Raw genomic sequence first — 72,089 nt, forward strand, 5'->3', positions numbered from 1 at the left:
TATAGAATATGTTTCATATTTCCAGTGTAGATGGTGGATAATACCAATGATAAATTAAGCACTACATTTGAAAAGCTCTATGTTAAATAAATATACATGTTTTAAGAGCATTTAAACCATCAATTAGAGAGTGATCCTATTTTATTTGTGACCAATTAGAGTCTGTGCACTGCTCTAAGCAATCACTGTATAGGCAATTTTCAGAGTATTTCCTATAGTAATCATATAGATAATACTTAATGGGATAATAAACCAACATTTTTTTCTTTAATGATTCAGATAGAGCATGCAAATTTTAAGCAACTTTCCAATTTACTCCTATTATCAATTTTTCTTTGTTGTCTTTCTATCTTCATTTAAAAAGATTTATTTAAATGCAAAGCTTCGGTGCTGGCCCATTCTAGGTTCAGCACCCTGGATAGCACTTGCTTATTGTGAGCTACATGTAGCCACCAATAAGCAAGTGTAACCCAAGTTCTGAAACAAAAATGAGCCAGCTCCTTAGCTTTAGATTCCTGCTTTTTAAATAAAGATAGCAAGAAAATGAAGAAAAATTTGTAAAAGGAGTAAATTAAAAAGTTGCTTAACCTCTTAATGACCGCTGACGTGCAGGGTACGTCCTCCAAAAAAATGCAGTTAACGACCGAGGACGTACCCTGTACGTCGTTGGTCTTTGAAACGGGTGGAAGCGATCCTGATTGCTTTCAGCCGCTTTCCTGTTATTGCAGTGATGCCTCGATATTGAAGCATCCTGCAATAAGTTTTTAAGCAGTCCGATGCAGAGAGAGACCTTCTGTGGCCCTCTCTGCATCGGCCATCGATGGTTATGTTTGTTGGTGGGTGGGAGCTGATCCAGGGAGGCGGGTGGGCGGCCATCGGTGGAGGGGGGTGGGATCGCGTGTGGGTGCATGCACGGGGGTGGGTGAGGGCGCGGGCGGGTGGGAACCCTACACTATGGAACAAGTTTAAGGACAGCTGCCAATACCCAATATGGCGTACAATACGGCAGAGGGGGGTTAGAGAGCTGTTGGGGGGGGGGGAGATCAGGGAGGTTGGGGGGCTAAGGGGGGATCCTTCACAGCAGAATTTTTTTAAAAAACAAAAAACTTATTTTAGTACTGGCAGACTTTCTGCCAGTACTTAAGATGGCGGGGACAATTGTTGGGTGGGGGAGGGAAGAGAGCTGTTTGGGAGGGATCAGGGGGTGTGATGTGTCAGGTGGGAGGCTGACACTAAAGCTAAAATTAACCCTACAAGCTCCCTACAAGCTACCTAATTAACCCCTCCAATTCTAGACATAATACACGTGTGATGCACAGAGAAGCATTTACAACCATTTGTGCCATAATTGCACAAGCTGTTTGTAAAAAATTTCAGTGAGAAACCTAAAGTTTGTGAAAAAGGGAACGATTTTTTTTATTTGATCGCATTTGGCGGAGAAATGGTGGCATGAAATATACCAAAATGGGCCTAGATCCATACTTTGGGTTGTCTACTACACTACACTAAAGCTAAAATTAACTCTACAATCTCCCTAATTAACCCCTTCACTGCTGGGCATAATACTCGTGTGGTGCGCAGCGGCATTTAGCGGCCTTCTAATTACCAAAAAGCAATGCCAAAATCATAAATGTCTGCTATTTCTGAACAAAGGGGATCCCAGAGAAGCATTTACAACCATTTGTGCCATAATTGCACAAGCTGTTTGTAAATAATTTCAGTGAGAAACCTAAAATTGTGAAAAATGTAACGTTTATTTTAATTTGATCGCATTTGGCGGTGAAATGGTGGCATGAAATATACCAAAATGGGCCTAGATCAATACTTGGGGTTGTTTACTACAGTACACTAAAGCTAAAATTAACCCTACAAGCTCCCTACATGCTTCCTAATTAACCCCTTCACTGCTGGGCATAATACACGTGTGGTGCGCAGTGGCATTTAGCAGGCCTTATAATTAACAAAAAGCAACGCTAAAGTCATATGTGTCTGCTATTTCTGAACAAAGGGGATCCCAGAGAAGCATTTACAACCATTTATGCCATAATTACACAAGTTGTTTGTAAATAATTTCCGTGAGAAACCTAAAGTTTGTGAAAAAGTGTACAATTTTTTTTGATTGATCGCATTTGGCAGTGAAATGGTGGCATGAAATATTCCAAAATGGGCCTAGATCAATACTTTGGGATGTCTTCTAAAAAATATATATACATGTCAAGGAATATTCAGGGATTCCTGAAAGATATCAGTGTCCCAATGTAACTAGCGCTAATTTTGAAAAAGTGGTTTGGAAATAGCAAAGTGCTACTTGTATTTATTGCCTTATAACTTGCAAAAAAAGCAAAGAACATGTAAACATTGGGTATTTCTAACGGTATATAATATGTGTGGGTACACTAAATGAGTAAGAGTAAAATTACAGCTAAACTCAAACACTGCAAAAATGTAAAAATAGCCTTGGTCCCAAACGGACAGAAAATGGAAAAGTGCTGTGGTCATTAAGGGGTTAAAACTGCTGCTCTATCTAAATCATGAAAGAAAAAAATTGGTTTTAGTATCCCTTTAAGTAGGGTTGCACCGATACCATTTTTTTAAGACAGAGTACAAGTACCGATACTTGTTTTCAAATACTCGCCGATACCAATTACCGATACTTTATTATGTCATGTGACAGTTTACCAAGCACAATACAGACTAAAGATTCCTTCTTTATAATTATGAAGGACTGTAGCTCAAAAGACATTATGAAATAATAAAACAGTTTTATTTGTCACAAAGTTCACAGAACATGTTTAGAAATAAAAATAATACAATAAAATATATTAACAACAACAATAAATAACAAATATAAAATTGCAACCAACCAAAAGTGCCATACAGTAAAAAATAGAACAGAATACTGTTTAATCATGGTGAACAACACTATGGGCTAGATTACATTTGACTGGTAAGCTTTACCAATGCTCTCATTACACCTCCTACTCCATTAAAGGCTATGGAGTCGGAAATGTGAACAAAGCATTGATAAAGCTTACCAATCAAATATAATCTAAATCTAGTCCTATAATTGCAGGATGAGTGTTCATTGGGATTAACTTAATTTTTCCTATGAGTACTCTTCCTGCAATTATATAAGCTAAGATGTTCCTCAGAGTACAGTATGTTTTGAACATAATTGTGCAAGATGAGAACTAGCAGTATAAAAGGCAATCTAGCAATTAAAATAATTTTTCAAAAGTTAGTGGCAAGTTCTTTTTAAGGAACAGAACAGAAGCATCTCTGCATGTTCAGCTATAAGTCTGGTTCAGCTATAAGGAGGTTCAACTTTCCACACTACTGCATGGGGCAGAAATATATTTTTGGGCCATTTTAGCCAGAGCTGAAAATCTCAGTTTATTAACTGCCCAGTACTTCAGGGGTTTATCTGAACGCAGTACAGTGATCTCTCCTACAATAATACAAATAAGAGCAATATGTATTGGCAGAACAGTAGTAAACAATTTTTAGTTTAGTCTCCACTCCAGCTTTAAATGAAATGGGAACATGCAGTTTGAAAAAAACACCACAAGATAGCATATGGGTAGTAAGTGGAGGTATCGGTTTAAGTATCGGTGCATTTGCATGAGTACAAGTACTCATGCAAGTACTTGGTATCGATACCGATACTAGTATCGGTATCGGTGCAACCCTACCTTTAAGTAAAGAATTTGACTTCTAGCCTCTCCTCTCTAGAAATCATAGGAGAAGTATAATTTGCAGAGCCAAATAAATTCTTAATGTATGTTACAATGTTGGTTTAAAATTTTTAACTAATAAATGATTTTTCTATATTTCCCTTTTATTAGAGACTTGCATGTCTCTGTTATCTATCCTGTCTTGGTAAATAAAATATATTGTTTTAAGGGTTGGCAGTGCATTCAATTTAAAGTGAAAGTCAATCCTAGCGTTTTACAAACGCTAGGATTTACTATTGAAACAAATAAAGGGCACTTTCATTCATAAAGTATAAGATACTTTATGTAGAAAGCTCCTTTATTTGATTCAATTGATCGCCGCTCTTAGCTCCTACAGCATGGGTGCCAAGCCGGATTTACCACACGGCTATTGGCTAAGAGGTGAAAACGTCACCTCTTAGCCAAAATTTTTTTTAACCGTGCGCTGCTGTAGGAGCTAAGAGTGGCGATCGATTGAATGAAATAAAGGAGCTTTCTACATGAAGTATCTTATACTTCATGAATGAAAGTGCCCTTTGTTTCAATAGTAAATCCTAGCGTTTGTAAAACGCTAGGATTTACTTTTACTAGAAGGTTTGAGATGCTGCTCTAACATTAGCTTTAAATTGCAAAGTTGTTTAAAATCGCATGCTCCATCTAAACCAGTATTTGTCAACTCCAGTCCTCAGGCCCCATAACAGCCCAGATATTCATTATATCTTAACTAGAGCACAGGTGAAATAATCAGCAGGTCAGTAACCATGGTTACTAACCTGATCTCACTGATCAGCTGATTATTTCACCTGTGCTCGAGTCTAGTTAAGATATAATGAATATCTGGTCTGTTAAGGGGAGTTGAAAAGCACTGATCTAAACCATGAAAATGTAATTTTGACTTTACTGTTCCTTTAAGCAGATTTATTTTCCTTAAAGGGATAGGAAAGTCAAAATTAAACTTGCATGATTCAGATAGAGCATGCAATTTTAAGACACTTATAAATTCACTTCTATTTTCAAATGTGCTTCGTTCTCTTAGTATCCCTTGTTAAAAAATTATGCACATATCCTACACTAGTGGTAGCTGCTGCTGATTGGTGCCTGTGATTGGCTAACTAGATGTGTTCAGCTAGCTGTCAGTAGTGCAATGTTGTCCCTTCAGCAATGGATAACAAGAGAATGAAGCAAATTTGGTAATAGAAGTAAATTGGAAAGTTGTTTAAAATTGTATGTTCTATCTGAATCCTAAAAGAAAACTTTGGGGTTTACTATCCCTTTAAAGTTATACTAAACCCACATGTTTTAGTTAATGATTCAGATAGAGCATGCAATTATAAGAAACCTTCTAATTTACTCCTATTATTTTTCTTAGTTCTCTTGGTATCTTTATTTGAAAAGGCAGGAATGTAAGCCTAGAAGTCGGCCTATTTTTTGTTCAGCACCTAGGTAGCACTTGCTGATTGGTGGCTACATTTAGCTACCAATCAGCAAGTACTACCCTGGTTCTGAACCAAAAATGGGTCGGCTTATATGCTTACATTCCTGCTTTTTCAAATAAAGATACCAAGAGAACAAAGAAAAATAATAGGAGTAAATTAGAATGTTGCTTAAAATTGCATGCTCTATCTGATTCATGAAAGAAAAAAATTGGGTTTAGTATCACTTTAACTAACTAGCTTCTATAGTTTAAAGCAGTGATTTTTAACCTTTTTTTTGCCGTGGCACACTTTTTTACATTAAAAAATCCTGTGGCACACCACCATCCCAAAATTAAAAAAAAAATCACACATTGTAGCCTAATACAGCATATATATATACACATACACACAAACACACACATACTGTATGTATTGTGCTGTTATGCCATGCCTCCTACAAACTACCCCTGCACTGGGAGTAAAAAACAAGCAAAGTTTAAAAAATATGTCACACTGTTGTCAGTCTGCCGTGGCACACCTGAGGATCTCTCACGGCACACTAGTGTGCCACGGCACACTGGTTGAAAAACACTGGTTTAAAGCAATAGCAAAATCAGACTCCCCAAAGTAGTGCACCTTTTTTTGTTATAAAACCACTTTTGCATATGCTAAGCATTTTGCTGCCTTGTACATTTATTTCCCAAGCCTCATCATTTCAAATTATTTAAAAAAAAAAAAAAAAAAAAAAAGTTCAAATCAAGACATTGTCATAAAGCTTAAAGGGACATGACACCCACATTTTTTCTTTCATGATTTAGAAAGAGAATGCATTTTTAAACATCTTTCTAATTTACTTCTATTATCTAATTTGTTTTATTCTCTTGATATTCTTTGCTGAAAAGCATATCTAGATATGCTCAGTAGCTGTGAATTGGTTGCTGCACATAGAAGCCTCATGTGATTGGCTAACCCATGTGCATTGCTTTTTCTTCAACTAAGGATATCTAAAAAATGAAGCAAAATAAATAATAGAAGTAAATTGTAATGTTGTTTAAATTTGTATGTTCTATCTGAATCATGAAAGAAAGATTTTGGGTTTAGTGGCCCTTTAAGTATGAATTCCCTATTATTTGTATGACCAGTGTTCAGGTGCATCATGGCTTAGTGTTGTTATTATTATAGGGAGCACATGGTTAATTTAAACAATGAGTTATGTTGAGGGTCAGGAGAAAAAAAATGACATAAAATTTCCCAAGAGAAAACTGGAGTCTGTTCTCAGCTAGTTTAAGGCTTTCAGAGGCCCAGAAGTCTGAGTAAGAAAGAGAAAAGATAATTGGGATAGGCTCGTTTCATACGATGCATATAAACAGCATTAATGAGCAATATGTGCTCATCATACCCAAGGGTGACGCTTAGGCATTCTATACATTCTCCTTAGGTACCTTTTTACCAGTACTTACACCTGGTGTAATAGTGTTATGCACAGTGTGTGATTACATAACATCAGGGCACCTGAGTCCTGAATTCATCTTGTAAAAATCACTTTATATGACGGTGCAGGTGTTTTGTTTTTTTGTTCAAAAATTGCTCATTGGCTTTAAAAAACACGACAGGGAAATGTTTTTCTTTTTCTGTAGGAAAATTAGTCTTATTTTATATATAATTTGCATACAAAGAGAGAAGCGCTCTACCAGGAACGAACAACAGCTCAGTGGCTTGTTCTATGGCGATTTACCACCCGGAAGCAGCCTCTTTTAGACCAGTGTGCTTTTCACAGAAGAAAACTTTCCTGAAGTATATCAGTCTGATCCTGCCAATTAAGGTCAGTCCAGCCCCGAAATACCAGGCAATTCTCCTCTGAACAAGGAACATGTCAACCCCAGACGATCGTTTCGGCCTCCTATGGGCCTCGTCAGTGAGGTGCAGCCACATTCCTCTAAGCACACTGGGCAAGGAGTCCACGTCTGGTTTCCCCCATCACCCATAGGGAGACTTCCCCAGGGTCATAATAATTTGCATACAAAGAGAGAAGCGCTCTACCAGGAACGAACAACAGCTCAGTGGCTTGTTCTATGGCGATTTACCACCCGGAAGCAGCCTCTTTTAGACCAGTGTGCTTTTCACAGAAGAAAACTTTCCTGAAGTATATCAGTCTGATCCTGCCAATTAAGGTCAGTCCAGCCCCGAAATACCAGGCAATTCTCCTCTGAACAAGGAACATGACAACCCCAGACGATCGTTTCGGCCTCCTATGGGCCTCGTCAGTGAGGTGCAGCCACATTCCTCTGGTAGAGCGCTTCTCTCTTTGTATGCAAATTATTTTAAATATAGAAAACACGTACTCCAACAAATGTTGAAGAATATTTCCAGGAGTCCACTTGAAAACAAGACAGTTAAAGATATTCAGTCATTAAATTCTATGACCTTGTATCTATAGCTTAGAAGAGAAAAGGGAGAAAATGATTCAAAAGAAACCTTAAAGGGACATTAAACCCAAAAAATTTCTTTCATGATTCAGATAGAAAATACAATTTTAAACAACATTCCAATTTACCTCTATTATCTAATTTGCTTCATTCTTTAAATATCTTTTGTTAAAGAAATAGCTATGCACATGGGTGAGCCAATCACATGAGGCATCTATGTGCAGCCACCAATCAGAAGTTACTTAGCCTATCTAGATATGCTTTTCAGGAAAGAATATCAAGAGAATTAAGCAAATTAGATGATAGAAGTAAATTAGAAAGTTGTTTAAAATGGTATTCTCCATCTGAATCATTAAAGAAAAAATTTGTGTTTAATGTCCCTTTAAAGTTTATTGAGGCATTTAATAACAATGCGTCTGAAACAATTTTTCTCAGAAAGATCGACATCACAATAACAGGTCTCAATTTGGAGAGTTGGTTCAGGAATAATTTGCAGAAGTAATTTTTTTACAGAAAATGTTGTTAATTCATGGGGGCTGATTTATCACGCTTCGTATGGAGCTTGATGCCCCTGTTTCCGCGTGAGCCTTCAGGCTTGCCAGAAAAAAAGAAGTTATGATGCAGCGATCTAAAGACCGCTGCTCCATAACTTGTCCGCCCGCTCTGAGGCAGTAGACAGGAATCAACCCGATCCTATACAATCGGGTTGATTGACACCCCCTGCTAACGACTGATTGGCTGCAAATCTGCAGGGGGCGGCATTGCACCAGCAGTTCACAAGAACTTCAGCTGCAATGATAAATGCAGACAGCGTATGCTGTAGGCATTTATCGTTGTGCGACGGACATGATACGCTACATTGTATCATGTCCTCTCGCACTATGATAAATCTAACCCATGTAATAGACTTTTGTGGTAAAGACAAGGATTGCAGGGGAATTAAAAATATCTGGAATATGCATGAGACTAGACTAATAATTAATTAAGCTTACACTTCAGAAGGAAATATGGGCAAAATCTATGTTTCATGGGGATATTCTATAAAATAAAAAAAGATAATAACGCTCTAAGGTAGAGGCAGCAGGAGATCAGAGAGCTTAATAAATTAATAAGGTCTTGGAAATAAGGAGGGTTTTGGTATTTTTAGAACACCGGGCTGCTTTGCACTTGCACACAATCTTTATAGTTATGGATCACACCCGAATGGAAGAGGGTCTGGTGGGGTTGTGGAGAGGATGTCTAGATGGTAGGAGGATGCTTTACACTTAGAAAAAGGGTAGAGGGAGAAAGATGATTAAATGGGGTAGAAGCAACGTGGGATGATTATTTTTCAATAGCCAAACTCCACTGACCATTTCATGTAATAAAGTTAGTATAAAGTAAATAGTTTTGCAGTTGTTAGAGACTCATATGTAGTAGAATCGGCTTTGAGATGTCAGCAGGGTGCTTTTCAAGTTCTAAGGATTAGACATTGTTCAGTCTTCAGAGCTAAATTACATGAAAAGGGTTCAAAATAAATAATGAAAATATATTGCAAAGTTGTTTTATTATGTAATGTATACCTAAATGGTTTATATAAAAATCTCAAGGTGTTTACTGTCCGAGTAAATATAGCACTGCCTGTAGTGTATGTATATGTGTGTATGAGTGTTTATGCATGTGTGTGTGTGTGTGTATAAATGTGTATGTAAATATGTGCGTCTATAAATGTAAATGTAAATATGTGTGTGTAAGTATGTTTGTTTATAAATGTGTATGTGTGTGTAAATAATAGATTTGTGCGTTTGGATCCTTCGTTAGGATCCGAATGTGGAAGTAAGTGATATGCAGCTTTTTTCAGAGCCGGATTGATTCTGATGCATGAACACCAACTTAATATCTAGATTTCCACAAATCCTAACATTGTGATCTTGCACCAGAATGAATCTGGCTCCAAAAAGAGTCGAATAGGGCTTACTTCCACATTCAGATCCTAATGAAGGATCAGAATGCACAAGTCTAGTAAATATATATGTATGTGTTTGTAAATATGTGTGCATGAGTGTGTGTGTGTGCGTGCATATGTGTGTATAAATGTGTTTGTGTATGAGTGTGTGTATAAATGTGTTTATGTGTGTAAATGTGTTTGTGTGTATAAATATGTATGTGTGTATGCATGTGTATATAAATGTGTGTGTAAATATGTTTGTATGAATGTGTATGTATGCATGTGTGTAAATGTGTGTCTATGTAATGTATGTGTGTATAAATGTGTATGTAACATGTGTGTAAAAATGTGTGTGTGTATATGAGTGGGTATGTGTGTGTGTATAAATGTGTAAGTGTGTGTATATAAATGTGTATAAATATGTATCTGTGTATAAATATGTGTATATGAGTGTGTATGTATGTGTGTGTGTATAAATATGTATGTGTGTATGCATGTGTATGAGTATGTATGTATGTGTATATAAATGTGTGTGTGTAAATATGTTTGTATGAATGTGTATGTATGCATGTGTGTAAATGTGTGTATGTATAAATGTGTGTGTATGTAATGTATGTGTGTATAAATGTGTAGGTAACGTATGTGTGTATAAATGTGTATGTGTGTGTATAAAAATGTGTATGTGTGTGTATATCAGTGTGTGTGTATAAATATGTGTATATCAGTGTGTATGTGTGTGTATAAATATGTGTATATGAGTGTGTATGTAAGTGTGTGTATAAATGAGTATGTAAATATGTTTAAGGTGTATGTATGCATGTGTGTGTGTATTAATGTGTGTATGTATGAGAGTGTATTAGGGTTACCACCTTTGGCCATGTTTTCCTGAACACTTATGAGTTACACATGCTGCAGGGTGTGCAGAGGGAAGCATGAATTGCACCCCTGGACAGCACACAAATAGTGATCCTGGACAACACTATCTATTCATGTTCCTCCCTGCACACCCTGCAGCATGTGTAACTCAAAGTGTCCAGGAAAACATGGCCAAGGTGGCAACCCTAGAGACCGTGTATGTATATGTGTGTAATTATGTATGTGTGTGTAAATGTGTGTGCAATGTATGAGTATGTACATATGTGTGTATAAATATGTGTGCAATGTATGAGTGAGTATGTATGTGTATATATAAATTTGTATGTGTTTGTGTAAATGCCTGTGTATGTATATGTGTGTAATTATGTATGTGTGTATAAATGTGTGTGCAATGTATGAGTATGTGTGTACAGGGGCGAAACTACATGTGGTGCAGAGGTCGCAATTGTGACTGGGCCGCCAAAGGTGGGGGCCCAGCTTACAAACAAAAAAAAAAAATGTTGACCTGCCACTGCCTGCACTGATATCATGCGAGTGTGACATGATGCTTCACTAGTGTCTCTGGCTACAGTGGTTAGTGTTTCTGTTTTACCCATTGGTGTTTATGTGTGTGTGTGTATGTGACTGTGTGTGTATTTATGCATGTATGTGTGTGTATGTGTGTGTATGTATGTGTGTGTGTATGTATGTATGTGACTGTGTGTGTATTTATGCATGTATGTGTGTATGTATGTGACTGTGTGTGTATTTATGCATGTATGTGTGTGTGTGTATGTGACTGTGTGTGTATTTATGCATGTGTGTGTATGTATGTATGTGACTGTGTGTGTATTTATGCATGTATGTGTGTGTGTGTATGTGACTGTGTGTGTATTTATGCATGTGTGTGTATGTATGTATGTGACTGTGTGTGTATTTATGCATGTATGTGTGTGTGTGTATGTTTGTGGAACCAGTAAATTACAGACCTTGTTACTACAGCATGGGGGGGGGGGGGCGGAGGGTAAACAGTGTCAGGCTATACAGTACCACTATATACAGTATGTGGGGGCTGGACCATGTCACAGACTACTGTGGTCACTTTATAAAGTACTGGGGTCGGTAAGGTCAGGCCAGCCATCTCACCGGCAGATTACAGACTGTGTCACTGACTCACTATATACAGTACTGGTGGGTTAAACAGTGTTACTATATACAGTAATTAGGGGTCAGACCATCTCACAGACTGTGGGCACAGGGTACCTCCTTTTGCAGACATGTAATCTGATACACATTTTTTTCTGTGTTAAATGTATCAAATTCACTTTTTTTTGGGGGGGGGGGGGGCTTCTTAGATTCTTGCACCTGGGCCCTGTGGTTTCTAGTTACGCCTCTGTGTGTGTATATAAATTTGTATGTGTTTGTGTAAATGCCTGTGTATGTATATGTGTGTAAAAACTTGTGTGTGTGTGTCCTTATACACTGTCAGAAAAAAGGGTACAGGTGGGGTCCGTTTGTGAACACTTAGGGTACAACTGCTGTGGTTGTACCCTCAATGGATCATAATTACACCTTAAGGAACTAATATGTACCATTTAGCGGTAAATAAGGTACAAATACGTTTCCAACTGTCAAAGGGTCCATGTCTGTACCATTTAATCCCCCCAAAAAGGTACATTCACTTGTGTGACTAAAAGGTTGAGGGGGATGGGTGGTTCAAGGCTGCCAAACCCTGCAAGTCCATATCATTTGTACACCTCAATTGTTCATATTCACATAACTGTCAGTCACCCAAAATGAATGCAACATACATGTTGTACAGCAAAATAATTATGTTCAATTGCTATTGGTAATATGCAAGATGTGGGCAAAGCAAAACAAATACTTAAAGGGACAGTCTACACCAGAATTGTTATTGTTTAAAAAGATGGATAATCCCTTTATTACCCATTTCCCAGTTTTGCATAACCAACACAGTTATATTAATATATGTTTTACCTCTGTTATTACTTTGTATATAAGCCTCTGCAGACTGCCCCCTTATCTCAGTTCTTTTGACAGTCATGCAGTTTAGCCAATTAGTGCAGACTCCAAAATAACTACATGGGAGTGAGCATATTGTTATCTATATGACACACATGAACTAGTACTGTCTAACTGTGAAAAACTTTCAAAATGCTCTGAGCTAAGAGGCGGTTTTCAACGGTTTAGAAATCAGTTTTAGCCTACCTAGGTTTTGCTTTTTAAAAATCCCACCAAGGGAACAAAGCAAATTTAGTGATAAAAGTCAATTGGAAAGTTGTTTAAATTTTCATGCCCTATCTGAATCATGAAAGTTTAATTTTGACTAGACTGTCCCTTTAAGAACCCATATAGTCAATGATACTGTGTTGCTGGTTCTAAATAGCAAACACGCACTTAACATTTTAATGTTTATATTTAGAGCATCTAGATGTTAACTCTTAAACATAAAGCAAATGTATTAACTAAAATTACAAAGAAAAAAAAAATGTTTTAAACTCTATAAAATAATCAAGAGCTGTTTAAGAACCCGTTTTTAAAAAAAAAAAAATTGTAACTGTTCCCCAGTCACATACATGGACATTGTGTAATACGCCATAGCGCCATCTGTTGGTTGAAAGTTCCTTGATACTGTATGTGTAACACAGCTCCATCACCAAAATGTGTACTGGTAAATATGCTAATTTGCATATATTTTGCATAGAGTGACAATTCAATGTATGGTTGTGAGTTTTATCATTTATCCCTCCCCCAAATCCCACTTCTTTTCATTAGAGTTATATTTTATTATTATGTTGTTTTCTATATGTTTTCTATATATTTATGATTTATGTGGCATGTCACCCTAAATTAAATGGGGTATTTTTAGAGTCTAGTAAAGAGTGATATAAAACACATAGAGAAGTTCTTTTTGGAATTGGCTGTTTAGCCTGGCTCAATCAGGTGGTTATGTAGCAGTCTTTGGAATTGCTACATGGATGGCTACAGTTAAGTATATAAACTTTTTTTAAAGCTGTAGTGTGACTAATGTAATACTGCCTGAAGAAATATGCGTAATTGAATGTTATATAAAAATATAATGGAACAACATTTGTAATATGCTGTGTTGAGCACAAATTTGCCATCATCATGAGGTACAAAGGGCTTGTCACTGGGGCAGTACCCTTAAAAGGCCAAATTTGCTCCATTTTTAAAGGGTACAATGTGGTACCATAGGACTGAGGTCCAATCTAGTCACCAAAGGTACATATTTGCCTTTGAAAGGTACAATCTGCAAGGGTACCAATTTGTACCCATTTTAAAGGCTACAGCCGGTGTACCTTTGAGGGTACTGCCCTAGTGACAAGCTGTTGTACCCCTAAAGGTACAATTTTTGCACTTTTTTTCTGACAGTGTAGGATATGCTGTATAGTACCTCTTTGGTTATTTCAAATGTTTTTGAGGTATGTAAAAAAAAACAAAAAAAACATGTAAGTGGGTGAAGAGGAAATATCCTGGAAAAACCTTACGCATTGCCCCTGTGATTTAGGAAAATAAACACTCAAAAAAACAATAACATGAAAATAAACACAACAAATAAGTACAAACCTCAGTTCTCATGATAGTTAACTTTAAACTGTATGTTTTAAATTTGTTGTTTTAATTGTTCCACCATGTCTATTTATGTTCTTTATGTGCCCATGAGCTATTATATATTTCAGCAATTATATTTGGCATTTTATGACAGCACCATGTTCACTGCACCAATATACGTATATCATACAATATGTCCCAGGTTTTTTACATACATACAGTGTCTGCCCACATACATTGCCATTTTTCAGGCTTTCTGCATATAGTTGTTGCACAGTCCCATAGTCTTATGTTATATAACTTTATTGTATACGTCTGTGGTTTACCATGTCTTCCTCTTGCTCTGCATTTGGGTTCCTATTTAACTCTTTGTACTTCTTTATCTATCAAGAAATGTATGTATCATATCTATATTTAATACAATATACAGTGATTTTATTTGTGTTTGAATATAATGGTCTCAAAAGAGCCTTTAACAAAGCAGTGGTGCACTGTGCGCCTGTAATTAAAGGGGTAATCTATTTAAAAAATAAAATAAAAAAATAGATAACTCCTTTACTACCCATTCTCCAGCTTTGCATAACCAACATTGTTATATACTAAGCCCCTGCTGGCCACCTCTTATCTCAGTGCATTTTATTAGCTTTTCACAGCCAGACAATGCTAGTTCATGTGTGCCATATAGATAACATTGTGCTCACTTCTCTGGAGTTATGCATAATACAGCACTAATTGGCTAAAATCCAAGTTTGTAAAAACCACTGCAATAAGGGGGCAGTCTGCAGAGGTTTAGATACAAGGTAATTGCAGAGGTAAAAAGTGTATTGATATAACAGTGTTGGTTATGCAAAACTGGGTAATGGGTAACAAAGGGATTATCTATCTTTTTAAACAATATGACTGCCCCCTTATTTCAGTTCTTTTGAAAGACTTGCATTTTAGCCAATCAGTGCTGACTCATAGGTAACTCCACAGAAGTAAGCACAATGTTATCTATATGGTACACATGAACTAGCACTGTCTAGCTGTAAAAAATGTCAAAATGCACTTAGATAAGAGGGGGCATTAAAGGACTTAGAAATTTGAGCCTACCTAAGCTTAACTTTCTATAAAGTATACCAAGAGAACAAAGCAAATTTGATGATAAAAGTAATTTGAAAGTTGTTTGAAATTGCATGCCCTATGTGAATCATTAAGTATTATTTATATAATTACTACAGGAAATACTCTGAAAAAAATAAAAAAATAAATGCAGAGAGCGGGAGGGAGGGGGAAGGAGGGGAAACAGATGGTAGGGGGTAGGGGTGCCACCTCAGCCATGTTTTCCTGGACACTTATGCGTTATACATGCTGCAGGGGTGTGCGGGGAGGAACATGAATTTCAACCCTGGAAAGCACACGAATAGTGACACTGAACAGCACTATTCATGTTCCTCTCTGCACACCCTGCTGCATGTATAACTCATAAGTGTCCAGGAAAACATGGCCGAGGTGGCAACCCTAGTAGGGAGGTTCCTAGAGTAGAGAGGGGGGAATAGAGGGTAGGGGAAAAGATCATATAGGGAAGGTGGGGTAAATGAGGGGGGCAGCTACACTACAGAAAAAATGTTTTTTATTATTATGCAATTAGAAATATAAATGATAGAAAACTGGGTACTGTATCTAAGATGGCAGATACTAGTTTAAAGGGGGGGGGTAGATAAGGGGGTAATCATACACTGAAGAAAATAGTAATAATTAAAGAAAAAAAATTAAGTCTAAAACTGCATATTGGCAGACTGTCTGTCAGTACTTAAGATGGTCGTGACCGGTGGAGGAGGGAAGAGAACTTTTTTGGAGGGATCAGGGGGTGGGAAGTGTCAGGTCGGAGGGTAATCTCTACACTAAAGCTAAAATGAACCTTACGAGCTACCTGATTAACGCCTTCACTGCTGGGAATAATAAAAGTGTGGTGTGCAGCTGCAATTAGCGGCCTTTTAATTATCAAAAAGCAATTGCAAAGCCATATATACCTGCTATTTCTGAAGAAAGGGTATCCCAGAGAAGCTTTTACAATTATTTGTGCCATGATTGCACAGTTTGTGAGAAAGTTAACGTTTTTATTATTTGATCGCATTTGGGGGTGAAATGGTGGCATGAAATATACCAAATTGAGCCTAGACCAATACTTTGGATTGTCTACGAAAAAAAATTACATATTTTTGATAGGTAAATAAAAAATAAATAAAAAAAGGTTCTATTTCTGTTTAAATTGAGTTATGGCAAACATGCTAAAAATGCTCTGGTCTTTTGGGGAAGTTTTAGTCTGAAATGCCTGGTCCTTAAGGGGTTAAAGGGGATTAACCATCTCTTGATTTTGTGTAAAAAAAAAAAAAAGTGCTTTGTCCCACGCTTCCTATAGAGGCCAAAAAGCCAAATTAGTAACCTAAGTTATCAATTTGATGCAAATTGCCTAAACCAGCTATTTGCAGCAATTGCAGGTTGTAGAATTTGCTTTTTGGTCTCAATTTTACATAAAATACAAGAGCTGTTTAACCCATTCACTGCTAAGCCTTTTTTTTACCTCAGTGCTGAGTTGATTTTGAGCTTTTTTTCTTCCTACATTTAAACCCCATTGTAACTCAAATTTCAGTGAATAGGTCTTTTCTGCAGTACAGAAATAAAAGCCCCTTTTTTTTTTCTTGCAAGGTGTTCACTGCTACCACCTTGATCATCTGCATATACTTATAAAAAGGGACTTGTCTACTAGAAAATAAACATTGTTAGTGGCTTTTAGCCATAAGATATTTGTTTTTTATTGTGAATATAATGCAACATCCGGAAGTAAATCTTTGTGTGTGTTTTTTTTTTACCTTCTTTTTAAAAGATCTGCTTTCTAATATTCCCCTAAGACTACCCCCATTTGAAATAGCATGGGATTCCTTTTCAAATGATGGGTCTTGGAGGTTTGAAGCTGCTACAGGAGCTGAGATCAAGGGGTTTGAAGTACACCCCCCATCCAGCTCCCTCACAGCTTCTAGCTCCTTCCTGGTTCAGCCTCTTTGTGAAATCACCACATGCATAGATGGTGATGTCACCAGCATTCCCATGAAGCCTGGGAATTCCGCCCACTAGGCCACCAATGATCCCTGGCCTGTAGTAAGGTGAACAGTCGAAAACAGTGTTTGATTGGCAACCCCCCTGCATGACAAGAAGGCTTGTCATGTGCCTACAGGTAGCATTGTGCATGAATTCCTTGTCATGCGCATCAAAGAGGTTAAAAGGATAATAAACAGTTTGTTTCATTGTTGTAATAAAAAAAAGCACTAAGCAGTGGCTTATACATAATAGAAATCATTGCAATATTTATTATTCATCTATATAAATGGATTTTACCTTATATTTTTTGTGCTGTGTCCATTAATTTCTGTCATAGCCCTACAAGGAGGCTGTGGTCTCTACAGGAAGAGTTATCTATGATGATAAAACTTCCAGAGTTGGTTTAGTATTAAGTGAATAGACTAGATAAAAAGGGAGTCAGATTTGCTTATGCTCAGTACTGGCAGAATGAAACGTAAGTTTTGAAAATGTCTCCACTCATCACACTTAGGGCAGGGGCTAGAGTGAGAATTTGTAAGTGCTAATTTTGCAAGACAAGTAAGCTGTTTTCTGGGGGGGTTTGCACAATCTGTTTCTTTTTATGTTTACTTTGATTTAACATATCTGCTTTTACCAAAGGCCTTTAAAGTCCTTTTAAAATAGATGTATCAATTACTGTCAGTACTGAGTGGGTGGACTGGTTATATTTCTTAAATATATATTATAAATATAACATTAGTGTCTCATTACCCCTCAGAAATATATTATGTATTTGTAATATTCACCTCTTTTTAACCAACCAACAAGTGCGTTGAAAATAAGATTTTGTTTTAGAAATAAAAAGCAACATTCACAACTGATTTTAAAGTCACGCTCTATTTATTTATATATATAATTTTCCGTCTGTTGTTCTAAAGAATGCAAAAAACACAGGACACTGTTGCTTTAATTACTTAATCTGTGCCCTCAGGTATGACAAGACTCATTATAATACATCACGTAGTATGTGAGGTTGAAAGAATATAGAAGTCCATCCAGTTCAACCTATAAAATGAGTATATAAATATTGTCATACTGTGTGAGGGTGTACGATGGTCCAGAATATATCATTCTTACTTCTATGCCTTCCTGTGGGACAAAATCATTGTTCTGAGAAATTATTCTATGTCAAAGTGGAAAGTCTCATTTTCTAGCACCCATATTTAAATACAGGGAGAATGATATACATGGCGACAGGGAGTGCTCATCTGCAGGTCTCCAATTTCATTAAGTAATCTGTGTCCTCATGTATGACAAGACTCATTATAATGCATAACATAGTATGTGAGGTTGAAAGAAGACAGAAGTCCATTGAGTTCAACCTATAAAATGAGTATATAAATATTGCCATACTGTGTCCAGATTGTATACTTCTCCCTTCTTTGCCTTCCTGTGGGACGAAGTAATTATTCTGAGGATTTATTGTACGTCAAAGCGGACATGTCTCATTCTCTAGCACTCATCTTGATATACAGGTAGAATGAAATAGAGACAGGGAGTTTCCATCCGCAGGCCTACAATTTTATATTCTATTAAGCAAAAAGAACATATGACTTCCTGGAACTATTCTCTTGCAGAGTCTCAGATTCATTTTCTTGATGGTCACTACTGGACAGAAGCTGGGTGTCTTTGCCAGCACCAGAACATTTTGCCTTAACTGATTGCTCTTTTGCTTGGATCTTAAGCATCTCTGTTGCCCTCTTTGGGTGGCCCAGAGGCGCTGTGAGTAATCAGAAGAGAGGCTGATTCTAGCGGGTTGTTCAAGTTCTCTCATACTCTGTATTTGGCCTCTCCTTGGTACTCTTTCTTGCATCTGTCTACTAAACCTTGACGCTTATGATGTCATATTGAACAGTCTTACTTTTAGCAAAGAATGGACAAAAGGTAATATTGGAAGTTTCCCATTTTCTTCTAACAATTTTTTCCGCTTTAATGATGGTTACTACCTCCAGACGCGGGGCACGGTTATGGGGTGAAATTTGCCCCCTCATATGGAAATCTGGCCATGGGCATGTGGGAGTGTGCCTATGTGTTTGGAGATGGTAACCCTTATGGAGCTGACATAGGTCTCTTTTATCGTTTTATAGATGACCTTATTTTTATTTGGACTGGAAGTCACAGAAACATTGAGAGATTTGTTTCATATTTGAATGACAACCCGTGGGGACTTAAATTTACATATGAGTACCATCCAACTACAATTAATTATCTAGATGTAAAACTTAGAGTTGACATTTAGAAAGGTTGTATTGAGTCATCAGTATACCGTAAACCCATTTTGGGTAATACATTACTGCATGGGAAGAGTAATCACCCCAAGATGGTACCATACTCAATAGCTAAAGGTCAATTCATACAAATAAAACGGAATTGTTCTAATGAATCAGACTATACCAAACAAGCTACAAAATTAACATATAGACTCTTAGAAAGAGGCTACAAACAGGAAGTGATCTCATAAGCTAAGACTGCGGTAGATACCATAAATAGGACTTCACTCCTTAAAGACAAAAGTAAAAATAGAAACAAAATGAGGACAATAGGGTCAGGATATGATGGCAGAGATCAACCAGTAACTTTTGTGACCCAATATTCCTCAGATTATGAGGATGTGCGTAAAATCATACGCAAACACATCCCCATGTTGGCTGCGGATGACAGACTATATAAAGTCACCAAATCAGGATGTCACTTCTCATACAGGAGAGGCGCTACCATTGGAAACATCATCTCCCCAAGTGAATTACCAACAAACTCCAGAGATAGGACATGGCTAACCACTAAGGGAATGCATAAATGTGGATATGGCCCATGCATACCCTGTAGTTTCAGTACCAGGTCGGACTACTTTGAGAAATTGGACAATGGCAAAAGATATACAGTCAGTGACTACGTGAATTGTAGAAGTAAAAATGTAGTCTCATTTGGTGCACCTGCAATACTAGACAGTATGTGGGATGCACCACGCGAGAGGTCAGGGAAAGAATTAGACAGCTTCTGTCCGACATAATAAGATGCCACCAATCCTCTGAACTGGCCACCCACTTGATTACCAAACACGACAGTAAAAATTATACCCTTAAATAGATGGTCATCGAAAAAACTAATCTGCCTTCATGAGGTGGTGACATAGTGAAATTATTACACAAAAGAGAGGTGGATATTTACATTAGGCACACGTACACCTAAGGGTTATAACTCTGTATTTGATATTATCAATTACTGGGAATAAACAATACTTTTTACAACAATAGTATATATTACATAGTATATTTTTATCCTGAATTTACTGACAATTTTTTCTCAGTAATGTATTCACATCCGGTCTATTCTCTCTGTTAATAGATGACTTTGAATAGGTTAATGTCTTGAGTAAACATATTCACTTATAGACCATGAATTAAGTATAAGTATGAATCAGAATCCCATGTGAATAGTAATTAGAAATGTATTGCATAGGACAAGCATAGATTATGCTCTAAGTGAGTTCTTTTTGCGATACATGTATTTACACTTTTTGTAGCATTTATATAGCAAATGAAAATTCAATGTTTCAAATGAATTGGGATTAATGTTTCTTTATGACTGCTTATCCTTTAACATTTTGCAAAGGTGTGTTTTTTGCTCCAAAGGTGATATTATTTGCCATATATCTAGATAAACCTTGTAACCATGAACTCCTAAGCTTTGTTTCTACTATGTATTTATGATTCTTTTTTAGATGTATTATAGCCCTTTAAATGTGACTAGAAGCCAATCAATGTAGTGCCAATTTAATGTCAGTGTTTTGATGAGTAACTAAGATCAGAATCCCATGTGAATAGTAAAAAGAAATGTATTGCATGGGACAAGCATAGATTATGCTCTAAGTGAGTTCTTTTTTTGATTTATGTATTTTACACCTTTTGTAGCATTCTTATAGCATATGCAAATTCAATGTTTCAAATGAATTAGGATTAAAGTATCTTTATGATTGCTTATCCTTTAACATTTTGCAAAGGTGTGTTATTTGCTACAAAGGTAATAAGATATTATTTGCCATATATCTTGACAAACTTTGTATCCATGAGCTCCTAAGCTTTGTTTCTACTATGTATTTATGATTCTTTTTTAGATGTATAATTGCCCTTTAAATGTGACCAGAAGCTAATCATGTGATTACAATGAGCTACCAATAGTAGCAAAGGCTTTCGTTTAAATTAAGTTGTTTTTTAAGCAAGATCATGTCTATGATTAAGGCACTCACGCCAAAACATGTCAGACACTTCTGGCCAAACGTTTAAATTGGTTAAATAAAGCTCCGTTTTAACAGCACCAAGGAATCATGCCAGTTTGTTCTTTTATTATGTTTGAAACTTATCTTCATACACCGGGCTTTTTCCTTTCCCGCTGAATTGGGCTGGAGTTTGTTTGATGCAGGTACTTAGCTGTCAGATGAGCAGGCTGTTTTTGAGAGAAGCTGTTACTGGTCTGAATACACAGCATACTACAGTGGATATGGATCATCAGTTTTGCTGCTGAAAAGAGGAAGCATTTTAGCCTGTATAACTACCGCACTGGCAAACTGGGGGACAAATTCAAGGCGGACCTGCATAGTTCTCGGGGGACCAGTGATCATCTGGACTCTGGGGAGCAAAGTGTGTTCCGTTTATTGTTCAAGGCAGTGTATGCTACACCCTGTAGCTGGAAGGTAGGAGCCCTGAACAGGGCAGGCTTCATGTGAGATAACACAATACATCCTAGGCAGCTATTTTGTGAAAATTTCCACTAACACTCTAAAACTGCAGACAAACAGTATCTCTGCATTTTTTGCTTGCCACTGATATACTTAATTGTCATGTTTTACTGTGTTTTGAGCATATTTAATTATCTACATACATTTTTTATTTACTATACATCTAGTATATATATATATATATATATATATATATATATATATATATATATATAAATATATATAAATATAGCACACAGAGAAAGTCCAGCACTCACTTACAAGCTCTCAACTAAGATATAAAGCAACAATGGAAGAATTAGTTACCACATCTGGCCAAATGGGAAAAGCCCAAGTACCTCGTCAATGTCTCTTCCAAAAACCTGGGTCCCTAAACAGTCACACAATGCAGGCTCACAATCAAACAACTGTGAAACAATGAAGGGTGCACAGGCTTATGTAATCTCCCCAAACATATACAAAACATTGAAGGGGTCAGCACTCTCAGGCCGGACCGAGTACACATCCTATAAACCTGTAACATGCACAGCCCTGGGTGCAAAACAGCACCCTCAGGAAGCTGCACTGTCACCAGAATCACAGACAGTTAACCCCAGACAGGCCTGGGTGCAAGGCCCAAACAGGGAAAATTACAAAAAAATTATACATTAATATAGCACACAGAGAAAGTCCACCACTCACTTACAAGCTCTCAACTAAGATAAAAAGCAACAATGGAAGAGTTAGTTACCGCATCTGGCCAAATGGGAAAAGCCCAGGTACCTCGTCAAGGTCTCTTCCAAAAACCTGGCTCCCTAAACAGCCACACAATGCAGGCTCACAATCAAACAACTGGGGAAGAAGGCACAGTTCTTGTTAATGCCAGAAGTAAAATATCAGAGAGGCAAAGACAAAGGATGGCGAGAATGGTAAGAAACAGCCCACAGACCACCTCCAAAGATCTACAACATAATCTTGCTGTAGATGGTGTCACTGTGCATCGTTCAACAATTCATCGTATGGGAGAGTGATGCAGAAGAAGCCTTTTCTGCACACACGCCACAAACAGTCGCTTGAGGTATGCAAACGCAAATGTGGACAAGCCAGCTTCATTTTGGAATAAGGTACTGTGGACTGATGAAACAATGATTGAGTTATTTGGTCATAACAAGGGGCGTTATGCATGACGGCAAAAGAACACAGCGTTCAAAGACAAACACTTGCTAGCCACAATAAAATTTGGTGGATGTTCCATCATGCTGTGGGGCTTTGTGAACAGTGCCGATACTGGGAATCTTGTTAAAGTTGAGGGTCGCATGGATTCCACTCAATATCAGCAGATACTTGAGAATAATGTTGAGGAATCAGTCACAAAGTTGAAGTTACGCAGAAGCTGGATATTTAAACAAGACAATGACCCAAAACACTGCTTAAAATCCACTCTGACATCTATGCAGTGGAACAAGTACAATGTTCTGGAATGGCAATCCCAGTCCCCAGACCTGAATATCATTGAAAATCTGTGGGGGGGTTTGATGCGGGCTGTCCATGTTAGGCAACCATCATGGTCCAAAATACCTTCATCCAGAATCTAGACACTCATTACTGGCTATAGGAAGCATCTACAGGCTGTTATCTCTGCTAAAGGAGGCTCTACTAAATATAATTGCGATATTTCTGTTGGGGTGCCCAAATTTATGCACCTGTCTAATTTCGTTTAATTTTCATTTTCTGTTAATCCAATAAACCTCATTTCACTACTGAAATATTACTGTGTCCTTCAGTTATTTGATAGATCAAAATGAAATTGCTGAGCCAAACACCCAATTATTTATAAATGAAAATCATGGAAATTGTCAGGGGTGCCTAAACTTTTGCATATGACTGTGTGTATGTGTGTATGTATGTATGTGTATATATTATTTTTTTAAGGAAAGGTTAGGTTTTATATTTTTTCAGGTAAGTTTTTTTGGGGGTTTGTTTTAGGGTTACTTAGGGGGTGTTAGATGTTAGTGGGTTACTTTGCAGTGGGGGTTGTGGCGGTTTAGGGGTTAATAGTGTAGTGGGTTACTTGCAATGTGGTGTTGTGGCGGTTTAGGGTTTAATAGTGTATTGGGTTACTTTGCATTGGGGATTGTGGTGGTTTAGGGTTTAATAGTGTGTAGTGGGTTACTTTGGGGTGGGCGTTGTGGTGGTTTAGGGTTTAATAGTGTAGCGGGTCATTTTGCGGTGGGGGTTGTGGCAGTTTAGGGATTAATAGTGTAGTGGGTTACTTTGTGGTGGGGGAGATTTAGGGGTTAATAGTGAAGTGGGTTACTTTGTGCTCGTGGTTTAGTGGGGAAAGTAAATTACCGGGAGTTTGCACAACAAATTTGCAGTAATTTAAACAGCGAGCGACTTGTAATGTGGATTTGAGCATAAAAACACCTCAATCTCATAATCGCGTTTACGCTCCTCGTGCTAATGATAGCAATCTACTCGTAATCTGGCCCTAAATATATTTTCAATTTGTGTTAAATTATACCAGACAGATGTAATGCTCGTGGGATATTTCTCTATCAGATCAAACTTAGCCAGTAGTCTTCTTATCCGGCGTCAAGTGGAATGCTAGGAAATATCCCAGAGCCGAGAAAGTTTGTAAAATGAGGTAAGCAGTACTAACAATAGGCAGGGTAGTCCTCGGTGGCAACAGGAACACAATCCAGCAGTATAGCAGTTCAGGGGTAAACCAATGGAATTGTCAGACAGGCAGAGTTCAGCAAAAGTATAGCAATCCAGCAGTTCAGGGGTTAAGCAGGCAGAGTGGTCAGACAAGCAGAGTTCATCAACAGTAAATCACTGCACGCTCACCACCGCTGTGTCCATGGCAACGGCCATAGCAAAGGGCGAGAGGTGGTGGCATGACATAGCACCCCTCCTAAGGGTTACCACTGGGAACCAAAGCCGACTTGGAGGGATGAGCAGCATGAAACCTGGAGATCAAAGATGGAGCATGCACATCACAGGCAGGAATCCAGTAACTATCTAACCCTACCAATGCACAAGGTACTGCAGTTACCTGCGCCTGTATCTGGAGTCCAGGATCTTAGCAACCTCATACTCAGGTTTACCATTAATCAAGAGCGGAGGAGTAGGAGGTCGGAGCTGAGTATATCTGTTCTTGATGTGGGGCTTGAGTAGAGAGATGTGGAATACTGGGTGTATGCGCAGGGTTCTGGGCAAGGCCACTTTGTAGGCAACAGGAGACAGTCTTTTAAGGACTTTAAGGGCTGATGAACCTAGGCCCTAATTTGTGACTGGGTAGACGTAGAAGAATATGTTGAGTAGAGACCCAGACACGTTCACCTACTGAAAAGGCACAAACAGAAGCTCTATGATGATCAGCAAACCTCTTGTATCTGGAGACAGCCGAACGTAACTGAGAGCAAATACATTGCCAATAAGTGGTGAGGTTAGTAACGTGTCGCTCTGCAGCAGGAACCTCTGGGAACTGAAAGAAAGAAAGAGGAAAGACACAAGGTTGGTAACCACCTGCGGCTTGAAATGGAGAACATTGTAGAGAAGAGTGCAAATGAGTGTTTTTTGCCAGCAGAGCTAGGGGTAGCAATTAAGATCAGTTGGTATGAAAATAATTAAGTTCTGAGATAGGCTTCGAGATCTTGATTCACTCTGTTTGTCAGCCCATTAGTCTGGGGATGGTAGCCAGAAGACAAGGAAACAGTGGTTGCAATTCATTTGCAAAAGGCTTTCCAAAAAGTAGAGATGAATTGTGGACCTCTGTCAGACACAATATTCACGGGAATGCCATGCAGTCGTACCACATGTAACAGAAAAAGAGACGATAGTTCTTGGGCAGATGGCAGTTTTTTTAGGGGTACAAAATAGCCAATCTGAAAAATCTATCCACCACAACCCAAAAAAACGTATGAAGGTCAAAAGGGGAGAGCTCCACAATGAAATCCATTGTTATGTGCGTCCAAGGTTGTTTGAGAATGGACAACGGTTGGAGTAAGCCAGGAGGCAAGGATTGGGGAGTTTTATTGGCAGCACAAGTCGTGCAGGCTTTCCCATAATCCTGAGCATCAGACTTCATGGTAGGCCACCATACATGTTGGGAAAGAAGCTTAAAAGTTCTTGTCAAAGCAGGATGTCCTGAAAGTGTAGCCCAGGATAGCAGTAGATGTAGGTTCAGAGGTACAAAAAAGATATTTGGAGCCGCGGGGGCTTCAAGAGGCTTTCTAGACTGGGCACTTTGCAGTCTTTAAAGAAACAAGGTGCTAAGCTGATCAACCACACAGGAGGGGGTTATGATGTGTTCAATAGGCGCTTCAGAGGAATCACTAGACTGAGGAAACTGATGGGAAAGGGCGTCAGCCTTTTTATTTTTGGTCCCAGTAAAATAAGAAACCACAAAGTTAAAACAGGAAAAGAAAAAGGCCCACCTGGCCTGTTGAGGGTTGAGTCGATGAACAGTCTCTACGTACGTCAGATTTTTGTGGTCAGTAGTGATGTCGCGAACAGTTCACCGGAGAACAATTCCCGGCGAACATAGCTTGTTCGCGTTTGCAGCGGCGGGCGAACATATGCGATGTTCGATCCGCCCCCTATTCGTTATCATTGAGTAAACTTTGACCCTGTATCTCACAGTCTGCAGACACATTTCAGCCAATCAGCAGCAGACACTCCCTCCCAGACCCTCCCAACTCCAGCAGCCATTTTAGATTCATTTTGATCCTGCATTCTTAGTGAGAGGAGGGATAGTGTAGCTGCTGCTGATTTTATAGGGAAATTGATAGCTAGGCTAGTGTATTCAGTGTCCACTACAGTCCTGAAGGACTCATCTGATCTCTGCTGTAAGGACAGCACCCCAAAAAGCCCTTTTTAGGGCTAGAACATCAGTCGATTTTTTTTTTCTTTGTAATCTAATAGCAGTTGCCTGCCTGCCACTGCCAGCCTGTGTGTCAGGCTCACAGCATATACTGTGCCTACTTGCTCAGTGCCACCACTCATATCTGGTGTAACATTAGTGTAAATTTAAAAAAAAAAAAAACTTTTACATCAGTTTGCTAGTGTAATCTAATTTCAGTAGCTAGGCCAGCCTGCCACTGCCAGCCTGTGTGTCAGGCTCACAGCATATACTGTGCCTACTTGCTCAGTGGCACCACTCATATCTGGTGTAACATTAGTGTAAATTAAAAAAAAAAAAACTTTTACATCAGTCTGCTAGTGTAATCTAATTTCAGTTGCCAGGCCAGCCTGCCACTGCCAGCCTGTGTGTCAGGCTCACAGCATATACTGTGCCTACTTGCTCAGTGCCACCACAGTCATATCTGGTGTAACAGTAGTGTAAATTTAAAAAAAAAAAACTTTTACATCAGTTTGCTAGTGTAATCAAATTTCAGTTGCCAGGCCAGCCTGCCACTGCCAGCCTGTGTGTCAGGCTCACAGCACATACTGTGCCTACTTGCTCAGTGCCACCACTCATATCTGGCTGGTGTAACAGTAGTGTAAATTTTTTAAAAAAAACTTTTACATCAGTCTGCTAGTGTAATCTAATAGCAGTTGCCTGCCTGCCACTGCCAGCCTGTGTGTCAGGTTCACAGCATATACTGTGCCTACTTGCTCAGTGCCACCAGTCATATCTGGTGTAACATTAGTGTAAATTTAAAAAAAAAAACTTTTACATCAGTCTGCAAGTGTAATCTAATTTCAGTTGCCAGGCCAGCCTGCCACTGCCAGCCTGTGTGTCAGGCTCACAGCATATACTGTGCCTACTTGCTCAGTGCCACCACTCATATCTGGTGTAACAGTAGTGTAAATTTTTTTAAAAAAACTTTTACATCAGTTTGCTAGTGTAATCTAATAGCAGTTGCCCGCCTGCCACTGCCAGCCTGTGTGTCAGGCTCAAAGCATATACTGTGCCTACTTGCTCAGTGCCACCACTCATGTCTGGTGTAACATTAGTGTAAATTTAAAAAAATTTTTTTTTTTACATCAGTCTGCTAGTGTAATCTAATTTCAGTTGCCAGGCCAGCCTGCCACTGCCAGCCTGTGTGTCAGGCTCACAGCATATACTGTGCCTACTTGCTCAGTGCCACCACTCATATCTGGTGTAACAGTAGTGTAACTTTTTTTAAAAAAACTTTTACATCAGTCTGCTAGTGTAATCTAATTTCAGTTGCCAGGCCAGCCTGCCACTGCCAGCCTGTGTGTCAGGCTCACAGCATATACTGTGCCTACTTGCTCAGTGCCACCACCAGTAATATCTGGTGTAACAGTAGTGTAAATTTTTCAATTTTTTTTATATCAGTCTGCTAGTGTAATCTAATTTCAGTTGCCAGGCCAGCCTGCCACTGCCAGCCTGTGTGTCAGGCTCACAGCGTATACTGTGCCTTCTTTCTCAGTGCCACCACCAGTCATATCTGGTGTAACAGTAGTGTACATTTTTTTAAAAAAAAACTTTTACATCAGTCTGCTAGTGTAATCTTATTGCAGTTGCCAGGCCAGCCTGCCACTGCCAGCGTGTGTGTCAGGCTCACAGCGTATACTGTGCCCACTTGCCCAGTGCCACCACTCATATTATCTTGTTTAATAGTAGTGTAAATGTACATTTAAAAATAAAAAAACTATTTTGACTGTGAAACATCAGTCTGCTTTTTTGTGTCAGGCTCACAGCGTATACTGTGCCCACTGGTCCAGTGCCACCACTCATATTATCTTGTTTTATAGTAGTGTAAGTGTACATTTTAAAAATAAAAAAAACTATTTTGACTCTGAAAAATCAGTCTGCTTTTTTGTGTCAGGCTCACAGCATATACTGTGCCCACACTTGCCCAGTGCCACCACTCATATTATCTTGTTTAATTGTAGTGTGTGTACAGTTAAAAATAAAAAAAACTATTTTGACTGTGAAACATCAGTCTGCTTTTTTGTGTCAGGCTCAAGGAGTATACTGTGCCCACTGGTCCACTGCCACCACTCATATTATCTTGTTTTATAGTAGTGTAAGTGTACATTTAAAAATAAAAAAACTATTTTGACTGTGAAACATCAGTCTGCTTTTTTGTGTCAGGCTCACAGCGTATACTGTGCCCACTTGCTCAGTGCCACCACTCATATTATCTTGTGTAATAGTAGTGTAAGTGTACATTTTAAAACTAAAATAACTATTTTGACTGTGAAACATCAGTCTGCTTTTTGTGTCAGGCTCACAGCGTATACTGTGCCCACTTGCCCAGTGCCACTACTCATATTATCTTGTTTAATAGTACTGTAAGTGTACATTTTAAAAATAAAAAAAATATTTTGACTGTGAAACATAAGTCTGCTTTTTTGTGTCAGGCTCACAGCGTATACTGTGCCCACTTGTCCAGTGCCACCACTCACATTATCTTGTTTAATAGTAGTGTAAGTGTACATTTTAAAAATAAAAAAACTATTTTGACTGTGAAACATAAGTCTGCTTTTTTGTGTCAGGCTCACAGCGTATACTGTGCCCACTTGTCCAGTGCCACCACTCATATTATCTTGTTTAATAGTAGTGTAAGTGTACATTTTAAAAATAAAAAAACTATTTTGACTGTGAAACATCAGTCTGCTTTTTGGTGTCATGCTCACAGCATATACTGTGCCCACTTGACTAGTGCCACCACTTATATTATCTTGTTTAATAGTAGTGTCAGTGTACATTTAAAAAAAAAATAATAATTTTTGACTGTGAAACATCAGTCTGGTTTTTTTGTGTCAGGCTCACAGCGTATACTGTGCCCACTCACAGTAGCTTGCACGCATAGTAGCACTAATTGAAAAAAAAATGACAGGTAGAGGCAGGCCAACCCACAGGGGCCGTCGTGTTCGTGGTGCTGTGATTCCCTTTGGCCATAGAATAATGCCCAGTGTTAGGCCACGTACCATGAACGCGAAAAGTTCTGATGAAATAGTTGACTTTATAACACGCAATCTTCTACAGCTTCCGCTCGTAACCTTGACGCACCATCCTCCTCCTCTAGCTTAGCTTCGGGCACCTCTCAACTTACCACTCGCCCGCCTGCCGCCACCACCGACAATAGCACCACAGCCGCCTCACTTGATTTGTCAGAGGAGTTATGTACACCTCAGTGTGAAGAAATGAGTGATGCGCAACCATCATTGACAGAGGATGTAGATAGCTGTGATATGTCTCAGTCAGGCAGCATTACAGACATGGACGACGCACGGTGTGATGATGATGTTGTACCCGCCGTTGCTTCCGTTGTTGAGTTGTCAGATACAAGTGAAGGGGTTGATGATGACGATGCGTCCGTGGATGTCACGTGGGCTCCCGGGAGAAGAGAAAAAGAACAGGTGAAAAGTTCAGATGGGGAGACAGAGGAGAGCAGGAGGAGGAGACGAGTTGGAAGCAGGGGGAGGTCGTCGCAAGGAGCTAGTGGCACAGTCAGACAGCATGCATCGGCACCCGGGGTCAGCCAGACAGCACGCCAATCAACGCATGCTGTTGCCACCACCAGAATGCCGTCATCGCAGAGCTCAGCAGTGTGGCATCTTTTTTTATGTGTCTGCCTCTGACAACAGCAGTGCACATGATTTCACATCACAAAAGCCTATGGGATGAACACATGAGGACAAGCAGCACACAAACTCAAAGCCGCCATCCTCCTCCTGGTCCAGCATCTTCAGCCACGTCAACCACTGCTGTGCTCCTTGCCCCCTCTCAACCATCCGCCAATCCGTCTCTCTTCCGGAGCAGTTCCTGCTCATCTGCCCACAGTCAGGTGTCTGCCAAGGACATGTTTGAGCGTAAGAAGCCAATGTCACCAAGTCACCCCCTTGCCCGGCGTCTCACTGCTGGCTTGTCTGAACTGTTAGCCCGCCAGCTTTTACCATACAAGCTGGTGGAGTCTGAGGCGTTCAAAAAATTTGTAGCTATTGGGACATCGCAGTGGAAGGTACCCGGGTGAAATTTCTTTGCACAAAAGGCAATCCCCAACCTGTACTCGATTGTGCAAAAGGAAGTAATGGCATGTCTGGCACACAGTGTTGGGGCAAGGGTCCATATGACCACTGATAGCTGGTCTGCAAAGCATGGTCAGGGCAGGTATATCACCTACACTGCGCATTGGGTAAACCTGCTGACGGCTGCCATGCATGGAATGCCTGGCTCTGCAGAGGAGTTGGTGACACCACCACGACTTGCAGGCAGGCCTGCTGCCACCTCCTCTACTCCTCCTACTCCATCCTCTTCCATAACCTCTTCCTCGGCTGAGTCCTCTTCTGCTGCTGCATCTTGCTCCACATCAACGGCACCCCCCCAGCACCCCAGGTACTATTCCACATCCCGGATACGGCAGTGTCACGCCGTCTTGGGGTTGACTTGCCTGAAAGCAGAGAGTCACACCGCAGCAGCACTCCTGTCCGCCCTGAACGCACAGGTGGATCAGTGGCTGACTCCGCACCAACTGGAGATCGGCAAAGTGGTTTCTGACAACGGAAGTAATTTGGTCGCGGCATTGAAATTGGGCAAGTTGACACATGTGCCGTGCATGGCACATGTGTGTAATCTGATTGTACAACGCTTTGTGCATAAGTACCCACGCTTACAGGACATCCTGAAGCAGGCCAGGAAGGTGTGTGGCCATTTCAGGCTTTCCTACACGGCCATGACGCACTTGTCAGATATCAACCTGCCAGTGAGGCGCTTGATTTGCGACAGCCCGACACGTTGGAATTCAACACTCCTAATGTTCGACCGCCTGCTCCAACAAGAAAAAGCTGTTAACGAGTATTTGTATGACCGGGGTGCTAGGACAGCCTCTGGGGAGCTGGGGATTTTTTTTTGCCACGTTACTGGACGCTCATGCGCAATGCCTGTAGGCTCATGCGTCCTTTTGAGGAGGTGACAAACCTAGTCAGTCACACCGAAGGCACCATCAGCGACATTATACCATTTGTTTTCTTCCTGGAGCGTGCCCTGCGTAGAGTGCTGGATCAAGCCGTAGATGAGCGTGAAGAGGAAAAGGAAGATTTGTTGTCTCCATCACCACCAGAAACAGCCTTCTCAGCATCGCTTGCTGGACCAGCAGCAACGCAGGAAAAGGATTGTAAGGAAGAGGAGTCAGAGGAGGAATGTGGCTTTGAGGAGGAGGAGGAAGACCAAGCACAACAGGCATCCCAGGTGCTCGTTGTCACCTATCTGGTACCCATGGTGTTGTACGTGGCTGGGGGGAAGAAGATACCTTCAGTGAGATCAGTGAGGACGAGGAACGGGACATGAGTAGCTCGGCATCGAACCTCGTGCAAATGGCGTCTTTCATGCTGTCGTGCCTGTTGAGGGACACTCGTATTAAAAAGCTGAAGGAGAATGAACTGTACTGGGTGTCCACGCTACTAGACCCCCGGTATAAGCATAAAGTGACTGAAATGTTACAGAATTCCCGCAAGTCGGAAAGGATGGAGCAGTTCAAAAATAAATTAAAAAGTATGCTTTACACAGCATATAAGGGTGATATCACAGCACAGCGGGAATCTAACGGGGAAGAGATGAAAGTAATACTCCTCCTCCCACGACCACACCGGCAAGGACAGGACGCTTTCCAGACGTGTTGTTGATGGAGGACATGCGGACCTTTTTAACTCCTATGCATCGCCACAGCCCTTCGGGATCCAGCCTCAGAGAACGACTCAACCGACAGGTAGCAGACTACCTCGCATTAACTGCAGATCTTGACACTCTGAGGAGCGATGAACCCCTTGACTACTGGGTGTGCAGGCTTGAACTGTGGCCTGAGCTATCCCAATTTGCAATCGAACTTCTGGCCTGCCCCGCTTCAAGTGTCCTTTCAGAAAGGACCTTCAGTGCAGCAGGAGGTATTGTCACTGAGAAGAGAAGTCGCCTAGGTCAAAAAAGTCTTGATTATCTCACCTTTATTAAAATGAATGAGGGATGGATCCCGAAGGGACTGACATTGGGCGATACATTCGAGTAAAAAAGGCCTGATGAGATGAGCTGCCTTGGGCTAAAAATGGTCCACACGCTGCTGTATTTTATCTTCGAATGCCGGATGACTTGCGTGACTTATCCGCCAACAACTAGGGGTCAAGCCGCAATGTTTTAGGGCACTTTCTGCCTGGGAAACCAACATCAATTTTTCTGGCCGCTGCTACAGCAGCAGCTGCAAGAATACCTAATTTTTCAGGCATGTGTACATGCCTATTTTTTCTGGCCTCTGGTGCTGCACTGTGGCTTCAAAACCCAAACCAAAAAAAAGGCACATAACAGGGATTAAACTGCTAAGAATAGTACTACTTAACACACCACTCATATCTGGTGGCACAGTAGATTGCACGCGCAGTGCCCCAAATTTGAAGTAGGAGGACCAACCAAGCATCTTTTCCATCTCCCGGTTCCTAAAAATTATCTCCGGGTTCCTAAAAACGATGCCATACCTGTACTCGATTGTGCAAAAGGAAGTCATGGCATATGGGGTCTTTCATGCTGTCGTGCCTGTTGAGGGTCGGGGACCCTCGTATAAAAAGGCTGAAGGAGAACGACCTGTACTGGGTGTCCAAGCATCTTTTTCCATCTCCCGGTTCCTAAAATCCATGCCATATACACGTCCCCTGATAGGGGACGTAACAGGGATTAAACTGATAAGAATAGTACTAGTTAACACACCACTCCTATCTGGTGGCACAGTAGATTGCACGCGGTGCTCTGACAAAATGCAAAAGGACATTTGGCAGACGGACATTTGGCCGACAGACAGAAAGCTAAAGAATGTTCCGATTTCGGCCGAGGGCAGATACACAGAGTGCTCTGTTCTAATCAGAGCCTCGGGCGCCGCAACTGCCTCTGGGAACCTTACAATGGGTCCCAGACCGCCCATCTTGTAATTCTCTGTCTGGGAAATTATCTATCTATCAAATCTATCTATTTATCTATCAAATCTATCTATCATATCTATCATCAAATGTATCTATTGCATCTATTGATCTATCTATCTAATCTTTGTATCTATCTATCTATCTATCTATCTATCTATCTATCTATCTATCTAGTGGCCGGACCGACCAAGCATCTTTTTCCATCTCCCGGTACCTAAAATCGATGCCATATACACGTCCCCTGATAGGGCATGTAACAGGTATTAAACTGATAAGAATAGTACTAGTTAATACACCACTCCTATCTGGTGGCACATTAGATTGCACGCGCAGTGCCACAAATTGGAACTTGGAAGTAGGAGGACCGACCAAGCATCTCATCTATGTGTGATTCCTGTTCTTGTAGGACAGTTAATGGGTCAGTCATGTTGCACAGCTCCTCAATGTGACAAATCTTCCTGGTTAGCGCGTCGTTCTCTTTTTCCCAGCTGCTGGATCAGACCAGAGATTGTGAGTAAAACCTGCTCCTGCTGCCGGGTGATCTCACTCAGGACTCGCTTCTCTAGGTCTTCCAGCTGTTTCCTGATGTCCCTAATCAGGGTAGTGAGTCTCTCTGTTACACCAGCTGCTTTCTCTTGCACCCCTCTCCTGTGCTTCTGCAGACTCTGGACTCTTTTCTCAGTCTACTCTCTCTTTGTGGTCAGTTTCTGCAGAATATTTCTCAGTTTCTTTTTCTTCTTCTCAGAAGCCTCATTCAGCAGCTCAACCTGGTGTCCCCTGTGCTCTCCGGCCAGGGAGCAGGACACACAGATACAGGCAGCATCCTCAGTGCAGTAATATAATAGGAGCATCTTGTGGGTGGAGCATTTTCTGTTACCCCAGGAAGTGATTGCACGCACAGTGACATCAGTGAGGACAAGGAACGGGACATGGCTAGCTTGGTATCCAACCTTGTGCAAATGGGGAGTTTGCGGTTGTGCAAATGGACTATTTGCGGTTGTTTGCGGTGTGTTAAACGGGGAGTTTGGTCTGTCACTGTGAAGCGGGCGTAACCCTTACACTGCATGAACGATACAACATCATACCTGATGTTTTAAAGCACGTTATTCCAAACAATTTAGGAATTTTAGGTGATTTATGCCCTTTATGGATTAAAAACAGACTCTGCATCAACTATGTAATTTTCCATGGGAGTTTTGCCATGGATCCCCCTCCGGCATGCCACAGTCCAGGTGTTAGTCCCCTTGAAACAACTTTTCCATCACTTTTGTGGCCAGAAAGAGTCCCTGTGGGTTTTAAAATTCGCCTGCCTATTAAAGTCAATGGCGGTTCGCCCGTTCGCGAACTTTTGTGGAAGTTCGCTGTTCGCGAACGCAAAATTTTAGGTTTGCGACATCACTAGTGGTCAGTGAGGATCTGAATGTGATTGGCGGTACCCTCTAGCCAATGACACAATTCAGTCAGGGCCATCTTAATGGCTAAGAGTTCACGATTACCCACATCGTAATTCCTCTCTGCTGTAGTAAAGCGTTTGGAGAAAAAGGCTACAGGGTTCAACTTGGAGGTTAAAGGATCCCTTTGGGTTAGGACTGCTCCAGCTCCAATCTCGGAGGCGTCAATCTCTAAAGTGAACTGCAGATCAGGATCATAAGGCGGGGCACAGGAGCAGAACAAAAGGCATTTTTTAGAAGAGAGAAGGCATCCATGGCTTCAGGAGGCCAATTTTTGCAGTCTTTGTTCTGTTTAGTCAACTCAGTGAGTGGAGCAACTATTTGGGAAAAGTTCTTCATAAACTTGCGGTAATAATTGGAGAACCCCAAGAATCTCTGTAGTTCCTTTAATGAAGTCAGTTGGGGCCATTCCAGAACTGCAGTGAGCTTAGAAGGATCCATGGCAAAACCCTTCTTCGAGATGACATAGCCAAGGAACTGGATCTAAACTTGATCGAACTCACATTTTTCCAGTTTGGCTACCAGATAATTGTGTCTGAGATGAAGAAGTACCTGTCCCACGTGTTTATGATGCTCCTCAAGGGTGGAGGACAAAATAATGTCATGGAAGACATCGTTGACAAATGCTTGAAAGACTACAGGGGCATTACACAGCCCAAAAGGCATTACGAGGTATTTGTAATGCCCTGATCTCGTGTTGAAGGCAGTCTTCCATTCATGCCCTGGGAATATACGAATAAGATTGTACGCCCCACGTAGATCCAGCTTAGGGAAGTAGCAAGCATTTTGGAGCGAATCATAAAGTTCAGTGATCAAAGGAATAGGATAGCGATTTTTGAAAGTGATGTTGTTTAGGACTCTGTAGTCGATACAGGGTCTGAGCCCACCATCCTTCTTACTGATGAAAAAGAAGCCAGCCCCAGCAGGAGAAGAGGAAGGGCGAATAAAACCTTTGGCTAGATTTTCTTGAATATAATCGTCTATGGCCTTGGTTTCAGCTTTGAAGAGAGGATATTTCTCCCTTTAGGAAGTGGTGCTCCAGGAAAGAGATTTATTTTAAAGTCGTAAGGATGGTGGGGTGGCAGCACATCAGCTGCTTTCTTTTCAAACACATCTGTAAAATCTGCATATACTGAGGGAAGGCTAGAAGGGGTCTGAAGAATAGCTATGGGGATGTGGTGCAGGCAGGAGTGGAAGCAGGATGTACCCCAGGAGGCCAGCTGTCCCTCAGTCCAGTCAAATTACGGGTTGTGTATACGAAGCAAAAGAAGACCAAGAATGACAGGCTGAGCTGGGAATGAATGACATCGAACTGCAACTGTTCGGTATGAAGGACTCCTACAGTCAGGGTTAGGGGTGCAGATTTGAAATGGATTAACCCTGATCCAAGGGGAGTGCCATCCAGAGTAGTTATTTTGATACATTGTTTTTTCTGCAGAAGAGGCAACCCTGCCTGAATCATAAAACGGTGATCAAGAGAATTTCCAGCTGCCCCTGAATCAATGAAGACTTGAGTGTGGACAGAATTCTGAAGGAAGGTAAGGGTGACAGGTATCAGGATACGAGAGGAGTGAGGGGATTTCGTAGAAACCACACTTAGAGGTACCCCAGTTTTATCCTCAAAGCACTGGCTTTTCCCAGCAGAATATCACAGTTCTTTAAAGTGAAACAGAGACCGCAACAGCCAGCGTTCCACTAGAGTGATAGGTCGCAAAATGCTGACTTAATCAAAAACAGTAGTGGAGGTCACGTCAAAACAGAAAAGGTGCTAGCCTGGGAGGCAGGAACCAAACCGCCAGTCATACGAAAATAAACAGTGAGGCTGCACAACGGGTCACTGAAAAAAAATCCACATTTATTGGGACAAAAGATTACATATTACCTAGACAGACATGGTAGGACACAAGGCAGTCTGACACATTTTGTATCACAGTTCTTTAGTTGGTGTGAGTTAGAACCACAGTAGAGACACAGTCTCAATCTCCTTCTTCTCTGTCTTTCAGATTATGTGGGCTTGAGGGAGGAGAGATCCATGGGTTCCTCTACAGAGGTAACTGGAGATGCTGAAGGGGTACAGTATAGTCTAGAGAACGGACGAGTAGGATGACGAGAGGGAAGGATTCTAAAAGTTCTGTCTCTCTCAGCTTGTCTCTCCTGAAAGAGAGAATCCAGACTGATACAAAGTGGTATGAATTCATCCAGGGCAGAAGGAATGTCGCTATAAGTAAGCTCTTCCTTGATGCGCTCATGCAAGCCTCTCTTAAAGGCTGCCTTGAGGGCACTGCTGTCCCAACTGGTCCCAAGTGCCAAGGTGCAAAACTTGATGGCATATTGTGCCACAGTTCTATTGCTCTGGCGGAGATCCAAGAGAGAGTACTTTGCTGCAGAAGCGCGACCAGGAGTCCCAAATACAAAGGATAATGCAGAAATGAAGGCATCAGCATCATTCAGGAGTTGTGCGCTCTCTTCCAAAAGGGGAGAGAGGCTAGGGCCTTGTCTTTCAATAAAGAAATGATAAAAGTGACCTTTGACTGATGAGACTGGAAGGTGTGTGGATTATTGTGAAAGTGCAGTCTGCACTGGTTGAGAAAACCCCCTACAGTCGGTAGTACCATCATATTTGTCAGGTAATGGTATCTGGGGTATATTTGCAGAAGCAGGGGAAGAAGCTGCAGCACTAGCAGCAAGGACCGGCTGTGTAACAACAGGAGAAGCGTTCTTCTCTGCAACCAGTGAAGAAAGCATAGCGGTTATAGCCTCTAGTTTAGATTATTCCAGTCAGATGTAATGCTCGTGGGATATTCCTCTATCAGACCAAACTTGGCCAGTAGTCTTCTTATCCCGGTGTCAAGTCTAATGATAGGAAATATCCCAGAGCAGAGAGAGTTTGTAAAATGAGGTAAGCAGTACTCACAATAGGCAGGGTAGTCCTTGGTGGCAACAGGAAGACAATCAAGCAGTATAGCAGTTCAGGGGTAAACCAATAAAAGGACCAGGAACGGGCAGGAGTCAGCAACAAAAGGAAATCCAGCAGTATAACAGTTCAGGGGTAAACCAATAGAATGGTTAGGCAGGCAGAGTTCAGCAACAGTATAGCAATCCAGCAGTTATGGGATTATGCAGGCAGAGTTGTCAGACAAGCAGAGTTCATCAACAGTAAAACAATCCAGCAGTTCATTATTAAGGCAAACAGAGTAGTCAACAGGCAGAGTTCGATAACGGTAAGTCAGTAGTAGATAAACACCCAGGAGCACATTAAGAAACACCTATACTTGGGTAGTGAAGAAAAGGAAGCACAATCATAGGCGCAGATTGGCGCCAAGGAGAAACCACAGGTGTGATCCAGGAAGAGACAGCGAGTGGCGATGACGTTATCGCTGCACACTCAACACTGCTGTATCCATGGCAACGGCCATAGCAACGGACGAGCGGTGGCAGCATGACAACAGTAATTCTGGTGGTGTGTTACATGTATCTGAAAGGAGCTATGGAACCAGCTGATATATGGCACGCTACAGATAGCTTTTTTTTAAATTAAAAAAAAAAATACATTAAAATATGTTTAAACTTCATACTGGTATACTGTCTGCCAGTATCTAAGATGGTGGTGAGGAGTGTGGTCGGGGGAGAGCTGTTTGGAAGGGATCAGGTATGGATCAGGGAGGTGTGAGGGTAATTTCTACACTGCAGCTAAAGTTAACCTTACAAGCGACTCGATTAACCCCATCACTGCCGGGAATTTCAGAAGTGTGATGCACAGCTGCAATTGGCGATCTTCTAATTACCAAAAAGCAATGGCAAAGCAATGTATTTCTGCTATTTCTGAACAGATAGTGTCCCATAGAAGAAAAAGGTTTTCTCTGAAATCCCCAGTCCTTAAGGAGATAACAACAAGGTTATTATTGAAATGAGTACAGTGAAAGTAAAATGAGTATGTCTTGAAGAAAAGTTTTATGTAAGTTGCTAATAATAATAATAATAATAATTAATAAAAGAAGATTTCAGATGTAGAATTGATGAAGAAATACAATTGTCTTAGTTCCCTCTTTTAAGGCTTTTTAACTGGACTACAGTTTTATTGTGTCAAATGTTAAGTATAATACAAGTCCAATGTCATCTGAAAATTGCTGTTAATATCACTTAAAGAGATAAAAATACAATACATCATTAATTAATTTACAAGCCTCACTTATATCAGGTTAGTATCATCATTAATTAATTTACAAGCCTCACTTATATCAGGTTAGTATCATCATTAATTAATTTATAAGCCTCACTTATATCAGGTTTGTATCATCATTAATTATTTTATAAGCCACACTTATATCAGGTTTGTATCATCATTAATTATTTTATAAGCCACACTTATATCAGGTTAGTGTCATCATTAATTAATTTACAGGCCTCACTTATATCAGGTTAGTATCATCATTAATTAATTTACAAGCCTCACTTATATCAGGTTTGTATCATCATTAATTAATTTACAAGCCTCACTTATATCAGGTTTGTATCATCATTAATTAATTTACAGGCCTCACTTATATCAGGTTAGTATCATCATTAATTAATTTACAAGCCTCACTTATATCAGGTTTGTATCATCATTAATTATTTTATAAGCCACACTTATATCAGGTTAGTATCATCATTAATTAATTTGAACAGAATGTATGAAGTAATTATTTCAACTTTCCTTATGGTATGCAAGTTCAAAATATCCATTTTTGGATATATGCATGAAATATTTTTATCTTGGCAATCACAACATTTATCTTTCTGCTTATAGAACTGAGTGAAGATATGGTTATTTACTTGACACTAATTTGATATTAGTATATAGTGCAACACTATTTGCGTCTGCACGTCTAAAAGTGAACTTACTTATGAAATATTGAACATTAATTATTAGTATGTCTCTATCTCATTACAGCTGGTGTGTAAATTAAAAATGTTACAGTTGTCATTCCAACAACTATTTTATAATTTTCATTTAACTAGAATGAAACATAATTATCTTTTATCATTTTAAATCTATGAGATACAGGAGAACATTTGATTAATGCACAGGTGGTAATTTTTATGTTTTATCATGTTCTTGCCCAGACCATTTTCCTTGCCGGGCACACGTCTTCACCACTATCACATAGAAATTTAATACAAAAGAAACAAATTATTACTGAAAGACAAACTAAGAGTTACTGTACAGACTCATAATCCAACCGAATGCAATACTGTTCTAGGTAACTGGTGTTCTGGAATACTGGAAATGCAGCAAAGCAGGGCACCAAAGCAGGGACCAAATACGCAGGTTAATAGCAAATACATAGAAAGGGGAGAAGAGGGCACATTATCAAACAGTCCAGGTCAAAACAGCTCAGACAGATACAATAAAAATCCAATAATATCTCATGAAAAACCTAGTTAAGCCAATAGTTGACAAAACAAATCATCAGGGATGGGGAATATGTCAACAAAAACCTAGTAAACCAAGATATACACATATCCAAATGGTCAAAACAGGAAATGTCTGAGTTCCTAGAATCAGATATAATTTCAGGTTATCAAGGAAATGACTAGAATACAGAAGCAGTTTAAAACCAGAAGACAAATAGAAGCACAACGACAAAAGCATAAAAGTTCCATGAGAGTCCCAAAACCAAGCACAGAACAAAGACTCCAAAATTAGAAGTTCAGAACACAAGCAGGGTACAAAAGAACAGAATACACAAGCAGTCACATACTGCACACAGAGCATACATATAGACTACTGCAGCTAAGGCTGACTAGAATCTGCCAGGCCTTAAAAGCACTGTCACCTAACCCAGTAGGCACTGCACACATTAATGCATAGAGCACAGTACATTCTAGTACTACAAAAAAACACAGATATGACAACTATTTACATATGTTGTTAACATTGAGAAATAACATTGAAAACCCTACAAAAGCTTTACCTGATATTTCCACTATATTTGATTTTTGTTCAAGAAATATTAGATGTCAAAATTAAATGTGGAAATTTATGAATATGCACATTATAAATTCCTTTAAGTTACCATTCGGCATAAGGTACAACAGGCTCAAAAAACATTTACATTTAAGATGTCCAAACTCTTTCTTTTATGTTTCTAAATGGTAAAACATGACATGTAAATGGTTGACAAAGACAATCTTATACAATAATGAAATTAGAACAGAAGTTTTATAAATTTTACAAACTTCTTCAACAGTATCATCAAACTCTAAGGTCCATCTCTTCTTCTATAAAGGCAGCAAATAATCTTTCAGATACTGGTTTCCAATAACTCGATTTTACTTTTGGATGATAAAGGAAGCTTGTTATCCAAAATGAATTCGGTCACTAAAAGCCCACAGCCATGAAAAACTTTTCAATAGGAATCTCCAGAAAATGTCTTTTTGGGTGTATGGTTGTTAAGTACTGGGAATCCAACCAAAACGGACATATATATATATATATATATATATATATATATATATATATATATATATATATATATATATACATACAAACCCTTCACACCTCTTAAGGTTACATTACAGTTCTTTTGAATTAAACCCTTCCCTTTGTACAGTGTGTAAAGGAAATACTCTTTTACATGTGTGAAAATAACCTATTATAATCAGAAGCCATCTGGATCACTGGTAAAAAAAAATTTGAATGCCATTTGTATATAGACATGATAAGTATACTGGGCATGTTTGCTCAATGATTATATTGGCATGTTTATAATTGTATAAGTATTGTTTTTTCTTTCTTTCAATATTTCCAATTATTGATTGAAATAGCATTGATTTTCAGTTCAGTGAGATGTCATCTGAATCAGGAAGAACACTAAAGGTTTCTATTTTAAGGAAGTGGTTGCAACTTATCTTCTAAAATTGGATTTTAACAGTTACCACACTGTTAATCATGAAACCACTCAATTGCAATAGTGTAGCCAAAAATATGATGTGCAAACGGGATTGTGCCTTCGTAACAAGGCTTTCAAAAGGTAACATTCTGTAGTCACCGGGCTTTCAAATAGAATTGCACCTTCATAACTGAGATTTCAATAAAGAAGCCGCAAAAACTGGAAGCCATACTGCTGTAAACAGGTTTTGTCTTTGTGGTTATGCAGGTGCAATTCTGTTTGGTGTCCTGGTCACAAAGGCTCAATCCCACTTGGAAGTACGGTCCGAAAGGCGCAATCCTGTTTAAAAGCCTGGTTATGAAGACTCCTGCTCTAAAATGACAATCACGAGAATGTGATTGTGGTTTATAAACAAACATTTACAAGAAGCAATTTCTACATACTAGTTTTAGATATTGGGGTCTTGATCTCACTTTTCCTGAAGGTCACCTTAACTGCATGTTTATTTTTTACTGAATCTATTCTGCTTGTTCTGATTATACAATACTTTGGCCTTTGGTCTCCTACATTTCAGAAATTCTATCTTCAGTACCTGTGATTGCTTACTGAGTACAGTCAGCGTGCTATCTACTTCGCTACCAGTAACTAATATTTTTTCTATTGAGGCAACTTTGCAGCTTAAGAAAAGGGAATCTTATTATTAATTTTCCTGTTAGACTATTTGACTATTTTACATGTAATATTTCAATAACAAACCTTAAGAATCCTACTACTTCGGACACGTGCAAAAAGTTAGCGCTCCACTCGTAATCTGGCCCTAAGTGAGATAGTGAAATTAACTTCAATACCCTTGGCGCATTATATTTGATGCAAGAGAAAAAGCAATCATTAATAGTAAGAATACTTCTTCCAAATAATAACAAATATTGTCCAGTTATAGATTTGCCATAGAAGAACATTCATATCACCAGAAAAAGGAAGATGTCCTCTCAAGAAAAGTTATCAAATCCTACTATAATTGACATTCTTGTTTCCTTCCAGTGCTATTTTTATCTTTTATTAAGATCCTGCATTCCCTGTGACATATGTTAGATGACATCTACGATAAGTACATGTTTCATCCAGCAATAATACTTTTTCACAGGTTAGATCATTAAATTACCTTGAGCATGAAAAACACTGGTTTCCTTGGGGAATATATTTGTAGTAGACTCTTTTTAAAGAAGCCTATACCATATATTTAGTTAATATTCAAAATAAAAATAATAATAAAGACCTGTTTCTTGATTGGCTGATGACTGTCACATGATACAGGGGGTGGCAGATTAAAGGATTTTTTTGAAATATGTTAGAAAAAAATCTACTGTTCATTTAAAAATCAGAGCAAATGCTATTTTTTTTATAAAGATATCTTTTCATGTGTTCCCAATTACTTATTATAGTATCTCCAGGGTATAAAATGTATGGAAAAATACTCCTTTAGATTTATTTTTTGTATATGGAATAGCTGTGCTTTCTGATTGACGCTTCAATCCATTGTTCTCAAGAACATGCACATATACATGGGTTAAGTATGCAGAAATAGTGGACCTCCTAATCATATCTATATCTCTCTTTACATTTAGGCCGCCCTATCTTAGCTCTCTGTTTATACACAATGGCCAATATTACCTATCTCTTCCACCCCACAATGGGAACTTAGTTTCTGCTTGCTGTCTCTTGTTTATATAACTTTTTAATAGAGAATATTAAATTATTCATATTTTCAGTATATGTGGCAGTTGTAACAGACAAAAATAGCTATTTTTAAAAGACAAAGAAAAAGTAAAGTAGCTATTTATAGACAATTTGTTGCATTGTGAAGATACAATTAGAGCACAAGATCGAGGCACATTAACTTCAGGACTGAATATCACGACTGTGCTAACTTCTTCTCCCCATAGACTCTTATAGGGCCCATTGAAAAAAAACAAAAACTATTAGTTATCTCTTGCGTGCTAACCCGACACTGCGTTAGATCATTAGCGATAAACCCGAAAGTGTGTTAGGAATACTTGAAATTCTTATGTTCTTCACAGAGAAGAAAATGTTCATTTTATTTAAAAAAAATAATATATATATATATATATATATATATATATATATATACTGTGTGTGTATATGTGTGTGTATATATATATATATATATATATAAACACAGTCCAGCAATTGCACTCTCTGGATTTAAACCACAGCAACCTTTATCTACACAATAAAGGTTGCTGTGGTTTAAATCCAGAGAGTGCAATTGCTGGACTTTGTTTATTGAGAGATTTTGCAACCTGGTATTTGTCTCATGTGTGTGTGTGTGTGTGTGTGTGTGTATATATATATATATATATATATATATATATATATATATATATATATATATATATATATATATATATATATAATGTGTGTGTGTGTATATGTATATATATATTAATATATATATATATAATATATGTGTGTATATATACACTGTGTGCAGAATTATTAGGCAAATGAGTATTTTGACCACATCATCCTCTTTATGCATGTTGTCTTACTCCAAGCTGTATAGGCTCGAAAGCCTACTACCAATTAAGCATATTAGGTGATGTGCATCTCTGTAATGAGAAGGGGTGTGGTCTAATGACATCAACACCCTATATCAGGTGTGCATAATTATTAGGCAACTTCCTTTCCTTTGGCAAAATGGGTCAAAAGAAGGATTTGACAGGCTCAGAAAAGTCAAAAATAGTGAGATATCTTGCAGAGGGATGCAGCACTCTTAAAATTGCAAAGCTTCTGAAGCGTGATCATCGAACAATCAAGCGTTTCATTCAAAATAGTCAACAGGGTCGCAAGAAGCGTGTGGAAAAACCAAGGCGCAAAATAACTGCCCATGAACTGAGAAAAGTCAAGCGTGCAGCTGCCAAGATGCCACTTGCCACCAGTTTGGCCATATTTCAACATCACTGGAGTGCCCAAAAGCACAAGGTGTGCAATACTCAGAGACATGGCCAAGGTAAGAAAGGCTGAAAGACGACCACTACTGAACAAGACACACAAGCTGAAACGTCAAGACTGGCCAAGAAATATCTCAAGACTGATTTTTCTAAGGTTTTATGGACTGATGAAATGAGAGTGAGTCTTGATGGGCCAGATGGATGGGCCCGTGGCTGAATTGGTAAAGGGCAGAGAGCTCCAGTCCGACTCAGACGCCAGCAAGGTGGAGGTGGAGTACTGGTTTGGGCTGGTATCATCAAAGATGAGCTTGTGGGGCCTTTTCGGGTTGAGGATGGAGTCAAGCTCAACTCCCAGTCCTACTGCCAGTTTCTGGAAGACACCTTCTTCAAGCAGTGGTACAGGAAGAAGTCTGCATCCTTCAAGAAAAACATGATTTTCATGCAGGACAATGCTCCATCACACGCGTCCAAGTACTCCACAGCGTGGCTGGCAAGAAAGGGTATAAAAGAAGAAAATCTAATGACATGGCCTCCTTGTTCACCTGATCTGAACCCCATTGAGAACCTGTGGTCCATCATCAAATGTGAGATTTACAAGGAGGGAAAACAGTACACCTCTCTGAACAGTGTCTGGGAGGCTGTGGTTGCTGCTGCACGCATTGTTGATGGTGAACAGATCAAAACACTGACAGAATCCATGGATTGCAGGCTTTTGAGTGTCCTTGCAAAGAAAGGTGGCTATATTGGTCACTGATTTGTTTTTGTTTTGTTTTTGAATGTCAGAAATGTATATTTGTGAATGTTGAGATGTTATATTGGTTTCACTGGTAAAAATAAATAATTGAAATGGGTATATATTTGTTTTTTGTTAAGTTGCCTAATAATTATGCACAGTAATAGTCACCTGCACACACAGATATCCCCCTAAAATAGCTATAACTAAAAACAAACTAAAAAGTACTTCCAAAACAATTCAGCTTTGATATTAATGAGTTTTTTGGGTTCATTGAGAACATGGTTGTTGTTCAATAATAAAATTAATCCTCAAAAATACAACTTGCCTAATAATTCTGCACTCCCTGTATATATATATATATATATATATATATATATATATATATATATATACAGTGAGGCCTCGGTTTATGAATTTAATTCGTTCTCCGGGTCGTTTCGTATTGCGAAAAATTCGTAAACCGAAACACGTTTTCCCATAGGAATGCATTGAAAATCAATTAATGCGTTCCGGAGGTCCGAAAAAATTCAAATAAAGTGTCCAAAAAATGCTCCAAAAGGCTCCAAAAGGCTTAACAACTTGCTGCAAATGGCTCCAATGTCTCCAAAAGGCTCCACAACTTGCTGCAAATGGCTCCAAAAGGCTTAACAACTTGCTGCAAATGACTCCAAAAGGCTCAACAACTTGCTGCAAAATGGCTCCAAAACCTCTCCAACACCTCCACACTGGTACCCAAACTTCATTAATTCAATCATACTTGAGTATGCAGGGGGCACAGGGGCCACTGGTTTCGTATTGCGAAAAATATTCGTAAACCGAGGGGGGCAAACCGGCATTTTGTTTCGTATTGCGAAAAAAATTCGTAAACCGAGTCAATTTTTCTTCAAATTTCGATTTCGTAAACCGAAATTTCGTATACCGAGTCGTGCGTAAACCGGGGCCTCACTGTATATATATATATATATATATGTATGTATATATGTGATTTTTTACAAACTATATTGTGTACATGATACATTGCCCTTGTGGCAAATTCTATGTCGGTAAGACACAGGATGATGCCCGCACTAGAATGGCCAATCACAGGTCAGCTATCAGGGCAGCCCTTAGCAGCGGCAAATCAGATCAGCCGGTTGCCAGACACTTCCTTCAGGCAAAACACAAAAACACTGACTTAAGATTCATCATTATAGATCACATTCCACCCCTTTCCAGAGGAGGTGATAGGGGTAGGCTGCTACTGCAGAGAGAAAGTAGGTGGGGAATCTTTACATTGGACACCTTGGTCCCTAAGGGATTGAATGTCAATTTGGATATACAATGTTTCTTATAATGGTTGGTTAATTGATTAGGTATGTTAACTATCTGGCTTTTGGATGTACTAAATACATACATGAGGATTATCTATTTGTGGCATACAGGACATAGCATTACCAGAGTATGGTTTACACTAGAATGTATATCAGGGTTCATGGCACTTGTAAGTGATGTTGAGGTTGGCGTGTTCTTGTGAGTCACGGGCTTTCAAGCCAATTTTTTATATTTACCGTTGGCATTAAATCAGACTCCAGTCGTAGCAATTTGACTATTTGGGGTCATGGATCGTTGTTTTATACATTTGTATTTTTATACATTTGTATATATTGGTATAGGTTGGTTTAATGTAAGGATTAGATTTCTCACTAGCATTAAAGGACAGGCTGAAGTATGATGTGGATCTCTGTTGATCAGGGTGCCCCATTACGAGGGGATTACTATGGCATGCAGAACATCTTATGTTGTTGTCCCTGGCTACTTAGCAACCCTATACGGGTAGTTGTAATACCAAGTGAGTTTGAGCAGGAATGTTAATGCTATTAGATACTTATGGATCTTTTTTGTATATATTTGTATATATTTGTATATATTGGTATAGGTTGGTTGAATATGAGGAGAGGATTTCTCACTAGCATCTAAAGACAGGCTGAATTATGTTGTTGATCTTTGTGGATCAGGGAGCCCCAGTACGTGGGGTTTGCAATGGTATGCATAATATTTTATGTTGTTGTCCCTGGTTGCTTAGCAACCCTGTACGGGTAATTGTAATACCAAGTGAACAGGAACAGGGAAGTTACCGCTATAGAATATTTAAGCTTTATGGAGGCATTATCTACTAGTCTGTTGGTTTTCTGATATGTCCTTTATCTGTTTTCAATATTGAACATTTTGGTTGCTAGGCAACCATGCGTAAACTATTTATCCGATAGAGTGGGACCTCACTAGAGCGCTATGTGATATATATGTGTTACTCAAAGCTATAGATTAGGACTGGTGGGAATGGTTAAGTGGACAATTTTGTGGAGTCTATGTTTAGCACTGATCTCTGCTGTAGCAGCGGTAGACACATAGTCACAAAGATGCGCACCACATAAATATAATGTAAATATAATGCAGATAACATTGAACATCATATTCCAATATACACCATATTTCATGTATATGTAATACTTGGTCATTTTAATATGATATTGTATGCTGGGGAAGGTTATGTTATTATACAGTTTTAAATTTTTTCACTTGGTAACTTTTTGACCCTCTAGGGCCTCTGTAAAGTCTCTTGCGCATGCGCAGTTGCGCAGAGGGGACGCCACACGCACTTGCAGGATCAGTACCAGGTAATGCACATAAATTGTTTATTCACTTGTTGTTGTGTAAGGTCTGAGGACGGTGGCAACACCGAAAACGTTCACCTAAGTAAAAGTTTTGGTGATGAACACGGAGAGTGCCTTTCTTGCTTTATTTCTACATTACATATTTAAAGTGCACCCCGGAGGTTGCATGTTAATAGTGAGTGTGGGATCCTCTCTGAGTATTATATTGATTATTTGATCCCTGCACCCTAGTAAGTTATACCTGGACTATTTATGTGTTCCATTGACATTGGATCAACCTGGACATTTTGTTTTTAAACCACGGTGTGGTGATTGGACACTCACTATGTCACAAACACAACCCCAGCAAGCAGCAGAGGTGGATGGAATTGAGGGAGCCACTGTGTTTCAATTTAATGATGCAGATGCAAATAGGATAAGGTTTGATGAATTAGCTATAAAAACTAAGAGGGAACAACCTGAACAACTTTATAACCAACTTGTTAAATTAAAGAAAAGGGAGATTGATTTGAAGATGCATGGATGTTATCTCTCTGATTACCATAGGAGGTCATTTATCCCCAAGGGCTTTAGGGTGAAAAATGTCCCCACCATTGGTCGTAACAATGCTGTATTTTGTGTTAAATGGCGTGGGATATTGAACAAATGTTCCTTGGACTTAATTTTATTAGTTATTGATGAGGTTACCACATTACTCAAGCAGGTGGAAAATGAGGTTACAACATTTGAAACCTTACACCAGGACAAACTCGAGGGTGATGGTGAAGAAAACTGGTTATCTAAAATTAAACTCCAAGTTGAACAGTATAAGAGTGAACTCATTACATTTAAGGAACGAAAGTGGGAGGCCGTCACCAGTGATTACAGGGACAAGAGGGTGTATAAGTGGCTGCTGGGTCCAGAGGAACAAAGATTTGCTTTCAGGAATAGGAGACCCAGGGTCTTTAAACCCAGAACCCTGAACACTATTGAAAGTTCGGATAATAGCTCAGACCCTGAACAAGGTGACTTTCCAAATTCGGGCACTACCACAGGCTCTCAACCCATGACCACCTGGTCAAAAAACGCCATAAGGGGAGGCCACACCCCAGGAGAAGTGGCCAGAGGCGCAAGAGGATCTGTCCGGGGGAGACCACCACGACAATGGCGCAGGGGTTGGAACTAAGCAACATCATTAACCTTAGTTCCTATCAGCTCACACCTGCCGAACAGGGGATACTTGAGAAGGGGCTCAGTTTTGTGCCCACAGCAAGGTTGGACAGATTTGACCTACATGTGGATATGTACAAATTTAATAGAAAGCTACGTCTTAAAGAACATTTTGGGAAAAAGGATTATCCTACTGATACCTTTAAGAGACGCAGCAAGTTTGATCCCAAATCATCTAATGCCAGCATACATACCTTTACACGTATGATCAAAGAAGACTTTGAGGCTACAATCAACACGACAGTACCTGGAAGGAATAATTTCTCAAAAGATGAATGGCTGGCACTCAAATCATTAAAGGAAAATCACAGCCTAGTCATACGCAATGCTGACAAGGGGGGTGCATTAGTCCTGCAGGACTATAATGATTACAGGCAGGAGATAATATCACAGCTTAATGATACAGCAGTGTATCGTACATTATCACGTGACCCCACTGTTGAGTTTAAGAAAACCATTGATGAGTATTTGGAAACAATACTAGCAGCCAACATTGTAACCAAGGCAACGTTTGAATTTTTGATGGTGGACTTCCCGATAGTACCAATCATTTATACTTTTCCGAAAGTCCACAAGGACCCAATTAAACCCCCAGGACGCCCAATAGTTTTGGCGAGGGGCTCAGTACTACAGACGCTCGCAGTATATTGTCAGGTTTGTGCAGGAGATGTTTAAACCTTTTTCTTTATTGTTAAAGTGAATCAGATCACAGTTGTAGACCTTAATTAATGGTATTGTTTCACTTGTAAAATAGCAACAACAATGGTGTTGATTGTTGCTTTGCTTAAGCAAGTGATGAGTTAATGCAGAGAGGAAATGTGGCTGTAGAAAATAACTTTAAATCTACAGTGCTGCAAAGGTTAACTTGAAGTACTCGGTAACAGTGTGACATTAATTTGCAGGCCCTTTAGTACTGTGTAAGCTTAGAGTTCGTAGATGATTGTGTTACCTTTAGTTGTGGAAGCGGTATCTGCAGTGAAGCTCTGTATCGCTACACGCGAATAAGGACTGGCAGTCTGGAGAGGTGTGTATCACGCTGAAAGGAATCGGCGGATGACGTCACCGTATCTTTGCTGTATTCGGCAGCGACTTGTTGGCGTGTAATCAGCTTGAAATAACAACTTGCAATTGATACAAATTGGTAAGTTTGGATAAAAGGAAAAGTAGCGACCTTGCTTGTAATGCTTTAGAATTTCTCTTGGTTAAATCCGTTAGCGGTGTGAGCTTGTTAGAACTGAAAAATCAGCGGTGCAGCGTTCACGCTGTAAGTAGATGAAAACTTGAAATTGTATAAGTCTCTTTGGATAACTCGTATATGCACGAGCACTTTAGATATTCTGTAGGTGATGAATTTAAATTCACAGAAACTTTGGATAGGATTAATCCTCTGAAGAAGTGGAGCTTAGAATGCAGGAAGCTATCACTAACAACATACAAAATTACTAAGCACTAGGAACAGGGCGTGAACAGAATATAAAGGGTTTGTGGGTGGAGATAAGCAGAACTGCAGGTAGGTAAGGTGAAACCTGACATATATATTGATGACATCCTTCAACCATTTGTGAAACAGATGAGTTCCTTCCTCCTGGACTCTATTGAAATGGTGAAGTTACTACAAGAGGTTGATGATCTTGATGGGAACGATCTTCTGGTTACCCTGGATGTAACCAGCTTGTACACTGTCATCCCGCATGAGGAAGGGATGGCTGCGGTCAAATCTACTCTCCTGCATACACCATATGTAGGTCCACCTGTCGATGTGGTACTTCAGCTGCTTGAATACTGCCTTAAGATGAATTATTTTAAATTCGAATCTGAATTCTACCTCCAAATATCCGGCACAGCGATGGGGTCCAACGTGGCCCCATCCTATGCCAATCTATTTATGGCTCGATTCGAGACCTTGGGCACTACTCTCTTTCAGGATCACAGGATCCGGATGTTTCGCAGGTACATAGATGACCTGTTCCTCATTTGGAGGGGCAATCAGCAAGAATTGGAATCTTGGTTTACTGATTTGAATAAAGCTGATGTTAACTTGAAATTTAAAATCAATTTTGATTATCAGACAATTGATTTTCTCGACTTAAGAATATACAAATCTGGTACAGGTCTAAATACAACGCTGTACCAGAAACCGACTGATCGGAACTCCATTCTACAGGGTTCAAGTTGTCATCCTCCATTCTTTAAAAAGGCCTTGCCCAGGTCACAGTTCATGCGAGTGACCAGAAACAACAGTGAACAGGTAAAAAAACAGACACAGCTTGATGAGATGAGAAATAGGTTTGAACAACGCGGATACAAGAACCAGCATTTGACGTCAGCTTACACTGAGGCTACCAGGACAACGCAGATGGAGGCATTAAAGAAACCGGTACCTGAAACACCACAGAATGAACAGATGATATTAACTACTACATTTACTCCAGATAAAGTTGTCCTGCCGAAGATATTGCGTGATCATTGGAACATTGTCTCTACCGATAAGGGACTATCCTGTGACTCCATGGACTTACCGATTGTTGGCTATAGGAGGGCGGCCTCCTTGAGAGATCATTTGATGCGACCTGATAACAGATCAAGTTACAGGTCCAAAACATGGTTAGACACCACCAAAAATGGGTGCTTCAGATGCAGTGGATGCACCACATGCAGTGGGATGACCCAGAGCAAATTTTTCACACATCCTTGGACAAATAAAAGATTTGCTATTAGACATAGGGTCACATGCACTACAAACTATATTGTGTACATGATACATTGCCCTTGTGGCAAATTCTATGTCGGTATGACACAGGATGATGCCCGCACTAGAATGGCCAATCACAGGTCAGCTATCAGGGCAGCCCTTAGCAGCGGCAAATCAGATCAGCCGGTTGCCAGACACTTCCTTCAGGCAAAACACAAAAACACTGACTTAAGATTCATCATTATAGATCACATTCCACCCCTCTCCAGAGGAGGTGATAGGGGTAGGCTGCTACTGCAGAGAGAAAGTAGGTGGATCTTTACATTGGACACCTTGGTCCCTAAGGGATTGAATGTCAATTTGGATATGCAATGTTTCTTATAATGGTTGGTTAATTGATTAGGTATGTTAACTATCTGGCTTTTGGATGTACTAAGTACATACATGAGGATTATCTATTTGTGGCATACAGGTCATAGCATTACCAGAGTATGGTTTACACTAGAATGTATATCAGGGTTCATGGCACTTGTAAGTGATGTTGAGGTCTTGTGAGTCACGGGCTTTCAAGCCAATTGTTTATATTTACCATTGGCATTAAATCAGACTCCAGTCGTAGCAATTTGACTATTTGGGGTCATGGATCGTTGTTTTATACATTTGTATTTTTATACATTTGTATATATTGGTATAGGTTGGTTTAATGTAAGGATTAGATTTCTCACTAGCATTAAAGGACAGGCTGAAGTATGATGTGGATCTCTGTTGATCAGGGTGCCCCATTACAAGGGGATTACTATGGCATGCAGAACATCTTATGTTGTTGTCCCTGGCTACTTAGCAACCCTATACGGGTAGTTGTAATACCAAGTGAGTTTGAGCAGGAATGTTAATGTTATTAGATACTTATGGATCGTTTTTGTATATATGTGTACAGGGAGTGCAGAATTATTAGGCAAGTTGTATTTTTGAGGATTCATTTTATTATTGAACAACAACCATGTTCTCAATGAACCCAAAAAACTCATTAATATCAAAGCTGAATAGTTTTGGAAGTACTTTTTAGTTTGTTTTTAGTTATAGCTATTTTAGGGGGATATCTGTGTGTGCAGGTGACTATTACTGTGCATAATTATTAGGCAACTTAACAAAAAACAAATATATACCCATTTCAATTATTTATTTTTACCAGTGAAACCAATATAACATCTCAACATTCACAAATATACATTTCTGACATTCAAAAACAAAACAAAAACAAATCAGTGACCAATATAGCCACCTTTCTTTGCAAGGACACTCAAAAGCCTGCCATCCATGGATTCTGTCAGTGTTTTGATCTGTTCACCATCAACATTGCGTGCAGCAGCAACCACAGCCTCCCAGACACTGTTCAGAGAGGTGTACTGTTTTCCCTCCTTGTAAATCTCACATTTGATGATGGACCACAGGTTCTCAATGGGGTTCAGATCAGGTGAACAAGGAGGCCATGTCATTAGATTTTCTTCTTTTATACCCTTTCTTGCCAGCCACGCTGTGGAGTACTTGGACGTGTGTGATGGAGCATTGTCCTGCATGAAAATAATGTTTTTCTTGAAGGATGCAGACTTCTTCCTGTACCACTGCTAGAAGAAGGTGTCTTCCAGAAACTGGCAGTAGGACTGGGAGTTGAGCTTGACTCCATCCTCAACCCGAAAAGGCCCCACAAGCTCATCTTTGATGATACCAGCCCAAACCAGTACTCCACCTCCACCTTGCTGGCGTCTGAGTCGGACTGGAGCTCTCTGCCCTTTACCAATTCAGCCACGGGCCCATCCATCTGGCCCATCAAGACTCACTTTCATTTCATCAGTCCATAAAACCTTAGAAAAATCAGTCTTGAGATATTTCTTGGCCCAGTCTTGACGTTTCAGCTTGTGTGTCTTGTTCAGTGGTGGTCGTCTTTCAGCCTTTCTTACCTTGGCCATGTCTCTGAGTATTGCACACCTTGTGCTTTTGGGCACTCCAGTGATGTTGCAGCTCTGAAATATGGCCAAACTGGTGGCAAGTGGCATCTTGGCAGCTGCACGCTTGACTTTTCTCAGTTCATGGGCAGTTATTTTGCGCCTTGGTTTTTCCACACGCTTCTTGCGACCCTGTTGACTATTTTGAATGAAACGCTTGATTGTTCGATGATCACGCTTCAGAAGCTTTGCAATTTTAAGAGTGCTGCATCCCTCTGCAAGATATCTCACTATTTTTTACTTTTCTGAGCCTGTCTAGTCCTTCTTTTGACCCATTTTGCCAAAGGAAAGGAAGTTGCCTAATAATTATGCACACCTGATATAGGGTGTTGATGTCATTAGACCACACCCCTTCTCCTTACAGAGATGCACATCACCTAATATGCTTAATTGGTAGTAGGCTTTCGAGCCTATACAGCTTGGAGTAAGACAACATGCATAAAGAGGATGATGTGGTCAAAATACTCATTTGCCTAATAATTCTGCACTCCCTGTATATATTTGTATATATTGGTATAGGTTGGTTGAATATGAGGAGAGGATTTCTCACTAGCATCTAAAGACAGGCTAAATTATGTTGTTGATCTTTGTGGATCAGGGAGCCCCAGTACGTGGGGTTTGCAATGGTATGCATAATATTTTATGTTGTTGTCCCTGGTTGCTTAGCAACTCTATACGGGTAATTGTAATACCAAGTGAACAGGAACAGGGAAGTTACCGCTATAGAATATTTAAGCTTTATGGAGGCATTATCTACTAGTCTGTTGGTTTTCTGATATGTCCTTTATCTGTTTTCAATATTGAACATTTTGGTTGCTAGGCAACCATGCGTAGAATATTTATCCGATAGAGTGGGACCTCACTAGAGCGCTATGTGATATTTATGTGTTACTCAAAGCTATAGATTAGGACTGGTGGGAATGTTTAAGTGACCAACTTTGTGGAGTCTATGTTTAGCACTGATCTCTGCTGTAGCAGCGGTAGACACATAGTCACAAAGATGCGCACCACATAAATATAATGTAAATATAATGCAGATAACATTGAACATCATATTCCAATATACACCATATTTCATGTATATGTAATACTTGGTCATTTTAATATGATATTGTATGCTGGGGAAGGTTATGTTATTATACGGTTTTAAATTTTTTCACTTGGTAACTTTTTGACCCTCTAGGGCCTCTGTAAAGTCTCTTGTGCATGCGCAGTTGCGCAGAGGGGACGCCACACGCACTAGCAGGATCAGTACCAGGTAATGCACATAAATTGTTTATTCACTTGTTGTTGTGTAAGGTCTGAGGACGGTGGCAACACCAAAAACGTTCACCTAAGTAAAAGTTTTGGTGATGAACACGGAGAGTGCCTTTCTTGCTTTATTTCTATATATATATATATATATGTATGTATATATGTGATTTTTTTGTAAAATGTGTTTCTATACCTATATATTTATATTAATAGACACAGATATATATATATATATACACTGTGTATCCATATGCAACTCCCGGGTGAACTTAACATCAATAGATATCTCTCAAACAATAACGCAAATTTTGGGGTGATCCTTTTTCCTCAGACAGTAGCAGAGAATCAATTGCATTTGGTGCCAAAGGAATAAGCTCAGGACTACGTCAAGGTCTCTTCTTTCCTGGGTCCCTAACCCAGCAGCTACACAATGCATGCTTTCAAACAAACTGAGAACCAACACCAGAGTGTCACAGGCCTATGTAATTTCCCTTAAGTAAATACAAAACACAGAACTGGATACCACTCTCAGATTGGACAGGGTGCACATCCCAAGTCACTGTGAACCCCACAGGTCTGAATACTTACAAACAGCTGCACAGTTTCCAGCAACCCAGGTAGTTAACCCCTGAGCAGCCTGGGTGACAGGCCCAAAACAAAACTTACAAAAAATGTTAACACAACACACAGAAAACTTGACACTCACTAGGAAGAACACAGTAACATTTAAAAGCACAAATGGGAGAGTCAGTTATATTTTGTGCCAAAGGAATAAGCCCAGGACCACGTCAAGGTCTCTCCCAAGGATATATGTGTTTACTTGTGTATTCATGTGTTTTCATGTGTTTATATGTGTATATACACCTACACATTTATACTTATATATATATATATATATATATACACACACATTTATATATATATATATATATATATATATATATATACACATACACATATTTCTTTCTAATGACACAGTGAGTCCACGGATCAGCTTAATTACTGTTGGGAATATCACTCCTGACCAGCAGGAGGAGGCAAAGAGCACCCCCCTACCCACAATCCACAGTCATTCTCTTTGCTTGTATCAGTTGCAAGGAGGGGTAAAGTTAGGTGTCTGATTCTTCAATCAAGAGATTGTTATTTTTTTAAGCAGAGCAAGTTTGCTCTGGTTTTCTATGCGGTTTAGCCATAGTCCATGTCAGCCAAGTGGTGGCTTTTAAGCATTTAGGAACTTGTGGGGTATAATACCCACTGGATCTCCCAAGCAATTTCATGCTGCCCTTGGTTGAAAGTTTGAGTAAGTTTACTTAGCCTTTTCTTTTTTCCACAGGTCCATGTGCGGTAGGAAGCCCCTCTCATACCACGTGAGCTGTCCTGCTGCCGGACAGATTTTTTAGGTAAGTGCCTATTTCTTTCCCTGTTTTGATATAGGAGAATTTGGCACTTTGACAGTTAATTCTGTCTAAATATACAATCAGCCTTCTAGGTTAACGGTTTATTGTATGGCAGTTTTGCAGGCACTGGGGATGTTTGGCTCAGTTTATTATGTTTTCACCTTGGTGTACATGTTTTTTGTTTGTGTATTAATGGCTACTGGGAGGTTTGTTAGGCCACGCCCACAATAGACAGGCTTATCTGAGATAGGGCGTTTTTGGTGCCCTTTTAGCTGTTTCCTGTTGTTCCTGGATGTTGCAGCTCCTCAGAGGTGGTTCAGCGTTCTCTCCGGTGCGGCTGTATGGGGGTCCGGATAATTTTCTGACTTTGTTTCTGGTAGCAAGGAGGTCAGGTAGGCATCTCAGCAGAGCTTGCTGAGGTGTGGAAGTTGCCTGTTGTTTATTTTGTGGGGCTGTTGCTCTGTTTATATTTAAGTTTCTGTCTGAATTTCAGGGACTATAACGTTTGTGTCTCTTTTTGCATTTTTTTTTGTGAAAAATTGTTGCTGCAAGATTTATTGTGCAGTTTATTTAAGGATTTTCTAGTTTTAAAAAAAAAATGTTTAAAATTTAAAGGGACAGTAACGTGTTTTTTTTCCATTAAAATTCTGATTTGAACTTAGAATTTTTTATATTGATTAAGGTTTTTTCCTTTGGAATAAGATGGACCAAGAGGCCCTGCAAGCTGTTGCTTGTTCTCTATGTTTCAATACTAATTTTGAGCCTAGCTTCCTCGTGTATTGAGAGAACATTACATTATAATGATAGACTTTTTTATTCTGAGCCTTCATTGTCTAGGGTGGATGTTGTTCAGGAGTCTCCTGTTCAGGCTAATCCACAGCTTTCTCCTCATACGTCCCAATCTTCTGCAGTGCCCTGTTTTTTTTGTCTCAGGTTGGTTTTTCCTTGCAGGATATGGCTACCCATATATCCTCTGCAGTATCTGAGGCTTTGTGTGCTTTTCCTATGTTACAGGGGAAGCGCAAGAGGAAGTATAAGGTTTCTGATTCTGTTGCAATTGTGTCTAGTGTTTCTTCTCATAAGTCTGAGGAGGAAGATACTTCAGTAGCATCTGAGGGTGAGATCTCAGATTCTGATAGTGTAAATCCTTCTTCTGAATCTGAGGTTGTTTCCTTTAGGTTTAAGCTGGAGCACCTCCGTTTGTTACTCAAGGAGGTTTTGGCTACCTTGGATGATTCTGAGGCGTCAGTCATGGTTATTCCTAAGAAATCTCCTTGGTGGAAGTTTTTATCCTATACCAGATCATGTTTCAGATATTATTGCACAAGAATGGGAGAAGCCTGGGATTCCTTTTTCCCCTTCTCCAATTTTTAGGAAGATGTTTCCCATTGCTGATTCTATTAAGGAATCTTGGCAGATAGTTCCTTTAAAGAGCCTATCGATAAGAAGTTAGAAGCTTTGCTTAAAAATATTTATGTTCACCAGGGGTATCGATGGCAACTGACTGCATATATTGCTATGGTTACTAGTGCGGCGGAATATTGGTTTGATGCATTATCTGATTCTATTTAGCAAGATACTTCTCTTGAAGAAAATCAAGATAGAATCAAGGCTTTGAAGTTGGCTAATTCCTTTATTGCAGATGCTTCCCTACAGGTTTATCAAGTTGGGAGCTAAAATTTCTGGTTTTGCCATTTTAGTTTGAAGAGCTCTATGGTTAAAATCCTGGTCTGCGGATGTGTAAGCGTAAGGGTAAGAAAGCTATGGCTACTTCTCTTTCTTGTTGGTTGAGGAGTGTTATTCGCTTGGCATATGAGACTGCTGGTCTGCAGCCTCCTTAGAGAATCACGGCTCATTCCACGAGGGCTGTTTCATCTTCTTGGGCTTTAAAAAATGTAGCTTCTGTAGATCAGCTTTGCAAGGCTGCGACTTTGTCATCTTTGCATACTTTTTCTACATTTTAGAAATTTGATACTTTTGCTTTAGCAGAGGCTTCTTTTGGGAGAAAGGTTCTTCAAGCAGTGGTACCTTCTGTTTAGGTTAACTGTCTTGTCCCTCCCTTATCATCCATGTCCTCTAGCTTGGGTATTGGTTCCCAACAGTAATTAAGATGATCCGTGGACTCACCATGTTATTAGAAAGAAAACATAATTTATTCTTCCCTGATAAATGAATTTCTTTCTTGACACGGTAAGTCCACGGTCCACCCTGTTTTTCCGACAGTTTGCTTTTCTATAAACTTCAGGCACCTCTGCACCTTAGATTACTTCCTTTCTCCATTCCATTTGGTCGAATGACTGGGGATTGTGGGTAAGGGGAGTGGTATTTGACAGCTTTTTCTGTGGTGCTCTTTGCCTCCTCCTGCTGGTCAGTAGTGATATTCCCAACAGTAATTAAGATGATCCGTGGACTCACTGTGTCAAGAAAGAAATACATTTATCAGGTAAGAATAAATTATGTTTTAGACATACAGTATATACATTGGAGCCATTTCCCATCAGACACCTTGCAATGTACCATATCCTTTTTAACCTTTATTTTATTTTAATATGTTTTTGATGTGTTTTGTACCATTTTTTTAACACTTACTACTTCAGATCACTCAAAATATTCATACATAGGGGCCAAATTATCAAGCTCCGAATGGAGCTTGATGCCTCTGTTTCCATGCGAGTCTTCAGGCTTGCCAGAAACAGTAGTTATGAAGCAGCTCCATAACTGGTCCGCTGCCTCTAAGCTGCAGTATTCAATCCACTCGATCCTTTATGATCGGACTGATTGACACCCCCTGCTAACGGTGGACATGATATGTTACATCTTATCATGTCCGTCTGCACTTTAGTAAATCGGCCCCATAATTTTAGCTTTCGCTCAAACGCAAATGATAACTTTTAACTTGTAATATGAGTGCTTGTGGTCGGGATATCTATGGAAAGAATAGGTTGCGCTAGAGCAATGTTGGCCGCAATATCCTTTCTCTGATAAAACGCACTTTACAGGAGGCGGAGCCTGACCACGCAGGAAGATGGTCGCACACTAGGAGGGCTCCTGCCGCCAGAGCTGACAAAATAGCCTATACTGACACAAAAGCTTTCTATTTTAGTTGCTTTACCTGTGCACTTAGCTGGGAATAACTCTAACCTAGTCTGGAGTGCAGATCATTTATGGGAACCGTTATCCTGACGGAGCAGTGGCGCTGATAGAGCCGGAGCTTCCAAACCCACGTGGAGAACGCTCGCTCACTAAATCTAAGGCGACGGATCTGTTTGCTACACCTAACTAGAGCAGAAAGGGAGCTTGAGCCGGTCAACACACTTCACCTCCGCATTGGCACATACTGTTCTGGCAGTGGGTAGTGAGAGTCGAATTGAAAGCAGCCCACCGGGAGAGCAGTACAGTGTACTTACCGGAATATCCTGGGTAAGATCGGAACTCAGGTGCTAACGCCAGGAGACATACCCGCTTCACTGATCGCCGCTCACAGCTCATATTCAGACCGGAGCTTGGAGCTGTAGACAGGAGGGAAGCGGTGCTAAGGTGAGCGGCTGAGGGGGGTGTCTGCAAGGCCTAGGAATAGAAGGGGAAGGCCAGTACTCGCAACTATAACTCAGTAGCGCATAAAGTAGAGCGCCCTCAGTTCAAAAGCAGCAAAGTTTATGTTTACAGGCTGCAACCGAAATAACATATAAATCTGACTGACTCATCATATTAAGCAATACTGTTCCCTATACTATGTCTTATTGTATGTGAGGTGCGATCTTCTTGGCCCTGCTCAGAGTTACAGGACGCTTAAAGCTGTACATAAAGCTACTTACACAGCCCAAAACTATTATGAGCATATCTTCTAGTTAACCCTCTGTGGACTCACAAGACTCAGTAGCTTGCCACCCAGCACAAGCACTGCAAGCATAGCAACAAGTCTCCACAAAACTAGCAGCCCCCATTAAGAGGCCATTGCTGAAACTCTTATTAACATATTTATATTGAATGAGGAGAGTTCCTGATAGGAAGTTTGTTGATCCTATTCTACACCAATACAGCAGTATTTTCTTCTGGGTATGCCTAATAAAAGATCCAGCAAGGTGGAAAAACCAGGTGTTTCTAAGCCCATGAGCCACTACCTTAAGCCCATAGATTCGGCCAGAGAAACATCAGTGGGAAATATGGAAGGCCAACAAGATGACCCAGGCACAGCAATTCCATCCAGCAGCAATACTCTTTCTCAGTTTGTTACAAAGGAGGATATACTCCACCTCTCCTCAAAAGATGATATAAAAGGTGTAATGAGGGAAATGAGGAGCCTTTTTGGTGATTTGAGAAAAGACTTTGCAGCTCTAGAGGCAAGAGTTTCCACGGTTGAAAAGGCTGCTAATGATAATACCTCGTCCCTACAACAGCAATCAGCGGATATCCAAAACCATTCTGATAATCTTCAATTCCTGAACGACAAGCTTGAGGACCTTGATAATAGGGGACGCAGGAATAATTTGCGTTTCCGTGGAGTATCAGAAACTATAGCGCCACAGAACATTGAGGGATATCTACAAGCCTTATTCAGGATCATTAAAGACTCCCCATCCTCCCCTGAAATTCCTATTGAAAGGGCCCATAGGGCTCTTAGGCCCAAACCCAAACCACCAAGCAAAGCCCCTCATTGTCCGGTTCCTTAGCTTTAAAGATAAGGAGGAGATCCTGCAGGGTGCGAGAAGAAAGCATCCCATCATGCATGCAGGAGAAGTGCAAGTATTTACTGACTTATCTCCGCTGACCCTACAAAAACGTAGGGATTTGAGTTTTATCACATCTACTTTGAGGAAGAACGCAATCCCATACAGATGGGGATTCCCAGTGTCCATTATTGCCAATCACAATAATAGAACAGTTGTCTTCAGACCCGGAATGGATCATAAGGTTTTCTTTGACAATCTCTCAATACAGGCTCCCATGATAGAGACAACGCAGCAGAGAAGAGCAGAATCCCCTGCTCTCTCTTCAGGAAACTGACCCACGTAGATCTTGGGGTAAAGTATAGAAGGGCACCTAGTGCCGACTTTTGGTTCAAATGAGGTTTTGAAATATGTTCAGTGACTTTTAATTGTACATTGTCTGTGTTCCTGGACTTCCATCAGATAATTATTGTTATACTACCTTGAGAAGTCAAAATGGTTCCTACCAGGACTGGAGTAATGTTGATAGAACGCTAGATAGATTAAGATAATGACCACAGATTTTTATCCATGCCTCCAAAATGCTTTATTGATGCAAAAGTTTATATTGCCTTTCTTATAATATGATATTCTTTCCCAGATAATGTTATTGTTGTCTATTGAATGCAGCAGCTTAAATATGGTTAACTCTTTTTATTATAGCTTATAGCTGAAGTACATCAGGTGTCACCTCACAGCCTACCCTAAATGATACGTGCAGAAGCAGGTAACAAGATTCACATGACAGCAGTACTATATTATATCCGAAAGACATATTTCATGGTTCTATCCTGCAAAATGTTTATCCTATTTAGTTATGTACCAACACGACAGTGTTTATGATTGTTCCTGTATTTACTTGTTAAATTGCATGTTACAGATAAGTTTAAAATTTAGGTAACACCATTACCCAACAGGAGTGTACACTTGGAAGGAGGAAAAGGTACATATAGCCGTTATGTGGGGCGGTACCCGATTACATCTATATTGACCCAGAATAGGATCACTTTAGTTTATTACCTTAGCATTACCCCGGCTGGTGCAACAAGGTTAGCAAGTTGAAAAGGTTACTTGTGTTAATAACATATAGATAATTTCTTTTTTGGATCACTTACGTCAGTTAAGGGGCTTATCCCCTTTATTTACCTTTACACTCACTTTTTGGTTATTCTTAGGACCTGTACAGAGTTAGAGATACATAACTGGCAATTAGCCGGCTTAGAATTGCCCTGTTTACTCTTATTACTGCTCTTCCTCTGTGTAGTAATTACCTTTCTTGTCTCCTCTTTTCTTCCCCTTGCTAATCTTTCTTTCTCCTTTCCCCTTCTTTTTGGTCACTACCCCCCCCCCCCCCCTTTTTTTTTTCTCTCTATCCTCTTCCCCCTCTCCCCTGAATTGGCCATGCAGTCTAAAGCTAGTAGATTTGGTGACCACTCCATTAATCTTACCACCATTAACGCTAAAGGGTTGAATGACCCGGGTAAGCGCTCCTAGCGTTTAGGGAATTGAACAAATCTCAAAGTCACATAATTCTAATACAAGAAACACATTACAGAAAAGGTAGGGAACCTAAATGGTATAACTCCCAGTTTCCTACGGCATATTTTGCTTCAGGGCAGAGTAAGAAAGGAGGAGTGGGTATTCTATTCCATAGATCGATACCATTCGTTATGACACATATTGAGAGGGACCCAGACGGACGTTATGTACTTATTGTAGGCACACTGTTTGGGCATTACATTACTTTAGTCTCAATTTATTCACCTAGTCATGGAGAGGAGGTATTCATGTCTAAGATCTCAGATTTGTTATTAGAACCCTCCAGAGGAATTACTTACCTCGCCGGTGACTTTAATTTGGTTGCCAACCCCTTAGTTGACACTTCTCGAGGAACCACATGTACACCCGTGTCCACGATATCTTGAGTGAATGACATACTTAAAAAAGCAACTCTACATGATGTATGGCGCACTCTTCATCCTACTACTAGGGATTACTCTTTCTACTCAATACCCCACAATAGTTATTCCAGGATTGACTACATTTACACAGACTCATGTGGCCTTACGATCACCCATCAAAGTGACATAGGTCATATAACCTGGTCCGACCACGCCCCAGTCACATTCTCCATCCTCTGGCCAGATATACCCATCACACACCAAATTTGGAAGCTAGATGAAGCTATCCTCGACAACCCTTTAATCTTCAAAGATATTGATAAAGTTATGCGGGAATACTTTGAACTAAACAAAAGCCCTACAATTTCCTCAGCCATGGTGTGGGAAGCACATAAGAGCGTAGTCAGAGGGGCACTAATTAAACACAAGGCACTTCTCAATAGGCAGTATAGAACCAAAGCTAGGCTCCGAGGAGTACAAGCAGGCATTATACGTAGATGATGTCTTATACACTCTGACTAACGCTGCTGAATCTATCCCTGAACTCCTGACCGAGCTTAGAGCTTATGGGAAAGCCTCAAATTTTTCACTTAACTTAGAAAAATCAGAATTACTAAATGTCAATACTTGTCCACAAATTATACAAACGCTACAACAAACATACAAGCTTACTCTAGCAAATAAGAAACTGAAATATCTTGGTATACATTTAACATCTGACCCTGCTGATCTCTTTAAATATAATTATGCCCTGCTGAAGAGTGATATCGCTGCTGACCTTTCCTCTTGGAAAAATAAATATATCTCCTGGCTAGGTAGAATAGGGGTTATTAAGATGAATATATTACCCCGAATTTTGTATCTTTTCCAAACCCTGCCCATAGCACTTCCTAGAGGATATATAGCTCAGCTACAAGCACTAATTGAACAATACATCTGGGCTAATACAAAACTGAGGATACCAAGGCGCACTATGTACCTTCCGAGGGATAGAGGAGGACTGGGTTTACCAGACCTTTCATCATACAGGAGAGCGATAGGACTACAAAGGATAGTTGAATGGGCACAAAATAAAGATTACAAAGCATGGATTGCTTTAGACAGACAGATTTTCCAGCTACACAATATGGGCTCTCTGGCCTGGCTACCTCTCTCAATCCGCCCCAATAGGGTTTCCCAATACCATCTAACAGAAGAAACACTTAAAAACTGGGACACGATTATCGCAACATCTACACACATATCCACAAAATTTTCCCCTTTAACGCCAATTTTCGAACACCCCGAACTACCACATTACAACATGGGATTTAGGAAAATCAAACCTTACACAATGAGGGTGGGCTCTGTATCTGGTGTAGTTTTGAACGGAAAGGTAATTTCTCAAACCCCATTCCAGGAGTTTCAGCCCTTGTTATTTGCCTCCTGGCTGCATTACAATCAATTATTACATTTTATCACCGGGCATAAACGGAAACAGGACTTTGGAAGAACATTGACCCCATTTGAAACTTTATGTGTAGCCGAAAACACGCCGCAACACTTGATTTCCCTTCTATATAAACTGGTCGTCCATCAGGGGACTGACGTGCTCCCGTCTTATGTAATAAGATGGAATGAGGAATTAGGCTTGGAACCAGACTTGGAGTCCTGGTTAAAAGCATTCAGGTTGGTCAGGAGGTCTTCGGTATCCTCAAGCATCCAAGAAACACATATAAAATACATGAGCAGGTGGTATTTAACTCCTTCTAGTTTACACAAGATATATCCTACTTTCAGCTCCACATGCTGGAGGGGCTGTGGCGAACACGGCTCTCTGTTACATATATGGTGGTCTTGCCCGTGCCTCACATCCTTCTGGGGGGGGGGGGGGAGTTAGGACCTAAATATCTGAGACCTTGAACCTTACAATACCAAACTCTCCTGAGTTTTTACTCTTTTTGGCCCTGCCAAAAACACAAAGCCAGACACATCTAGCACTACTACTAATCATGCTCACAAGTGCAAAAAAGTTGATCCCTAAAAAGTGGAAAACACAAAGCCCCCCTACATTAAGAGAATGGTACACGCAGGTGAATGAGATGCTCCTTATGGAACGATATTATTATTTAAAAAATCACAAATTAGATAAGTACGAAATTATTCTAGCGCTTTGGAATGGTACTATTTAGCTGCCATCTAACCGGCAATCCTACACAAACTGCACAGGTAACCCTATCCCACCCCACTCCTCCCTTGTTTCCCCCCCCCCCCTCTTTTCTCTGTTCCTCTCTCTCTTCTTTTCCGTCCCCCTTCTTTCCGACAGAGAGTCCCTGTACCAGGAGACTCATTAATACTTCTCTCGAACCATTTAATCCCCCTCCCCTTATGTACTTCATTTCTTTTCTTTTTGCTCCATACCATGAGACTTTAACTTTGAAAATTGTTTCTTCTTGTAATTGGACTCTCCCACCTTGTAGGTTGGGATGGTTCTATGTTTATGCAATATTTTGAAGTGTGTTTATATTTACCGTAGCACAGATGTTAAGACATTTTTACATGTATACTGGTGTATGTTTATACAGCTTATTATTGTATGCATCTTTCTACACTTCAATAAAGCTCTTTAAAAAAAAAACGCACTTTACCATGGACTTGTAAGTTGCACTAATGTTAGCTTGGTCCAGAAATATTGCATATTTCAACCCACACTATCATTAGCTCACCACTTGTAATTTGGCCCTTATTGGTCCTGAATCCTACAATATATAATCTAGCCTCCCTGGAGGAGTGAAAAAATATTTATTTTCACCTGGAAAATTTAAGTAAGGAAAATACTCTGCATTATTTTTAATATACATGCAAGCATTTTATGGGGATTGAATGTTGAATTTACTGTCCCTTTAACCTTTCCTCAGAGTCCAATGGGTGCAATATATAAAGGCCCTAAACTTAAACTGCTCCTCCTATTTCCATTTCTATAATGTAATTTTAATAATTAATATATGTTTTACTATTTTAGTGCTAGATAACAAGTGGAACAGTATTTAGTAATCACGTTTGAGCGTAAACACCACTAGAAGTAATCTTTTTGCGCGCGGGTTAATGCGCATATTACTAGTTTAAAGTAAAGGTTTTGCTAGCTATCAAAACCCGCTCATGCACTAACCTGCCAGGCTTTATTAATATTTCCCATTCCAATGTTCTTCACATACAGGAAAATGCTATTTTTATTTTAAATACATCTTTCTATATATCTATACATGTATATCTATTCCTATAGATATACAGGTATTTTATATCTATTCCTATAGATATACAGGTATAACTCGTTTTATTATGCTTTGCTTTATTGCGCTTCATAGATATTGCTCTTTTTACAAATTGAAGGTTTGTGGCAACCTGTGTTAAACAAGTCTATTGGCACTATTGTTCCAAAATATATACAAATATAAACACATAAATATACATGAAAACACACAGAGATACACATATTTATATACTGTACACACCACCAGCAAAAAAAGTATGACTCACTGAAGGCTCAGATGGCGGTTATCATTTTTTAGCAATAAAGTATTTTTTAATTAAGGTATGTACATTGTGTTTTAGACATACTGCTATTGCACATTTAATAGACTACAGTACAGTGTAAATTTAACTTTTATATGCTCTGGGAAACAAAAAAATGAGTGTGACTCACTTTATTGCTATGCTTGCTTTATTGCAGTGGTCTGGAACTGAACCCGCAATATCTCTGAGGTACGCCTGTATAGGTATAGATCTATTATTTACATTATTTTATATATAATAATGCATTTTTATATTTATACAGAGGGGAGATAAAGTGTATTTCTCTGAAATAATAACCAAACAACCGATTTAAACAATATATCATAATATATTGTATACAGCATATGATTGCAATAAAGGGTTTACATAATTTAGAGGCATGTCTTTTGTCATAGGCTCATTCTAAACATTTTTCTTTCCCCTTTAAATTAATAAACAACTTATTGTAGATGAGACTTAAACAACATTCAATAATATTAGTCCATATTTAAGCTATTCTTCTACCTTATATGCATAATAGGAGGTATACACTGCGTTGTATATAAAAATATATACGTTTTTTTCCTTAAATGTCCTCTTATCATGGGTTCATATGTGTTATTTTTTCTTGTTGGATATAATCACATTTATTTACACAAATTTTTATGTATCTTTATTGTATATGGTATAATTAACATAGAAATAAGGTTTCTTGGGCATCAATTAGCAGTGATCAAGTGCGTGGAGCACAAAACGTTTGCTGTTTTTTGCACCTGTTCTCATACTTGTATTTTGCACAATTGTGCTGACCACTTTTTAAACCTTTTTTGTATGTTTTTAACTTATTTTGGAATAAAGCTGAACTTTTAAACATACACTTTTTGGGCTTTGAGCGCTTTTTTATGTTCCCTCTCTGGACTATTGTACATTGTGGGTGCGTGTGCAGATGCACAGGGAACAATGGTTGCCGCCTGAAATCTACCACAGAGGATTGAAGACTAACTCTACACCCTCTCTCCTTATAGTGCCTATTACACACCACTCAGGAGCCTTTTCATTTACCCCAGGGGCGCTCCGTTGTGCAGGTTTCTTCTTCATTATGTATATATTGATGAAGCGCATGTGAGCATGCGCGAAACGCGTCAGATCTAGCACCCCTTGCACACCTGTGTTAGTGCTACTCACTTTGCATATCTAATAAAGTCACCTGTCTTCAAGTTCCTGAGTCCTCGCTTTCTTCCTTGTATCCTATATATATGTGTATGTGTGTATATATATATATATGTGTGTGTGTATGTATGTACATATATGTGTATATATATATATATATATATATATATATATGTGTGTGTGTGTATATATGTGTGTGTGTATATATATATATACACCTATATGTAAATGAATATATATATATATACATACCCTTTTTATGTATATATATTTATATATATATATATATATATATATATATATATATATATATATATATATATATATATAGATGGCAGATTAGAATTCCTGTATTTAATTTTCCATATCAAGCACTTATTGATTTCATTTAGACCAGGGTTGAAGAAGAGGTCAGTGTGCCACTGTTAATATCATTTCAGTGTTTATATTATAGATGTGTAGATGTAGTACCACTTTTTGATTTGCTATGCAGCACTATCACTGTCTGATTTGCTATGCAGCACTACCACTGTTTGATTTGAATTTAGCCACTAATCAGCAAGCTCTTCCCAGGTGCTGGACCTAAATTGGGCTGGATCCTAAGCTTACATTCCCGCTTTTCAAATACAGATACAAAGAAAATTGATAATAGGAGTTCATTAGAAAGTTGCTTAAAATATCATGGTCTATCTAAATCATGGTATAAAAGTTTGGGTTTCATATACCTTTAACTAGAAATGGGATGGTATGTAATTTGGGGGGGGGGCGGCAAAATGTATCCTCGCCTGTGTGGCCAAAAATCCTAGCATCGGCCCTGCACGAGAGCGTGGTTACATAGGCTCCAATGAGAGCGGCATGAGAACCTAGTGCAGTGAAGGGGTAAGTCATGCAGCGATGGGCAGCAAATTTGAATATATATGTATATGCATATTAATATTTACATATATATGTATGATTGTGTTTATATGTGTATCTACACAGAAGCATATACATATATATCTATAGTAATAACACAGTCGCCATTATTTTTTTATTCATAACTACACTATTCTGTATTTTGAGGGCAATTAGGAGACATTTATAAAATGTTTGGAGCTTTAAAATAGTGCATACATCCAAACAACAGAAGGTTATTAGGTTTGGCAGATCTGGGCCGTTGATAGTTAATGTGGTGGTGTCTTGCATGGTTACGGTTCATTTTGGTGTGGATTTGGTTAGTTTGGGTGAGGTACTGGGGAAGTCTGATGTGGTAACAATTAAAAAATAAGGGGTTCAGACAATATAATGTTTTTAATTTATTTTATATTTTTTGCATGTGTTTGTAAATAATTTGTGTACATATATTATTTTATACGCTCCTGTAGCCAGATGAGCTATAAGTAGAAATGAGATACAAACACAAATGAATAGTAATTTCACACTTTAATAGAAGCATGTTATCACAATTATGTAGATGCCCTCTAGTAACCATTGTGATCTTGCAGGTGGTTTAGACATACATTGATTATCCCTGAGATCTCCTTTTAATTTACATTCCCTAGCTGACTCTCTGATTATACTTTCTGCTGGTTACGCTCAGTGAAAGGACTGCTGGTTTACTTACTATTACCCAATGTGTTTTGTCACACAACCTTCATCAAATCATCTGTATATATTGGTTATTGCATAAACATCTGCCTTAACTGTCATTATACTCCCATTTTGTCCCCTAGATACCATGCCTGCATGATGTTGTTAGTATTTTTTCTGCATTATTATTATTATTATTATTATTATTATCTTTATACTGCATGAACTAAAGCCTGCTTTTTAATTTGCCTGTTTACTCTGGCCTTGATATCCAGTACCTAACATATCCTGGATCATTTTCTATGGCCTCTGGCCCTCTTTTGTGTTTGCCTTGGTATAACTCAGGCCTTGGAAAGTCAGTACTTAATATACATATCCTAGATTAATTGAATAAACTCTAGCCAACTCTTTTTTGCCTTGTTATACTCAGTCCTTGAAGAGTCAGTGCCTAATTTACATATCCTGGTTTACTTTGTATGAATATACTGCTTTTGTGTTTGCCTTGTTATACTCAGTCCTTGAAGAGTCAGTGCCTAATTTAAATATCTGGATTATTCTTGGTGCATATAATAAAAACTATATTCTAAAATTCTGTGTCTCTTTATTATTGGGGATAAATCATACTAGAAACATTTCATATAAGAGCATGCAGAAGAGTTGTGCTGGTTTTCTAGTTTGCCTATCATCCTGTCTTTTTTTTCTGTCTACTGTACCCTGTGCGTACGCAGTTCTACTCCAGAATACACCTTGAGAATATTTTTTATGTTCCTTTAACTTGTGGTAATTGTGGGGTTAACATGTATTTGGGGTATATTTATCATAGTGCTAGCGGACATGATACGATGTAGCGTATCATGTCCGCTGCTCATCGATAAATGCTGACAGCATACGCTGTCAGCATTTATCATTGCACCAGCAGTTTTTGTTAACTGCTGGTGCAATGCCGCCCCCTGCAGATTCACAGCCGCTAGCAGGGTTGATTTCTGTCCGCGGCCTCAGAGCAGGTGGACAAGTTATGGAGCAGTGGTCTTTAGACCGCTGCTTCATAACTTCTGTTTCCAGCGAGCCTGAAGAGCAGGCGGACAAGTTATGGATTAGCGCTCTTTAGACACTTGATAAATTGGCCCCTTTGTGTAAGCCTCAGTTTTCCTGCTGTTAACAAATGTAGGTTGCAGTCCCTTTAATTAGTTGGTAATTACAATTTAGATAATTTTTTAAACATAAATATGTGACTGTGAATTACATTAATATTGTTTTTTCTTTGCACTTTAAACCGCACAACGCACGACCAGCAGTGAAGAACTTGGGGTTGAGCTTGTGATAGCATCAATGTGATTTGGGGGGTAGTTATCAACGTGTCTACTTTTCTTGCCTTCGCCGGCCCAATACGCCCGCCTAAGCTCGCCTACCATTGCCGCCGCGGACCTGCAAAAATTAGCCTAAGTTATCAAAAAAGCTGTCAAAAAGCCGCGCACCAAGTTTTTTTCAGCTTTCTTGCTAGCCTGTCACTAAGCACCCACACTAACTACACTGTTCTACCCCCTATACCGGCGCCCCTGGAGCCCCCCGCAACTAAATAAAGTTATTAACCCCTAAACTGCCTCTCCTAGACCCTGCCGCAACTCTTATAAATGCATTAACCCCTAAACCGCCGCTCCCGGACACCGCCGCAACCTACATTATACCTAGTAACCCCTATCCTGCCCCCCTATACCGTCGCCCTCTATAATAAAGTTATTAACCCCTATCCTGCTGATCCCGTACTTCGCCGCAACTAAATAAATAGTTTAACCCCTAAACCGCCGCTCCCTGACCCCGCCGCAACCTATATTACATTTATTAACCCCTATCCTGCCCCCCCTACACCGTCGCCACCTATAATAAATTTATTAACCCCTATCCTGCCCCCCACTACACCGCCGCCACTGTAATAAAATTATTAACCCCTAAACCTAAGTCTAACACTAACCCTAACACCCCCTAACTTAAATATTAATTAAATAAATCTAAATATTATTTCTATTATTAACTAAATTAATCCTATTTAAAACTAAATACTTACCTTTAAAATAAACCCTAATATAGCTACAATATAAATAATAATTATATTGTAGCTATCTTAGGATTTATTTTTATTTTACAGGCAAATTTCAATTTATTTTAACTAGGTACAATACCTATTAAATAGTTATTAACTATTTAATAGCTTACCTAGCTAAAATAAAGAGAAATTAACCTGTAAAATAAAAACTAACCTAAGTTACAATTACACCTAACACTACACTATACTTTAATAAATTATTCCTATTTAAAACTAAATACTTACCTGTA

This window comes from Bombina bombina, chromosome 2 (genome assembly GCF_027579735.1).
Source record: "Bombina bombina isolate aBomBom1 chromosome 2, aBomBom1.pri, whole genome shotgun sequence".
Lineage (NCBI taxonomy): Eukaryota > Metazoa > Chordata > Amphibia > Anura > Bombinatoridae > Bombina > Bombina bombina.